Source organism: Pelobates fuscus, chromosome 4 (genome assembly GCF_036172605.1).
Source record: "Pelobates fuscus isolate aPelFus1 chromosome 4, aPelFus1.pri, whole genome shotgun sequence".
Taxonomy (NCBI): Eukaryota; Metazoa; Chordata; class Amphibia; order Anura; family Pelobatidae; genus Pelobates; species Pelobates fuscus.
Window position 1 is genome coordinate 54,329,816 of NC_086320.1, and position 72,089 is coordinate 54,401,904.

A 72,089-nucleotide genomic window follows, 5' to 3' on the forward strand; every position below is an offset into this window, starting at 1 on the left:
ACACTAACATCTTATTGTCTGGAATCTGAATGAGATCTGCATAATTGCATTAACAAATCCTTTTAGAGCTAGACAGGAACCTATAAAATAAAAATGCTGACGAAGACATTGTTTATATCTAGACTGATATTTCACATTTGTATCATGGTGAGAGCCCACAAGTCGTCACACATAGGATAAAGTCCCTCTCAACCAAAGGCTGTAGGAACACCGATAATGCAATGCTTCAGTGTGTTCCCCCTGTTTCTAGTCCATCATCTAGAATCCTCAGTTTACATATGTCCAAGCAGAGAAGGATGCTATAATGTAATAAAGGCAGCACAAAGCCTAGGGTGAGGAGTGACAAGGACTATATGGTAACAACTACCTGAAAGTCCTTTCTACAAAAAGCAGAGTCAACACTGAAAAACTTGTAACTGCCTTGCAGATTTCTTCCATAGAACCCTTATGGTGAAAGGCCCACACGACAGCCACCACCCATATGGAATGATCAGTGATCCTGTGCAGTGCGAGGTTTGTTAGCCACAGCATACGTCCATCATTGGCACCAATTGGCGAGAGTGACAGCTGAAGCCTTTTGACCCAAAAGAGGTCCAGAAAAAGTAACAAACTGGGAAGAGCATTTATTAAAGGGTCTAGTGGCCTCAACATAATACTTGAGGGCAAGTAGAGCTTTCTTTTTTTTGCAACAACTCCTTTGCAAGAGAAGAGAAGGAGGGAACAACAACTTTCCATTTAATATTAGTGGAGGAGACCACCTTTTGGCAAAAATAAATAATTAGTTTTCAGGGCTGCATAATTATTAAGTAAAAAAAACAAAAAAAACAACAATGTAAGAGGTTTGCAAAAGAGAGCTGTAACTTCAGAAACCCTCATGGCAGACAAAAAAACTAGGAGAAACACCTTATATGATAACAACTCCAAATCTAATTAAAGCATACGTTTACAAGGAGTAAATGGCAGCACCTTGAGAACCAGGTTCTCCAATGAGGAGTCCCAGGTTGCAACACAAGCTTCATAAATAACAGAATCTACACAAAAACAGAAAGGTCTGGATGACCCAACGCAATACCATCTTACATTGGAAAAGTGCCAAAAACATCTGACTCTTCATAGCACATTCAGTCTTATCCAAGTCATCCTATAAGAATTTTAAAAATGTGAAGAAGCTTAACGTGTATTGTTTGACACATAATACAGTATACAAGAATTAGCAAGGGGACCAAATGTCACATACTCAAATCCAAGCCTTTAAAAAGTAAGAAAGTAAGAAAATCTTACGCATACTCAACTCCAAGCCTGTAAAGAGTAAGAAAATCTTCTTACTTAAGTCAGAACTTAATTGAATACACTAAGAAAGAGGATTCTAGAGGAGGTTTTAGAGGGGAGGGAGCATACTGAAGCATTGTATTATGGGTGTTTCTACCTCCCCTGGTTAGTAGACACTTTAGTCAACCCAAAATATTTGTTGTTTAAAGAGGTTATTCTAGATGCAATACTTTATAAAATGTAGATTTTTAGCTGATTAACGTAACATGCTGGCTTAAACATAACCTGTTAAGCATAGCAATTAAAGTGGGATGGTCCCCTCTCAGATTTTTTTGCACAAATCAATAGCTAATTAAAAACATAATTTCAAACCCAGTCTCCAATATTCACTCTTATCCAGCCACAGCGTCGTATTCTTGTCTCTAGACCATGTATTCTGTTAAGTTCAAAGTCAAGTTTACGCTGGCCTATACATACAGTATGTCCTACTATGGCGTGTTGTCATTAGCAGTCATTAGCAAAATCTGACTGACCCACCAGATCACAAAGTTCAACATACAGGGCATATGAGGGTGAAGGCTCCACCAGAGCATTTAGCACAAGTAAGGAGGCACCATCAGTGAGACTTCCATCTGGAATACTGAAATTTTATATTTCTTTTATCCTGAAAACCTGTTTAGTTAACTATTTGGGCTTGCATTTCAGACCATACAACCCAATGAACATCGTTCTTTTAACAGTGTTTATAAAGTAATTACAGGACTCAATTATTAATTACTGGTGTGAAGGAAATGCCATGCTCTAGGGTGCAATCTCGCTATTATTCCGTTTCCTTAAACCTGTTTGTATAGATTACAGAGTGTTTGTAGAAAGCTTGATTTTTAAATGCATGCTTTGCAGATCTATGGCTGAGCCATTTCCGATGACATATGTTCTGTTCAGCAGCTCATTGTCCACCTGTTGAGTGCGCTCCATATGTTTGACTTTACTATTTTTAGCAATACATATTAGCCCATGTGCTAGATATAATTTTTTGGTGGCCCAAAATTGACAAGTCAGCTGGGAAGAAGTCAGATGCAAAAAAATTCTTGGGCTGCCATTGGACATATATAAAACATGATCATAGCTAACTGGAAGGATGTTTTGTGTTGTTTTTACACCACAAATTCTTATCTATAGATGAGCAAATAACCATCTGAAGCTTATACGAAATAAGAGCCCCCCTAATAATGAGCTGGTAACATGTTATTCTGAAGGCATGAAGAAGGTGTACAAAGAAACCTATGTCCATTATAGGAGCATAATTGTAAAAAAAAATATAATAGGGAGTGGGGTGGGGAGGGAAAGTAGGTTATCTTGTATGGAAAATACCCACTTGTTTGTTGGTCGAAAACATACCAGCAATATCCGGAGCTTGCATAAATTAACTATAACAATAATAATAATAGCAACTATACTCTTTGTCATGTAAGTAATATAAATGGTTTATGTAACTAGATTGCATATCTGGCATTCTATTTTTCTCTCTGGAAACATTGAAATTACCCCTTAAATTAATTACTTAAAACTTTTTTTTTTTCAAATAGCTCACTATTTTCTTCAGATGTAAAATAATATGTACATACATTTAAAATAAAAAAACTCCTTTACTAAAGTCTTCCCATTTAATTGGAGAGATGGCACTGCTTTCAACAGACAATTAATCGTGGGTATTTTTCTGGTGCCTAATTGAGATGACGTACCAGGGACCTGTTGATGGCGACTGGAGAACAACCGTTTGGGTTAATCCCCAGGTAAAGCCAAACTGATAAAAAAATAGCTTGACTCTTTAAAAAGGGGGTTGACGTGCACTCCTGGCACCATAACCACTACAGAGAGCTATTGTAGTAATGGTGCTTGGAGCGATAATAATTTAATTCTGCCCTGTAAATTACCACTGTGTAATTCCTTCATGTATTTGGAGACGATAACTCTTGCTGTTGTGAATTCAAACAATATTAATCTTCTGGGTCTGCCCAAGGATCTTAAAGGATCAATAGGAGCAGCTCTTCGTAAAATCGAGCAGACCTCCATAGTTCCTATCCCTGCTCTCTACTCCAGCCTCTTGGGCTGGCCCTGGGAGCAGCACAGGAACCAAATGGCAGCACAGACATTTTGGTACCGTCTTGTCAAACATTGAAGGCAATGGGTGAGAAGCAATTATAAGGCAGAAGCAATTATATGTAATAATCCACATTTTAGATATCTTTAAGTATATGACGCAAGTATGGCATTCTATTTTTAATGGATACAATCTGCATTCAATTAGATTTCTGGGTAATGTAAATGAAATATGATGTTACCCTTCTGTTTGCAAGTTATGATCGCTTTGATTAATTGTATGAGAACACTACTGGAAAACCAGCCACCTGTTATGTTTTATCTATTTTTATGTGGATGCCTGTTGGGGATAGTATTACTCTTACTTCGTGCTGGAATCAGTGTTTAAATACTGAAGTACAGATCATATCAGAAACACTGGGATTAGAAAAGTACAAAAACTAGAATAGAATTAGAATAGGAACATAATATTCTCAGACATGGGACATTACGTTAAATTTCCTACATGGTAAGACACGTCAAATAATCAATGGTATAGCTTTTCTTTGCAGATCTATGAAAATCAGGGTGGATTTGATTTAAATCAAGTCAATTTAAAACACATCACGATTTTAATCATGATATAAATCACTAGTCAGTAAGACTAGTTAATTTGAATCATGATTTTTAAACGTAAAACTAATTTTTGCTGGTTGTTATAATATTTGCTACCAGATGAACATTTCATATTCAGAATATTGAAATACAGAATATTAGTAATACATAAAAGTATTAAATTATTGCTAGGTGAACTATCTTGCGTTTAATAAGCTGATAACTCATATTTGGAGAACAACTAATTTACTAATGACACTGTCGGAGGTGGAGTTACACCTCTGATATAAATGTAAAATATCTCAGTATGTGCAGAATTTCATATTAAAAAGCTGCACATACAGACTCCAATCACCATGACCTCAACATATTACTGAAATGGTAATGGTGCTTGGTGTAACCCTAAAAACCAAAAACAAATAGTGGTGCACCTGGAATTATACTACAGATGAAGCCCAGGGAAGGTGAGCGAAACGCGTCACTGTAGACATCACTAGGAAGTAGACCAGATAGCCCCACGCAGGGCCGGATGGCCCACCGGGATACCGGGAAATTTCCCGGTGGGCCGTCGGCACCTGGGGCCGGGCAGGCAGCTGGCTCACCTGCGGCCGCAGAGGGAGCTCTTTTGGCGGCCGCAAGGGGAGCTGGCTGTTCTGTCTCTGCTCCTCCGCCCTCGCGCGCTACAAAGAGACCGGGGCCGGAATATGATGTCATATTCCGGACCTGGTCTTATTAAGCTGCGCGCTGGGGCAGGGGAGCAGAGACAGAACAGCCAGGTCCCCCTGCGGCCGCCAAAAGAGCTCCCTCTGTGGCCGCCAGAAGAGCCAGCTCCCCCATGCGGCCGCCATCAGACTGAGTGAGCTCCCCATGCGGCCGCCAGCACACAGGTAGCAATTATGTGTGTCAGTGTGAGTGTATGTGTGTGTGTCTGTGTCATTGTGTGTGTGTGTCTGTCTGTCTGTGTCATGGTGTGTGTATGTCTGTCTGTGCCATTGTGTGTGTGTGTGTGTGTGTCTCTGTCATGGTGTGTGTGTCTGTCTGTGTCATGGTGTGTGTGTGTCTGTCTGTGTCATGGGGTGTGTGTGTCTATCTGTGTCATTGTGTGTGTGTGTGTGTCTCTGTCTGTCATGGTGTGTGTGTCTGTCTGTGTCATGGTGTATGTGTGTCTGTCTGTGTCATTGTGTGTGTCTCAGTGTCATTGTGTGTGTGTGTGTCTCTGTCTGTCATGGTGTGTGTGTCTGTCTGTGTCATTGTGTGTCTGTCTGTGTCATTGTGTGTGTGTCTCTGTCTGTCATGGCGTGTCTGTCTGTGTCATGGTGTTTGTGTGTCTCTGTCTGTGTCATGGTGTGTGTGTGTGTGTGTGTGTCTGTCTGTGTCATGGTGTGCGTGTCTCTGTCTGTCATGGTGTGTCTGTCTGTGTCATGGTGTGTGTGTGTGTCTCCATGTGTCTCACCGGCGGAAGATCGCCGCCTAAGTTCCAGCCCGTGGTAAAGTGTGCACGAGGGCAAGGGGGGTCACCCTCGTGCACACTTTACCACGGGCTTGGAACTTAGGCGGCGATCTTCCGCCGGTGAGACACACGGAGACCTTCTGGACATGAACTTTTAATAGCTTTATTTGACGATAATACCTGGATTACTTAATCCTCCAGTTAGGGATTAATTAACATCTGCATTATTTTTCTATTTCTTTCTACCTATCCTATATTGAGTGCCCATGAAGGCACCCTTCCTACTTCTCCTTTATTAAGGGTCTCTATACCCTTCTGACGAATGAACAACAGGATTAGTTGTAGGTGTTAACTTTTCCATCCCTTTTTCTCACGATAGTGTGAGTCTTATTTCAGCATCAGTCACAGCTCATCATCCATTTGACATTATGTGCCCAGGTTTGCACAGAAAGATTTAAGACATCGCTTTCTCTGACGATATGATTTATCAGGATATGGGATTAGCTGTAATTATCTCTTACCACGATTAGACTGATGCAGTATTATATGAGACAAACATACTATACCGATGAGATTTAAATGTAATGAGATATTGTCAAACTAACACTTTTTATCGCTATTATTACAATAGATTGAGCCTGCATTTCTGACTATACAGGAATATATCGTTAATTACCACATCGAGACTGTGCACTACATTTCTCTTTCTGACACACTGTTACTAGCATTTCTAATGACAGTGAGCAGACTTGCTCTGTGGGATTTCTCACATTGTATCTTATTATTATTTTTCTGATACATATGTGTACCACGAAGAGTGTCAAACTCATCTATTAATTTACACTGTTCTTTTTAAAATTTAACATTGGATTGCCGCTAGTGACTTTTTATCTAGTTAGGCAACCATTGCTGGGGCTTACCTCGGATAGGTGTCCCCTATCGATTAATAAAGTATTTGTTATTTTTCTTGTTCTTTAGTTACCCAATAAAGGCAGTGGGAACAGATTCCTTGCTTCCCCTTTTTCTAATTTGTCATTAAATCTCTGAGGGTTACCCCCTCCCTATCTGTTCCTCTAAGACTCAAGACATTCACTCTGAGGCTAATTTCTTCTTTGTGTCTGTGTCATGGTGTGTGTGTCTGTCTGTCATGGTGTGTCTGTGTTTCTGTCTGTGTCACGGTGTTTGTGTGTCTGTGTCATGGTCTGTTTGTGTCATGGTGTGTGTCTGTCATGGTATGTCTGTGTGTATGTGTGTTTTTACTCACCTTTTTTTCCCCCACGTTCTGCTGGTCTCCCCTCGACCGGCCCTGCCTCTATGGCTGGGATAATCAAGCTTGATGATCTCAGTCAATCCGCACTGACACAGGAAGCACCTCTAGTGACCGTCTGAGTGTCTGTCACTAGGAAGCAATGTAAACACTGCCTTTTCACTAAAAAGTCAGTGTTTACATTGAAAAGCCTGCAGGGACAGGCTATAGACACCAGAACCACTACATTAAGCTGTGGGTGTGTGCGTGCCTGCTAGTGAGTGGGCTTGCTTGTGTGTGTGTGTGTGTGTGTACCTGCTACGGAGTGAGCTTGTGTATTTATCTCAATGACCTTATGTATATCAGTGAGATTGTTTGTCTATGAGGCTGTGTATCAATCAGCTTGTGTGAAATTGTCTGTGTCTGCATGTGAGTATGCTTACTGTATAGTTAAAATTTTTACTCTGAAAGGACCAATATTTTATATTGGAAAAAGCAATATATATATATATATCATTTGTTTTATATAGTTGCATTTAACATGTTAAAGACAGATTAGAAGCAGATTAATAGCCTCAGACAAGTGAGCAGGGTATTCTGCATGTTTTCGTTGCCCTGGGTGATGCGTTAGTGCCAAATGATAGAAACAAAGAAGTTAGCAATAAACTATAAGCAGGGGAGAACATATTGGAGGCATGATAAAAAGCATATTGGAGACCTTATACAAGCAAATTGGAGACATTTTAAATGCATATTGGAGACATTATAAGAAGGCATGTCCCTGGTTAATGACTGATGCAGAGGGGTTTTTAATTCAGCTGCTTTGCTCTTGTGGTATAGGGCTTGTGTGACAGTCCCCCCTCTGAGTTAACCAACTCCCATCCTTAGCCAGATGGCGGTATTATCTGTCGGGCATATTTCGCCTGCACAGGGACTTCCCCAGCCCCAAGCCTGTTCGAGGGCCGGCATCCTTTTTCCACAGACCTGGGTGCTGCAACAGGCCAAGTCTAGTCCCTGCAGGGAGTCGGCAGGTCGAGGTGTAGTACGCCGCGTGTCGCTGGGAGTCTTCTGACCTTGTGGATGAGGCGGGGTGCGTATGCCCCTAGTGGCTCTCCGCTTGGGAAGGCGAGCGGTAGATCTCGTGGGTGTCGTCGCTGGAGTGCTGCCTTGGGTAGGTCCCTTCACAGACTGTCGCTTGGGTCTCCCAGCTTCTGTGCGCCTGCTTGCCTCGGTGGCTTGGACGCGGTGCTGTAATTTGAGCCAGAACCGTTGAAGTATGGCGTCCAGCCTCCTCATTGAATCTGCCATGTGGTCGCGGGTGGTCGCCTGCTTTGGACCCCCCGCCGTTGCCTGCGAGGGAGCTGCATCCGCCATCTTGCCACGGCTAGGTTCTTGCTCAGCGATCTTGCCTGAGTGGTTGATGCGAGGTCTGTCGTTCTGGTCAGCTTTAAGTGGACCGGGATGACCCCCACCAGTCCGGGGGGGGATAGGAGCGCTGCGGACTCAGGTCCCGGGTTGCAGCGCAGGTGGATCGGCCGCATCCCCCACAGCTTTGTCCCAGGTAGGCCGCAGCAGAGCTCCCGGGCTTTTCGGGTGCTTGAGTGCTGTCTTTAGTCAGAATGTCGTTTGCCCGGGGTCCCCTGACCATCAGTGTGTTGGATGCTGTACGTGGAAGCCTCATAACGGGCAAAATACCCCAAAATCAGGCTAAGTTTCAGGAGCTCAGGCTTTCCACGTCTACTCGGCTCAGGTCAGGCTCCGCCCCCTTAAAAATAGTTTTTAAACTTTTGTTTTGCTTATTATTTTTTTTAAACTTTCCTAAACTTTCTTAAAACTTTTTTTTTACAGATTTAAAATTTTTCTAAGCTTTTTTTTTAACGTTAACCCCTAACTAGCAGTAGGCAGCACTGACCGTTAATTCCCCATTTTCCCATAACTCCCACCCACCCCAGCTAGCAAAATATAAAATTATAAAATATTTAAATTAATTAATTAAATAAATTGAACCCCTGAGGGTTAATAAATAAATAAAAGTTAATCCTCAGGGGTTAAAACAAATTAGATCACAGTATAATACTGTGAGCTGTATTTTGATCACTGTAGGCAGTGATCGACTGGCAGGGAAGGGGTTAATTTTTATTTGGACTGGGTAAAGGGGGGTATCTTTTTTATTTTTTACTTAAACGTTATTAAAACTTTTTTTAAAACGTAATTTTTTACTTTTGAAAGCTTATTTTAAAACTTTTTTTAACGTTAACCCCTAGTAAGCCTAACTCCAAATCCCCAAATTCCCCACTTCCCCACCCCAGTTAGCTAAATATATAATTTTAAAATATTTAAATTAATTAATAAAATAAATGTAACCCCTGAGGGTTAAAAAAAAAAGAATCAACCCTCAGGGGTTAAAAAATAATAATCAGATGACAGTAAAATGTAATCCCTGCCATTTGATCACTGTAGTCAGTGGTCAATTGGCAGGGAAAGGGTTAATTTTTTATTAAAAGGGGTAAGGGGGGGTGGGATTTTAAACTAACTTTATATATTTTTTTAACAGGGACAAGATCAGTGAAGATCCGTCTCCCTGCACTTCACAGTGAACCCGGAAGTGCAGGGAGGCGGAAGGTGAGTATACACAGCACATGCGCTCGCTCTGACATGCTGTCAGAGCGGGCACATGTGCTGGGACAGTCCGATCCAGTGCTCCCGGTCTGCATCTAATACAGAGGCAGACTGAAGCACCATTAACCCAGCAATCGCAGCGATCTGGGGTTAATTTTACCGCGTGACGGACGAGGTCCGTCACCCATCATTAAGGGTATCCCCAGGATGACGGACCTCGTCCATCACCCGTCCTGAAGGGGTTAATGGGGAAAGTGCATTTGGTAAACTAGAATGAATGTCAGCAATATAGATCCCCAAGTATAGAGTATTGATACAGTGACAATTACATTTACTTGGTGATCCGAACAATGCTTCCTATTTATTGTATATGAACAAGTGAGTGCCCAACCATTGTCTTTTACAATGTTGTTTTTTTGGTAACTGATCCTTTGGGATCATAGCCCATGCTGTAGTTTAAAAAAAAAAAAAATGCTGTGTATAAAACAGTGTCCATTGCCAAGGGTATCTTCAAAAATGTATTATGAAGTCTGAAACACAATGTCTGTCTGTGCTCATTTTCATATCAAGCTGGGAACTCTGGGATAGTTGTGTAAACATGGTTTATTGAGTTTCTATACCCAAGAAGGACTTCAAAGTCCAACATGCAGAAAAGTAACTTTTACAATGAAAAGTTGTAAGTTTGTGATAAATGGTATGAAACTATAATGACATATTCAAATGTTGCTATAAGCTTTTGAGGGTCTATATAGCTAGGGTAGAGATTTAGAGTTGAGGAATCAATGGCTGGCATAGAATTATAAGGACTTAAATTTAGGGGGCACTTAGGGTTAGATTTATGGGCAGTTTACAGGTGAGAGGGGCTTGAGGAGTTCCATCAATGTCCTATATACTCTAGTTACAATGTTTCTCTAAAAGCAGAAGCCTAATCTAATCACACCACAGCTATTAAGGCCTCCTGACCCTGCCACTACCAAACAAAATGACTTAATGGTCCAGTATATTCCTTACTTGGTATTATTTTCACAAGTGAACATTGCCAACTTCGTTCTGTCCTCCCCACAAACTACATGGGCTTAGCGTATCTAGAACCGTCCACACTCTGTGCCTTAAAGGGCAACTGTCACCTCAATAAAACAATAAAATATTGTCAATATAGTAATCCTTTCCTCAAGCATAGCTTTATAGTTTTAGTATGTGACAGGATCCTTCAGCCACATACATACCACATACATGACCTTTTGTCAGACAGTGTTGGTCTTCCTTGCTTCACTCCCTACACAGAAGCAAGTAAGACCATAGAGACTAAATGTTCATTTTCAAACACTGTTTAATTAAAATTGCATGTATATGGCACAAGGATCTTGTCAAATACTAAAGAGATTATTTGTTTTTCCATACACTTTATTTAAAAAATATATATATATTTCATTTGAATACTTGATGAAAGGATAATTATATTAATAAATATTTTTCAGGTGACTTTTGTCCTTTAAGCCCTGGTGTGAGTGTTCCACAATCCCGCTCCACCTTGATACTGTCACAACTCTCTGTCTAAAATGTACTTGTCTCAGTAAGTGTCCCACATCCACCTACCCTCCTGGCTCCCTCTCACAAATCTAATAATAATTCCCTGTAAATGCATATTTTTTTCCATCCTTCACTCTCTGTCCATTTCATTTGTCTCCATTGCTCTGTCAACCATCTTGACTCCTCCACATCATGCCTCTCACATTTCACTCACACGATTCCCAACTCCATTTTGTTTAGTAGCTCAGAAACCCAATTAGGTTTCAGTCACAACCTCCTACTGTATGATAATGAAATACAAATATGCATTGTGTTGACAACGAAGGCGTACATGTGTAAATATGTAGTATGTGTGGAATGTTAAGAGGTGTATTATGTGTAAATTCGCTACAATTCTCTTCTGCGTGTGTGTAGCTCACATTCTCTCTCTCCTTTCTTTATCCACCACTATTTAGCCCTGAATAATAATTGAGGGTAAACTTACTAGTTTGGTGATTTGTTTATGCCTTTTACGATTAGCTACATATTCCATATGCTTGGCAGGACTGCTGGGATAAATGTGTTAATTGTCTATGGTAGCGTCCAAATTCTACATATTACAGGATAGAATAGAACCGCCCATGTACCCAATCAACAGCATTTCTAACTTATAGCTGCATGGCAGGGCTTAGCTCAAGATTGCTAACATTACTAAATTGGTCCATGGTTTCATGATGTCTAACAGCTATTTTCTTTAAATGCTGAGTTACTAAATTTTTGAGATGCAAACATGACCAGCAGCACATGTAACTGATATTGGAAATGCATGTGCTATATGTTATATGTATCTGGATGATGGCATTTTGGTTATGCATTATAGAGACTATTAAGAGATTTCAGGGTACTTTGCCCTCAGTTGCAATGAAGACGTGTGAGCACAACCTGCTCACCAGAAGCGAAGACCTGCTCAACCCAGAAATTACGCAATTAGAATCGCACCGAACTCTTAGTATTTTGGGCAACAAGATATGACATGGCACGCTTTTGCGAATGGGATGTGACATAAGGACACAGGTACTCCTATTGAAACTCCAGTAGGAGCACTGTTTAAAAGCAGCATTCCGAAGCTCGTACAGCACTGATGAAGACCCTGTAAAGAGTTGAAACGTGTCTGCTGTATGGGACTGGACACCAATTAGATTTTATTACAGTGACACTTGCCTTTGGTCTTTTACTTTTACTGCTTTGTATTTGTTCCTTAGTCCGATTATTTACCCTTGCTTTTATTTTCACTTGCACTTGTAATAAAAGTTATGCGTATGTTCATCTCATCCTGAGTCTTCAAGCCCCTTTTGTCGATCATAGTTCCTGGATAGGAAGCACTTGTAGCCCGTATAGACACCCGGGAGCCTTCATTATAGAGCCTGATATGGATCTGTCCTTGTGAGTGACATTCCTTTTGTATAATACTGCCTTCATTATTTACAGAAAGCACTGTGGTCTTTTACCTTTCTCGTTTACATATTTGATTTTATACTGTATCCTGGTTCTACATAATGGAGGTATAATATTGCTTGTTTCCAGTTTTAGGTTGTATTTGGTAGTTTTAGTGCGGATGGGGAAAATTTAAAGGGAAGTAACTTTTGCGTTCGGGGGTTTGGTTTGCCAAATATCTTGCTCAATAGGAAATGCATGGTGTTATTCATGAAACTAGGAATTGTGTAAAACAGACAAATAAGACGGGCATTTTAAGCCAAGATATTAATATTAATGGCATTTATTCCGCAGCTCTTTACAATATTAAAAAGTGGGAACATGTTAACAATAAATGAGACATCTACGATATGTTACAGAAACAATAGGTTAAAAAGAACCCTACTCGCAAGAGAAATGTTCCAATTCTGCTATTTTGATCAAATATGATAAAACCTAACATTTGCTTGCATTAACAATGGGCTATGAGGAGGGCATGACAGGGATTCAGTTGGGGTGAGGGGGTTAGTGGGGATAGATAGCCTTGCTGTTCAGACACCATCATAGTAGCCAATGTACACAGCAAATTTGAAGCTCACTTGTTCGCTCGAATGCTAAAATGTAATTTAGTATAAACCAAGCACGCCTAATGCTGAGTTTCACATGGATTAACTATCAGGTACCCCAGAGGCAGGACACTAGCCAGTATTATATAGATATATAAAATATTTTACCAGGAAAAATACATTGAGATTTCAAGTATGCCCCGGTCCCAAAACATTCCATTGTTATAATAGGGCAGGGATAGGCAACCTTCGGCACTCCAGATGTTGTGGACTACATCCCTCATAATGCTCTTACACCAGGCTTCCCCAAACTCCGGCCCTCCAGATGTTTGCTGAACTACAACTCCCAAGATTCTCAGCCTATCTATTTCATTCCTTGAATCATGGGAGTTGTAGTTCAGCAACATCTGTAGGGCCAGAGTTTCGGGAAGCCCGTCTTACACCCATAATGCTGGCAAAGCATCATGGGAGGTGTAGTCCAAAACATCTGGAGTGCCGAAGGTTGCCTATGCTTGCAATAAGGACAATATATTATTAAAAATACTAAAAAAATATTTAAATATAAATATTTATTACATTTATATATATATATATATATATATATATATATATATATATAGCAATAGAAAAAATATACCAGCACTCCTAGGATTTTCAAATGAAGTTTTCCTTTTATTCCAAAGTACAATATCGACGTTTCAGCTCTCCCTCAGAGCTTTCATCAGGACATATACAAAATTCTAAAACATAAACAGACTTATATAGGGAGCTAAAAACAAGGTAAGTACTCACTTTTACAGCTGATTGTCATTTCCCATTCCCGCCCGATTGCTCAGGTTGCCTGTGCATGTACTTCCGGGTATGGTCATGTGACCACCATAAGGAGACCACCATAAGGAGTATCGGAACTCCTTATGGTGGTCACATGACCATACCCGGAAGTACATGCACAGGCAACCTGAGCAATCGGGCGGGAATGGGAAATGACAATCAGCTGTAAAAGTGAGTACTTACCTTGTTTTTAGCTCCCTATATACCGTATATACTCGAGTATAAGCCGAGTTTTTCAGCCCATTTTTTGGGCTGAAAAACCCCAACTCGGCTTATACTCGAGTCACTGTCTGTATTATGGCAATTTGCATTGCCATAATACAGACCGGGGGAGAGGGGTGCTGGCAGAGCTGTAACTTACCTGTCCTGCAGCTCCTGTCAGCTCTCTCCTCCTCTGCGCCGTCCGTTCAGCACCTCGGTCAGCTCCCAGTGTAAGTCTCGCGAGAGCCGCGGCTCTCGCGAGACTTACAGTGTGAGCTGATAGAAGGAGCTGCACGGACGGCGCGGAGGAGGAGAGAGCTGACAGGAGCTGCAGAACAGGTAAGTTACAGCTCTGCCAGCACCCCTCTCCCCCCCACTGAACTGCCACTGGACCACCAGGGAAGGAGCCCCCCTCCCTGCCATATATCAAGCAGGGAGGGGGGACGAAAAAAAATAAATATATAAATAAAATTAAAAAAAATAATAAAAAAAAAAATTAATAACAAAAAAAAGGGGGATAAGGACCACTATGGGAGGGAGGGGGGGGTATAAGGACCACTATGGGAGGGAGGGGGGGGGGGGGTAAGGACCACTATTGGAGGGAGGAGGGTATAAGGACCACTATGGGAGGGAGGGGGGGTATAAGGACCACTATGGGAGGGGGTGGGATAAGGACCACTATGGGAGGGGGGTATAAGGACCACTATGGGAGGGAGGGGGGTATAAGGACCACTATGGGAGGGAGGGGGGGGGGGTATATGGACCACTATGGGAGGGATGGGGGGGGATAAGGAACATTATGGGAGGGAGAAGGGGGATAAGGGCCACTATGAGAGGGAGGGGGTGGGATAAGGACCACTATGGGAGGGGAGGGGGAAGTAAGGACCACTAGGGGAGGGGAGGGTAAGGACCACTAGGGGAGGGGTGAGTCAGGACCACTGGGGGGGGGGGGGTGAAGGAACACGGGGGTGGGGAGGTAAGGACCACTGAGGGAGGAGGAGGGGAAGTCAGGACATATGGGGGGGGGGAGGGGGCGGCAAAAAATGTTTTGCCTACGGCGGCAAATATCCTTGCACCGGCCCTGCACACACTGCATTCACACACTGCATTCATACACACACACACTGCATTCATGCACACACACACTGCACTCATACACACACACACTGCACTCATACACACACTGCACTCATACACACACGCTGCACTCATACACACACGCTGCACTCATACACACACGCTGCACTCATACACACACACATACGCACACACGCACACACTGCATTCATTATACACACACTGTAAATAAATATTCAATTAATATATTTTTTTTAGGATCTAATTTTATTTAGAAATTTACCAGTAGCTGCTGCATTTCCCACCCTAGTCTTATACTCGAGTCAATAAGTTTTCCCAGTTTTTTTGGATAAAATTAGGGGCCTCGGCTTATATTCGGGTCGGCTTATACTCGAGTATATACGGTAAGTCTGTTTATGTTTTAGAATTTTGTATATGTCCTGATGAAAGCTCTGAGGGAGAGCTGAAACGTCGATATTGTACTTTGGAATAAAAGGAAAACTTCATTTGAAAATCCTAGGAGTGCTGGTATATTTTTTCTATTGCTGTGCATGAGCTACCAGAGCACCAGGTACTTTACAAATAGTGAAGAGTGCAAGAGCTGCCTGCATTTATATATATATATATATATATATATATATATATAAGTTCAACACAGAGCAGGTAAGAAATATAATCATTAATGATTACAGGGGCATTCTGTTTTGAGATATGTAGAGAGGGATCTCTTATATGATTTTAGACTGTACGAAGATTTGATTGTGTCCGTGACGTTATTCTATAATTGCGGTGCTCTGTAGGAAAATGAGGATCGAGGCACTTTCTTTTTGTGTTGCGTTCTACTAACTAAAGTGCTGGGAATGGATCGGAGGTTAGAGTAGGAGAGTTACTGAATTCGGAGCAGTTTCTCGTTTAATGAAGAAAGCGTTGTAATGACAAACTCTGAGGTTCAGATAAAGGGCAGCGACATGGTAGGCCCTCCCCACTTATTGCAGAACTACAACTACCATGGTTATTTCACACCCTAAAAGCCAGGAGAGTCCAAACTTTGGTAAACTCTGCTTAAAGTGATATCTAGGTCAGGACAGACAGGAATACAAGTTTAGTCGTTTCTGCTTTAAATCGGTAATGAACGCTCTGTCTGGGTCCTGCCAGCACTTAAAATGGCGCTCACGGCCTCCAAAACTCGACGTCAGTTGACGCTACGACGGACAGCTCTTTAGTACACGTGTGACTCCGCCTCCAATGCGTCACGCACGCATAGCCCCGCCCCCTTGCCTGTGAGTTTATATAAGCAGCTCCCTTGAAGCCGGCCCTGGCTGGCTCAATCCTGTTTGACTGACTTCCTCGTCTCAGCGCGCTCACTGCTCTCTCTCACCGTCTCCACACCCGATTCCCGCCCGCAGCGACACCCGATTCCCGCCCGCGCTCCGCCTGAGCTTATGGCCAGAGAAGCCGCCGCCATTTCTGCTTTGGGTTACCACACCACTCTTTAAAAATTCCGCCTAAAAAGAGAAGACGATTCCCCAAATCCTTTGGGCCGTTAACTCACGTGAGTACCGCACCGAGCGCGCACAGTGGTAATGGTGGCCCGGGGGGGAGGGAGATGGTAAATCGCCTCAGACTGCTCACCGAGGGAGCAACATGGCGGCGGCCTGGCTGGGATATCCCCCCTGTGACTGGGCGGGGGAGAGCGCCACGCTGTGGAGACCGCAGCGCACAACCTCCCGAGAATGGGAGCCGGTGGGGTTATATGGGACCGGCCCGCACGGGCCAGCGGAGGAGAGCAGGCTGTGACAGGTCACGTGGGGTCTGCATAGAATGGGGGGAGGGAGGAGGGGCCAAACTGGCGGGAGATTCAAAGTGTAGTGTGCTGAACTACAACTCCCTCGGTGCTTCACCGTTCTAATGGCTCAGAGAGCATTCTGGGAGTTGTAGTTCTATTTATAGGGTATCTGTGGTGTTTGATTCCTCCTTTATAGGAGAAGGAGGGGGGTGTTCTTGCATTGAATCTGCTGGGGTTTGACATTGGATGTTACAACTTTCAAGGCTTAGAAGTAACCAAATTGGTCATAAAAATGTAAACATGGTATCAGCTAACTCATTGTTTATTACAGGGGTCCTCAAACTCCAGCCTTCCTCCAGCCTTTGGGGGGGGGGGGGGGGGGGGGGGGGCTTGAGTTTGAGGACCCCTGGTTTATTGCATATAATGTGCATGTTTTGTGAATTCCCCACAGCTTGAGGTTATCTTTGAGAAAGTCTTATAGAAGTCAATATAAAGTGGTTCTTTAATAAGAGAAACCACGATGAATACAGTGGTTTTCTACAGATGTACTTCCAGTGTAAGCTGCCAGGGCGTTTACAGATGTTCTGACAAATGTTTGGTTGGTTGAATGTTTTTTTAGTCCTGCCTTCCTGTGCTAAATTTGAAGTTGATCATATGGATTGTGGACTATCTCGCTGGATGAGAGCTGTCTTTTGACACCGTCACTCACTAGTGTGCAGACATGGTTTGCTAATGAGGAACTATGGACATCAGATTTAGCATTTAATTTAACACGACCGTGCTGGAGTGTAAAGTTTGTTTTTACATTGAAAAGCCTGCAGGAACATAATGTTGCAGTGGTTCTGATGACTATAGTGTCACTTTAATGTTTTTTTTTTTTTAATTGCGTATACTGATTTCACATTTTGGGAAAATGTACCTTATTTGGCTGAGCAGACATTTTTGTCAAGACTCTTCTGTGGTCAAGTTTTGTCCAGTCTAATTCGTGGTCTGCTGCAGTTTCACACACATTACAGTGGATTCCGACATGACATAAGTACTGAAAAAACAATGTTTTAAACAAGGCGTGAAAATATTATGACAGTTGTTATTTGAATTCATAAATAGGTTGACAGTACACTGGTACAGCGCTATGTTGACTTATGGCAAATAACTATTACAGCTATATGTTTTGGTGCTTTGTGTAGTTCATTAAACCTCTTGGTTGACTTTCAGTTTTGAGTTATAGTTCAGTATCTGTGTCATTTGTGCTGCTCGTTCTTGGAGCAGGTGTATCATATTAATTGGGTCTTAGGCAGCTACCCACAATAATTTTCATTACTGCGGAGAAAGACTGAGGAATATATCACTGAGCTAGTTTTACAATAGGTTTTGCCAGCTTTGCCATGTATAACTGTTTCCTTCAAAGATGTATTGGTGGTTACCCATGTATGTCCTCTTTCCTCCTCACTCCCATGGAAACCTCATATAATGACCATAATTCTTTTACTTTCTGACACGTACACTTAGAATTGCTAAATACAATCCTCAACAGTACAAACTTACAATACTTGTTTGTCTGCGTCTGACCAGTTTTTGTCCTATCCCAGATATCTTTCCAAAGAGTAGAACAAATGTAGGGCAATGTTTAAATGTTAGCCAGTTCCTGTAGGGTCCAGTTCTTGATTTTGCCAGAATTGCCACGTAATATGGGTCAGTTGGGTAGAATTCCAAGTTTTAAATGGACAGCATTCACTGTGGGAGCAGTGGAACGTTCTTACTAGTTAATTAGGTTTTTATTTTGAGTCATTACTTCAGAACTTGGTCCCAACATTGTTACTTTTATATATTCTCCAAAATACATCAACGTATGCAAGCATTTTCCTTCTATTAATGCGACACTATATGCACCAAATCAACTTTAGCTTAATTAAGCGATTTCGGTGTATAGCTAAAGCCCCTTTAATGCCCATTTAGCATGTTCACAATACAAATGCGATCTCATATACTGTACATCTGTAGCAGGTCATGTACCCTTTTATCATCTAATTTTTGTCTACATAGATAATCTGTAAGTCAATGAAAAGATGTGCTTTCAGATTAGTTCTAAATTTGTGAATAAACTATTCAACAAATTGAACTTTGTCAGTGTCCTGTGTCAGAGGATCTAGTGTTGACAAAGTACTGCTAGTTATAAATACAGGGTTTCCTTAATATTGTTTGGATCTAATAGCAACTATGTATGGTAGTGTAATTATCTTAGTCCTTACTGCGGTGGAATGTTGGCAAGCATTGCAAATTTTCTGTCATTGAACTATTTGAGCTACATACGTTTTAAATGACACATCTAGCATAGCTAATGGTAGTTGGTTTATACGTGGCTGTAAAACCTGTTAATGAATGGGTTATGATTTTGAATGCTTGTGTACTTCGTACACCAATCAAATGGTACGCTGTTCCTTTCGCTTCCATTTAAATACTATACCACTCGCCATGCTGTCTTTACTGCACTGCTTCTAGATTGCCATCCCTACCTTTAAATAGCAGTGACAGGTCTACTTACCACTGCAAATATTAAAATATATAAGCTTTCTTTATTGCTAATGAAAGATAAGAAGTCTGCTTATGGAAGAGAGCTTTATCACTCTTCCTAAACAATGCTGAAAAATCTTCTCTTCAGTTATGGCTTATGTGGTATCATTTGTTACTGTTACATTTTTTTGAAAGAAGGTAAAGTTTTGGTAGTCTTGCCTTTGCATACTGATATATTAGCATTCATTTTTGGTTCATGAGCCCGTATATTTTAGAACTAGTTATCTGATGTTTAACAGATGCATTGTCTTTTGTATTGCCCTACTTTAAAAATGGTCTAGACATGGTTGCAACAGGTTTACGAACAGGTAGTGCACATTTCATCGACTGGTTTAATGCCTCTTCCAGACACTAAAGAGCTTATGATGCATACAGAAAGCTGACCGTGTGTTACCTTTCCTGCGTCAAAGAGCAGTTACTAAATTCAGTTTAGCTTTTATCGGACATATGCAGCCTTTTTACTGGCAAAGATTAAGGAAATAAAGTCTCCTTTTAATGTATTACTATGCGGAAGTGTTTTCTGTAGCACAACCTGATACACATTGATAGTGTTCAGGATTTAACAGATCTCAGACTGCTAAGATTTTATTCTCCCCCTGCTGGGTTAACTCCACAGTAGTTAGATTAAGGTAGCCATTTGAAAGTTTCTTGGAACTAGACGGTCATTTGTCAGTGGCCACTTGAGATATTTACTTTCTTGGCAGACAAAGGGTTAGTCGCACTGTAGCCCATACAGGACGATCCACCCAAGTCATGCCCTGATTTGGCGCCGTCTATCCTTTTGACAGATCCTATTCTTGTATCTTTGTGCCTGCTGGTTTTAGTGCTAGAGTGCAGATGGAGGGAATGCTGGGTGGAGTGAGGGTTTTCCTGTGTGGACCAGCCCAAATGAGCAATTTTTTTTTGTGCCATTAAATGAACAATGCATAATGATTACTTATTATGATTGCTTTCACTCTTATTTGATGGTCAGGGATTAAGCTGTGAATCGTACCAACCCACGGTTTTCTACAGGTCTAGAGTGACGCCTCAATGTAAATGTCTCTTGTTATAATACATATAACTTCTTGATTATTGTTTTTTAGAATCTTGCACATATATTGTTTATTATTTGAAGCAGTTAAGTGGTGATTTATGGGCACATATGCATTTTTTGTAACTGTGCTATGTGATGCAAAGTAATTATAAAAAAAAACTTTACCAGGGTGAGTTACTTGGTTGTGAAGTTTGACATATAGATGTTGATGGAGCTTTGAAATCCATGTTCAAGTAATATACTAAGCTTTATAGTATCATAGGTTATACCCATTTGTGTTAACTGAATAAGATATTGCCAGGTAGGAGTGTTAATAATTTGTTTCCTCATTTGTGCGGTATAAAATGTCTTAAAATAGAACTTGGAATTTTTTACTAAGATTCTGTCTTTAATTACTGTGATGCCTGTACGATTATTCTGTGTGCTATTTAGGGGACAATATTTCTTATTGGTAGCTGAGGTACTCTCAAGTCCTTTCTTACTCACAAAGAAATGTAATCTTTCCATTGCTGGCTGGTTTTTGCTGCTTGTCGATTGCCTAGCCTTAGACTCACCGCAGATATATTTGTGTATTCTCAAGAGATGTGGGCAAACCATAGTTTCTCTTGAGCTTCTACCTTTGCAAAGCTTTGCCTTTCTGATCTGAAAAGACCTTGTCAGAAATAGATGTCAGACATCTAGACTTAACGTGCTATTCAAAGCGCATGTTTTGCAGAAGTGTACCTTTTCTGCATTTCAAATATACTTGTGGTATGTTCTCTTGTTTATTACATTGAGTACTATTTTAGCCACAGGTAGCTGTTTGCTTAACTATTTGTTTCAATGTAATGCCCATTCAGCACTCAAAGTAATAGCATGTATAAATTAAATGGATTGATCAGCTTCTTAGCTCAGATATTTGAGTGACTGAAGGGAGCAAAGCTTTCATCTATGTGTTTGCAAGCCTTAAATGAGTAATTGTTCTGCTTTCTGCAAACAGAAGCTAATGTTGCAGTAAGCATTGTGTCCTTAAACTTTTCACTTGAAAGCAGTTACCATTCAATAAATAACTAAAAGCATGAGATCTTGTCTGTCAGGTTTAAGAAACAAATCTGAATGAGAAGCAAATACATTTTGTAGGCGCATCATTTCACATAAAATGTTGACATTTTCAGAATTGTCCCATGTGGACTTTAAGGGTAATATAAGATGGGCCACCATTCACCATTTTATTTGGTTCCTCCATCAAAGATGGAATATTAAATTGACATATATTTGGCAACTTGTGTTACTATATGCGAATGCATTCCCTACAATATACACCCAGGTATTTCATTTTTTTCAGTGGCAATGTGCCAGTTCAGTTATTTAAAATATTTTACAGATGCTAAATGTACATGACTCATGATTTTACCATAGAGCAGCTTGCAAACATGTGCCACATAGTTAAGATATGTGGGTCTTAATTGACATTTAAGCATATGTCTGAGTCATTGGTTGATTACTTCACAATTTGTAAATTATATAGGAGATTATATACACACACACCACTGATGTCTATGGAGGAGACTGTGGGAGCCTCCATAGACAGTGTCTGAATTCCACAGCTGTCATTTGTGAAGGCTTCTGGGATTTAAAAAACAGCAGAGCTCAGGCTAGTCCATAAGAAAAAATACTCCTTTCTAATGTTATCTTTTGTTTGAATTTGTATTTTAGTGCAATTCCAATGCGATCTTGACCAGTAGATCTGCTTCAAACACTTGATATCCGTTAATTTCTTCTAAAAATATAATCTTTCATGTATGTAATGCTTTTGTCATTTGCCAGTTCCATTGAAATATATACAGCGAAGGCTTGTGACTTCTAGCTTTGCTGTAGTTTAGCTAGGAAGATTGGTGAGTTCATTAAGTGTCTTGCAGTGGCCTTGGCAAAGTCTGTACATTTTGAAGCTTGCAAAGCCAGAATTTTGACAGTGTTCAATTCACACAGTGTGTATCAGAGGCCAGCACATAGATTTATGCATAACCTGTGAGCCGATGCTGTAATGTTCCCATAGGTCAGTGTCCTTATGTTCCCATTCACAGGTAAACACATGCTTTTTGGTTTGAAGAGCATCAAGGTGAACTGAAATGCCTTTAGTGGCTTCCATAGATCACAGAATTATACCTTTATGGAAAGTTCTGTATTGCAGAGTAAAACCTATTTTACTTGCTCAATTCCTCAATGGGATTGGAAATGTTTCTTTATGAATGGTGCACTGTCCCTCTGTACACAATCATGGTTTGTATGACCACATTCCAAGAAGAGTTTCAGGTGTTCTGGAAGGAATATGTAGCCATGCACCTTGTTAAGTTCTTTATAATGTTTGTGTTCCTCCATTTTGTTCATCCACTGTATAAATAATCATGGGTTTGTTGAACTCCTTTTCCATCTAAATCACTGATGTTTACTTCCCCATTTCTTTTCAGGGCGGATTTTCTTTCAAGGCATACAACTATCCAACAGGACTAGGAAAAGCACTCTATAGAGAGCAGTTTGACTTCAACGCGGAGCCGCCTTGGCAGCCTAGCTGATGATAGGAGGTTCCATCTCCTAACTTGCCCATGTAAGTGTTTCTGTTAAACCTAGATAGGCTATACATATTTATTGTGATGTCTCCACTGATTCTTTTAAAGTAAATTATGTGAATTTTTAGGCCGATAGCCAATAGCTTACGAAATTCTGTACATTTACTGTATTGTTTTTTTTGCAAATATTTTTTTTTTTTATTAAGTGGTAAATGCACAAAATATACATGCCAGTCAGATTTCTTTTATGTTTTTGAGTATATTTATGTGTGCATAGTAGATGCAGTGAGAGTATTTGATTAGTAAATGCAGTGTGTGGGTAGTGGATTCAGTGTTTGTGTAGTGGATGCAGTGTGTGCGTGTAAATATGTGCAGTGGGAACTCCCCTCCTCACCACCCCTTACTTGTCTCTTGGTGCCCCCTACCCCAGTGTTCCTTTTCCCTTCCCTCCCCTGTACCTTAGTGTCCTCCCTTGATGTTCCTCTCTTCACCCCCTTTCTCTGTCCCATAGTGTTCATAGCCCCCTTTCTCTGTCCCATAGTGTTCATAGCCCCCTTTCTCTGTCCCATAGTGTTCATAGCCCCCTTTCTCTGTCCCATAGTGTTCATAGCCCCCTTTCTCTGTCCCATAGTGTTCATAGCCCCCTTTCTCTGTCCCATAGTGTTCATAGCCCCCTTTCTCTGTCTCATAGTGTTCATAGCCCCCTTTCTCTGTCTCATAGTGTTCATAGCCCCCTTTCTCTGTCCCATAGTGTTCAGATCCCCCCTTCCCTGTCCCACAGTGTTCAGAGCCCCCCTTCCCTGTCCCACAGTGTTCAGAGCCCCCCTTCTCTGTCCCACAGTGTTCAGAGCCCCCCTTCCCTGTCCCACAGTGTTCAGAGCCCCCCTTCCCTGTCCCACAGTGTTCAGAGCCCCCCTTCCCTGTCCCACAGTGTTCAGAGCCCCCCTTCCCTGTCCCACAGTGTTCAGAGCCCCCCTTCCCTGTCCCACAGTGTTCAGAGCCCCCCTTCCCTGTCCCACAGTGTTCAGAGCCCCCCTTCCCTGTCCCACAGTGTTCAGAGCCCCCCTTCCCTGTCCCACAGTGTTCAGAGCCCCCCTTCCCTGTCCCACAGTGTTCAGAGCCCCCCTTCCCTGTCCCACAGTGTTCAGAGCCCCCCTTCCCTGTCCCACAGTGTTCAGAGCCCCCCTTCCCTGTCCCACAGTGTTCAGAGCCCCCCTTCCCTGTCCCACAGTGTTCAGAGCCCCCCTTCCCTGTCCCACAGTGTTCAGAGCCCCCCTTCCCTGACCCACAGTGTTCAGAGCCCCCCTTCCCTGACCCACAGTGTTCAGAGCCCCCCTTCCCTGACCCACAGTGTTCAGTGCCCCCCTTCCCTGACCCACAGTGTTCAGTGCCCCCCTTCCCTGACCCACAGTGTTCAGTGCCCCCCTTCCCTGACCCACAGTGTTCAGTGCCCCCCTTCCCTGACCCACAGTGTTCAGTGCCCCCCTTCCCTGACCCACAGTGTTCAGTGCCCCCCTTCCCTGTCCCACAGTGTTCAGAGCCCCCCTTCCCTGTCCCACAGTGTTCAGAGCCCCCCTTCCCTGTCCCACAGTGTTCAGAGCCCCCCTTCCCTGTCCCACAGTGTTCAGAGCCCCCCTTCCCTGTCCCACAGTGTTCAGAGCCCCCCTTCCCTGTCCCACAGTGTTCAGAGCCCCCCTTCCCTGTCCCACAGTGTTCAGAGCCCCCCTTCCCTGTCCCACAGTGTTCAGAGCCCCCCTTCCCTGTCCCACAGTGTGTTCCTTACCACCCCCCCTGAAAATGACGGTTTTCCACCAGCCCTTCATGATTAGCCTTCCTATGTTACCCACTATTCTACCTGATTGTGCTCCAGTCACTCCTACTTGGCTATTCTCTTCATCTGATCTCTGCTGTTGCACATATTTACGGCATGTCTCTCATATCTACTGTAAATGAGCTCTCACGTTCATCTATTTTTCCTGAAACATTCTGTAACCGAATTAATGCATCTTTTTTTTTCCAAGTTTTTTTTGAACTTTAGAATAGTAGCTGTAACTGCATGGGTACCACAACTGATAAATAATACATAGCTCGAATGTAGTTTGGGGCGGGAGGGGGTAATTATCAAGTATCCAGTGTTTGACATTTAACATCCAGGGTATATTTGCAACCTACGTGATAGTGTGCTAAACATTGCATGCTACTTCAAACAAATCTCCTTATCCAATGTGTGCCTATTAGGGCAGTGTCTCCCCCCCTCCACATTCGCACAGACAGGGTTATTTACTAAAGTGAGAATTGAAAGAGCATTTCATATTTAAGGCCATAGCAGCTGAACCGAAGGTATATGTATGTGTGTGTGTATGTATAATATATATATATATATATATATATATATATATATATATATATATATAGCACCAAAGAACAGCTGCTCTCACCGGTCTTGTAAAAGTTAAACATTTATTAAACAAAGTTAAAAGAGACCAACGTTTCAGTCCCAGCTCGGGACTTTCCTCAGGGTAACAGAACAGTATTTAACTTACTCGCATAACAGACAATATATAGGTTGTAAGTAATTAGATAAAACTCACCCAGGTGCAGTGAACGTCTAACAGCCGTGTGACGGAGCACTTCCGGGTATGTGCGCGCATACAACATTGAACTCCGCCCCTTTACGTGCACGTGATGCGTGCTGAATTCATAAGACTGTGTGAGGTTGCTAAGCAACCATCCGTGCCTAAATACTGCGATCTTAGAACTGGTGAAGTGTGTGATTTAAACAAGGTGATATAGAGAGATTATATATGTGTACATAGCACTTGAAACGTGCATGTTCTGCTATAATGCAGTGATATTCATTCAAATGTGCATAAGATGCTAAAGGTGCATGCTATACTAGTATGGTTAAACCATAAATGGTGTCTATGACACGAAGTGTGATATAAAGTGCAATGAAAAAACACCCAAGCTGTACAAATATACAGTGAAGTACTAGTTCCAAAAATAAGGTAAATTAAATGTGATGATGCAGTGTGATTCATAACATACTGTACATACAAAACATAGATGCCAGAGCGGTAATACTAAAAAGCACACATAGATATATACAAAACAATATAGTACAAGCTATTGGAGATCAGATAAATGAATAGTATGGGATATTCTCATTAAGCCCTTTCGGTGTCAAAGTGCCCAACTGGTGTATCCAAAATGCTTCCTTTTGGAGCAGCATCCGTCCTCTATTGCCACCCCTCTTTGGACAGGGTATGTGGTCTATACTCACAAATTTGAGTGAGGATAATGGATGTCCCTTCTCCAAAAAATGTTTGGCTACTGGTTTGTCAGATTGGCCATCAAGATAGGCCAGCCTGATACTAGACCGCTGGCCTCGAATGCGCTCACATATAGGGGTTTCGTTTTTTCCCACGTAATAAAGTCCACAGGGACACATGAGTTTGTAAATGACAAAAGGTGTTTTACATGAAATAGTGTACCTAATGTCATATGTTTTATTGGTGTGAGGATGAATGTTTTGAATGGAATCATGTGTCCGCAGGTTACGCACCCCAGGCAGCGTATACAGCCACGTGTATTACTCTTTAACCCCTTAACGACGAGTGACGGACGAGGTCCGTCACACGGGGGAATGCGTTAATGACGAGTGACGGACCTCGTCCGTCACGCGTTAAAATTAACGCCGCGATCGCGGGGTTAATGCTGTTGCTGGGTCCCTCCGAGTCAGGGGCAGACCGGCAGCAGCAAATCCGGATATCCCAGCCCATGTGATCGCTGTGATAGCCAGTCACAGCGGTCACAATGCTGCTGGGATATCTGATCCGCCTCCCTCCACCTCGTGTGGGTTTGTGAAGTGGAGAGAGACGGATCGGTGCTACATTGTGTCCCTGATTTATTGCAGTTATATACTTAAGTATAAAATTCACTTTTGTGGAGTTAAAAAAAAAATTAACCCTTTCCCTGCTGCTTGATCACTGCTAGCAGTGATCAATATACAGGTCACAGTACTTTACTGTGATCTATTTTTTTTTTTTTTACTTTCAAGGGTTAATTTTTAGGTTTTTTTTAACCCTAAGGGGTTAAATTTTATTATTTGATTTTATTAATTTGTGATTTAGTTATTTTGGTGGGTGGAATTTAGTGGGAATTAGGGTATAAAAAAAAAATAAATTTTTTTTTTTTGTTAGAGTTTTGTTAGCTGTGTTAGCTGTATTAACAATGTTTAGAAAGTATAGCGCGGAGGAGGCTTATGCCCTGTTAGCGGCAGACTCAGAGGCGACTGACCCTGCCTCAGAGAGTGAAGCAGGGAGTGACGCAGGGGATGCAGGGGACATGGACTATGTGCCAGATACTGCAGGACCATCAGGAGAAATCGACGATTCCCCTAATGCTGACCATGGCGCAGATGACTGGGTACCCCCTAATAATTTTTCCCCAGACATCCCAGTGTTTACAGGCAATCCTGGCATACAGGCGGACCTGTCTGCCTATAGTGCGCTGGATGTTATGCAGCTGTTCTTGGGGGATGAGATTTTTGGGGAGATAGTCACCCAGACTAATCTCTATGCGGAGCAATATCTGGCACGCAATCCAGACTCTCTTATCTCTAGGAAAGAGAGATGGTACCCAACCAGTGTGCCAGAATTTAAACAATTCTGGGCACTGACCATGTTAATGGGGCTAATTAAAAAGCCCACAATTAGGATTTATTGGGCTAAACATCCTATTTGCAATACTCCTATTTTTGCCGAGACAATGACAAGGGAAAGATATGAAGACATACTAAGATTTATGCACTTTAGTGATAACAACAAGTGCCCCCCAAAAGGTGATCCGCAGTATGATCTTCTTTACAAACTACGCCCTTTAATTGCCCACTTTAACCGTAAATTTGCCGCTATATATACCCCCAATAAAAACATTTCCATTGACGAGTCCCTAATGAAGTTTAAGGGAAGACTGGGGTTTAGACAATATATCCCATCCAAAAGATCCCGATATGGGATCAAATTTTATAAACTATGTGAAAGTGGCAGTGGCTACGTATACACCTTCCGTGTATACGAAGGAAGGGATAGCCACCTTGATCCCCCAGGTTGCCCAGATACAGTAGGGACAAGTGGAAAAATTGTCTGGGACTTAATAATGCCACTACTTAATAAAGGTTATCATCTATACATCGATAACTTTTATAATAGCATCCCACTGTTACAAATGTTGTATTGCTTCGAGACCGTGGCCTGTGGCACTATTCGGAAGAGTCGCACAGGTTTCCCAAAGGCTCTAGCGAACAAAAAAATGAAAAGGGGGGAAACAGCAGCTCTCTGCCAGAATGAACTGCTGGCACTCAAGTACAGGGATAAAAAGGATGTTTTCATCTTAACCACCATCCATGGTGAAAACACTCGGAGGGTCGCAGTTCGTGGCAGAGACGAATATAAACGGGTGCCAGTCTGCATAAGGCAATATAATCGGCATATGGGGGGCGTTGACCTGTCCGATCAACTGATGCAGCCATATTTGATCATGAGAAAGACCAGGGCATGGTATAAAAAAGTGGGCATATACCTTTTGCAGATGGCAATCCACAATGCCTTTGTTATTTTTAAAAAGGCAAATGCTGGGCTGAAAAGCACTTTTCTTTCTTTCCAGTTTGAGCTAATTTCTAAGCTGCTAGAATGCCACACAAGGAGACCATCAGTGGAGCCTAGCAGAAGAATGGAGGCAGGTCACTTCTGCTTTAAGATTCCACCAACCCCTAAAAAACAAAACCCCCAGAAAAGGTGCAGGGTGTGTTACAAGAGGGGCGTAAGAGTTGAGACCAGCTATTACTGCCCTGATTGCCCCTCTCAGCCCGGCCTATGTATTGGCCATTGTTTTAAAATTTTTCACACCCAGGCCGAATAAGTAGACCAGTTTTGGGGTGTGATTTTTGGTTACCGAATCTTGGCTTTGTCTACCGTTTATCTTGTCTTCTCTGATCCTTGACCTCGGCTTGTCCTATCGTTGTTCCGTTTCTCTTTACTCCTTTGACCTCGGCTTGTACCTTGACAATTCTCTGCTTGTATAGCCCGGCCATTCTAAGGACCGGTATTACAAGTTTCTCTCTCTGTGTTCTCTCTCTTTGTGGTCTGTCTGTGTTTTGGTTTCGGAATCCATGACAGCTTTGCCCGGGACGCAGATAACTGTGTACTACCCCCGGATAAGTTTACCCCAACTATTCTGTATATGGGGGTATCATTGCACTAAGATGACATAGCTGAGCAACATATTAGGTGTTATACTGCCGTAGCACACATAAGGATAGCAAAATATACAGTAACATCTCCAAGTGTGTGTCAAAAAGGCAGAAAAAATGCTAATTGCAACTAGACTTGGTACAAACTAACAAAAAAATGATCCTACACTAAGGTTTAGAATATACCTTTTGAAATACCCTGGGGTGTCTACTTTAAGAAATGGTAGGCCTTTGTGGGGTAGTTTGAATTTAATACCTGCTAAGATGCTTGGAAATTGCACATAGGCCCAGCGTCAAAATTCAAAGTTCGGTAAAAACTGATATGGCTTGGTCTCCTATATGGCACTGTAGCTTCACAAAATAGTCCCAAAGACATACAATAGGGGTGTCATTTTACTCAGAAGACTTAGCTGAACATAATTTGGGGGGTATGAACTTAGTGGCACATGTGAAATATACAAAATGCCCAGCACAAATGCAATCCATATGTAAAAAACGCACAAAATAATTTTATACCACATACTTTGGCATCTATTGGTGAAAAAATGGGGGCATGTTAAGGCACAATATGCACCTTATGAGATACCCTGGAGTGTCTACTTTTACAAATGGTAGGCCTTTGTGGGGTTTTTTTGAACAGTCAAACTGTTATAATACCCCAAATGGAAGCATAGGCTCATTAAATCCGTCTCTCAAAATTCTACTGTGAGTACAGAAAAGGACAGGTCTCCTTTATGGCACTGTAGCTTCACGAACTAGTGCCAAAGACATACAATGGGGGTGTCCTTTTACTCAGAAGACTTAGCTGAACATAATTTGGGGGGTTTGAACTTAGTGGCACATGTGAAATATACAAAATGCCCAGCACAAATGCAATCCATATGTAAAAAATGCACAAAATTATTTTTTACCACATACTTTGGCATGTATTGGTAAAAAAATGGGGGCATGTTAAGGCACAATATGCACCTTATGAGATACCCTGGAGTGTCTACTTTTACAAATGGTAGGCCTTTGGGTTTTTTTTTCGAACAGACAGACTGTTATAATACCCCAAATGGAAGCATAGGCTCATTAAATCCGTCTCTCAAAATTCTACTGTGAATACTGAAAAGGACAGGTCTCCTATATGGCACTGTAGCTTCACGAAATAGTGCCAAAGACATACAATGGGGGTACCGTTGTACTCAGCAGAAGTAACTGAACACATAATAAAACTTTGTACAGGAATAGCACACACCAACTTTACAAAATACACATGAGAAGTTCTTTGTTATAAGTTTGTGTGCGAAAACCCCCAAAAAACACAATTTTACTCCAATATTTAGCAGAGGTTGGCGGTAAAATGGCTACGTAGAAAGTGTCAAAACAACCTTAGGTAAATAGCCTGGGGTGTCTACTTTATATAAATATATACTTTTGTGTGGCAATTTTGTTTTCTTTTATGGCTATTAGGCTTACAAGACAAACATACCAAATTCTAAAATCGCTCCACATAAGTGTATTTTACTCCTTGTGCTTTGTGACCTGTAACTACCAAAAAAAACTGAAAATCCCAGACACATTATATATTCTGTAATTCAGAACAACTAAATGAATTTATTTTTATTTACTTTCCTTAACCTGCACTAATTATGTACACATTATTATGGCAAAAACTGTAAAAAAACACACACAAAAATTCATTTTTTTGCATATTTCTGTATTTTTTTAATAATAAATAAGCATTTATATATATGTGTTACATCAAATTAAAGCCCTTTCTGTCCTTTAAAAAACGGTATATAATATGTGTCGGTGCAATGAATAAGTAAAAAGCAAATTGCAGTTGAACGCAAATAGCAAAAAATGCAAAAAATGCCGTTGTCATTAAGTGAAAGACAAGCTTCTGAAGCTCTGTCCTTAAGGGGTTAAAGTCTTGGTGTAACTGTCCACAGGATCTGTGTGTACCAACATATCCGTAGGTTCCGGTTTCTTCTGTAACAGATCATGGGCGGTTCTTTAAAGATCTTGGGCAGTGAGTCATCCGTGGATATCATTTTCCAATTATCTTTGATTAATGCTGTTACCTTGTCAGCTGAGTTGTGGAATGTCATAGGGAACACCATACGAAGTGAAGAATTAGCCTTAGCCTGATTCGGGGCTAACCTGGCCTGAATGAGTGCCTCTTGTAACACTCGACCTTTATATCCTCTATTCACAAACTTTTGGGTCATCGATTCCAATTGTAACTCTGCTTTGGATGCATTGGAGTTATTCCGTATAACTCTGATATTGTGCCTTGGGTATAGATTTTTTCAAGGCACTTGGATGTGCACTCTGTGCACGCAGCAGGGTATTGCGGTCTGTCGGTTTAGAAAACAGTGTGCATTCAATCCCATTTAATCCATATGATAGCTCCAAATCTAAGTATTGAACTGAGTTTTTACTGACGTTGGACGTGAACCTAATCAGTGTAGGTAACTGGTTCAAAGCATCTATCATGTGTTGTGCCTCTATTGCTGTGCCATTCCAGATTATAAGGAGATCTATGTAGCGATAGTATCCTGTGATGAATCTTGCATAAGGGGTTAATATGTATTGTATTTCATACATATACATGTATGCATTAGCATATCTTGGTGCTACTGCCGAGCCCATGGATGTTCCCGCTGTCTGTAGATACCATTGCTCTTCAAATCTGAAGTAGTTGTTGTGCAGTATGAAAGATAATAACTCCAATACAAATTCAATAGGAGGACCTCGATACCATGGTGAGTTACACAGCACTTGACGCATAGCTTCTACCCCATCTATGTGGGGGATAATGGTATATAAGTTGGAAACATCCATGGTGATAAAAACCGGTGCTGTTTCTTGGAAGTCCAAAGATTTAAGGTTATTCAGTAAAGACTGTGTGTCTTTAACACAGGTATATAGAGCCTCAACAGGTTTTTTTTACAGATAAAATCAAGCCACTGTGCAATGGGTTCCAATACACCATCAATGGCTGAAACTATTGGTCTACCCGGTGGTCTCTGAGCATTCTTGTGTATGTTCGGGATGCTGTATATCACCGGAGTGCGGGGGTAAGATTTATTCAAAAAATGATATAATTCTATGTCGATGTATCCAGCTCTTAAAGACATGAGGACTATACCGCCTCCCTTATCCGCGTGGCGGATCACTATTGTGGGATCTTTGGACAAATCTCGTAGTAGATGTCGTTACTGGTAATATTGTGATGTTGTCTAAACTCCCGTGAAAAAAGATCCTGAGACATCCTTGCTGTAGAAGATAAGAATGTTTTAATCGTGTGCTTAGTACTGTGAGGGTCAAATGTAGATTTGGTCTTGAATCTACCTGTTCCAATATCTGCTGTTAAAGGTTTCTCTTTCTCTATATTCTGGAAATACTCTTTCAGTCTCATTTGTCTTCCAAATTTAAACAATTCAGTGCTCCATTTGAATGAATTAGGACCACATGTAGGTATGAAGGACAGTCCTTTACTTAAAGTGGTCATTTCGGTTGTGCTGAGCTGTCTCTGTGAGAGGTTGAAGATAGGGTTTATCTCCTGAATGGCGGTTTGCCCTTGAGAACTGTGTTTGGTCTTCAGACCTCTCCTGATCCTATGTCGTCTTTGCCTCGGAGTCTGCTTCTGGTCACTGTCCCAGTTCCCGTTGTTCCTAAAAAAGGAGTAGGGTCTGTTGGTATATTAGGGCGTACCACTCTCTTCCTAAACCTTCTGGAGTCCAAGCTAAGGCACCCGGCATAGTGGAATTCAACTTAAGCGTGAGTGCTGGGGAATTTGGATATATATGTATATGTGTATGTGTGTGTGTATATATATATATATATATATATATATATATATATATATATATATATATATATATATATATATATATATGTGTATATGTGTATATATACATGTACACATACCAAAAATATCTTCATGGCTCCTAGGTTCTAGGGAAAGTTGACGGCAAGCCCCATTACTATTTTTGTTCATAGTGTAATTTCCCAAACGTGGTGCATGTGTGCTGTAACGTTTTTTTATAACCATTGTTTGGGTTTATAAACATTCTGTCTAGTCACAATACATTTTTAGTCATGCGCTTGGTCTTAATTGCTGATGTATCCTAGAAGCCTTTTGAATGCTATGAATAATAATGAAAACGGTGGCACGTTTTAAATAGAACACAGGGTGTGTCAATTAACTATTGTTTTTGGTCGACGTGCAGACATTCGGGTTGAGGCTTGATATTATCAATTATAATTGACTTTGTAATAGTCCCTAAACTTGGAAAGTAGGATGTGCAATTAAGTTTGTGTCTAATGCAAGCTTCATACGGATAGTGGTACCACAATTCCAGCCAAGGGGCAGGCAAACCCTTGTCAAAACACTGGAAGAGACTTTATAAGATCCGAACTGCTGCTGAATTAGTACATGCTGTCGGAGTTAAAACACTGACTTTTAATGCTGCTCCCATCATATGGGTATGTATCGAAACCTACTTCATACAACTCTGTAATTACTTGGCCGTTTTAGCATGCTCTGGTCTTTCAGAGACCTATTAGTATTTTGTAATTTCGATGTATTTTTTTTTTTATCTGATTCTATATATCTAAAGTAATCCCTGAGTTCTTATTTAAGTTGCTCATTCACAGTAACTAAATTTTAAAATAGGAGATTGGGACTGAAGTACCTATGGGAGAGGTGATTTCCATCTGATACTGCTTTAGCGCAAATCACTTCTGACTCTTGCAAAACTGTGTGATGCTTGTGAAACACATTTCATGGACTTTTTTTTTTTTTGAGGATTGAAAGCAAATATATTCTTCCCTTTACCGTTCAGTTAGTTCTTAGCTGTTATCTTGCCTGCTCTCCCTTGGATTATTTCTCTGTTTAGCATATTATTATTGGACAGTAACTGATTTGTACAGATGATAAAAGATCATGTCAATGATATATGGGGATGTACTTTGGAGAAGATTCCAAGCAGGGCTACTTGGCATGTTACTGGGCCTTGCATAAAGGCAGAGCTGGAATGGGGAGGCAAGTAGTTTACATTAGTATTTTTATATTTAACAATTAAATATATCTTGGCACTGTGATATTGATTAATGTGAACCTGTGAGCATACCTTTACTTTAGAAACCCTGGCAAGACAGTTTCTTTTTAGAGACATCATTTCTGAAATTGTAGTCAACCAAATAGCAAAGTAAAACTGGGTATTGATTGTGCGATCAATGTGTACATTCTACACTGCTAGAGAAGAGTCAGAGCCCTCATGCAGTAGTAACGGGAAGAAGAGAAACCAATACAACATTTCTGCTCTCCTCATTTGCATTCTGTGCCCAGCTTTTTTGTATTATATTTAGTGGTGTCATTTCCACTTAAGTGACAGTTTTTTGCTTTAAATCTGGAATATGAAGCTTCTAATTGTTTTTATTTGCAGATAAGCAAACACTATACATATCACGTGCCTTATAGTCTAACTGCACATATGCAATGTAATGAATGCATAACACTCATTAGCAGTAATACTATTTTTTCCTTCTACAGTTTGTTGCATATTTAGGACCCAAAAAAATCGTTGACCCCCTTATTTGGCATTTCTTGGTTTATGATTGTTGGCTTTGCGGAATACGGCTGAGATGAAAGGATTTATTGAAGATGCGAATTACTCCATTTGCCTACTGGATGACACGGCAACACCTAGAGATGCCATTGATAATTACATCACGGAGCATACCCTGGTGAGTTTAATGGAGGGCTGTTAAAGTACTCTCACACTACAGTCAGCCTATAATAGACTTTATTAAATTAACTTTCTATCATTTCACTTGCATATTAAGATATGGTACTTTAAAAAGGTTAAAAGCTTTCAAAACCTCTTGTATGTTGAACCTTGACAAGTCCTTGTTTTACACATGTTTTCATATAATTATTGCCCATGTTGTGCCAGGTTTCAATTTAACAGATAACAGCAGTTCGCAAGGCAGTTAGTAGCTAACTTACTATAGCGATACATTATATATTTCTATGATAGTGTTACTGCCATGCCCTAATACCCAACCTGCACTGCCGTTCCCTCTCTGATTTAGTTTGCCCTGCTTAGTGACACATCTTCAAGCATCGCAATCCTCTGTAATGATGATGGTTTCCCTGCCAGCATATCGATGTCAGCATCTTACACTCAGAAAATAGGTGAGAAATTCCTGCTGAGGGAGAAGTAGCATAGTAATAGGAAGCAGACCCGTCACCTTTGGTATAGTTCTCTTTTCAGCTCTGGCCATCATACAGGTCTAATGCCGACCAAAACTTTAAAGGCCATTAAATTGAAATCATTACATTTGCTATTAGAAGGTAAGATTTGCTCTAATTCAAGCACAGGTTGTGTATACCATAAGCACACTTAAAATCCTTTTTGATAACGTGGGTGTGAATATGGCATGTTCGTATTAATTGGTTATAAATATTTTGTGTTTACAGACAGGAAAAAATGCTTTCTTTGTCGCTGACCTTGGAAAGATTGTCAAGAAACACATTGAATGGCAAAACACCATGGGGCGTATTAAGCCATTTTACACTGTTAGGTGTAACTCTTCTCCAGCTGTGCTTGAAATCTTATCAGCTCTTGGAATTGGATTTTCATGTGCCAATAAAGTGAGTAAATTCTATTTTATTCTTATTGCTTTATGCAGGGCTCTAGAATGCCATTAAATAATGAGGCTTTATATAGGGAAAATTATCAGATTTTTTTTTGTTTGTTTTTTAGTTACATGATTTATCTATGACAAGACCTCACTCGCTGTGAACGAACACTCAAAGCTTTCTTGGCTATCAGACAGATAGGAAGATGTAACATTATAAAAATGCTAAGTTTTTTTGTGTAAATAACACTGGATGCATATAAACAAAGAACATAACTGACAGTGCATAGAGTTCTCAAGTCATGTTCCCTTTAAGACTCCTTTGACTTTAGTCTTCTGATGCATATTTAACCCCTTAAGGACCAAATTTCTGGAATAAAAGGGAATCATGACATGTCACACATGTCATGTGTCCTTAATGGGTTAAATGCTTCTATTCTTTGAATTTAAGTACCTTACATCATTTTTACTTTTCAGAATGAAATGACGTTGGTGTATGACTTGGGCATCTCTATGGATAATGTTGTTTATGCTAATCCTTGCAAGCAAGCTTCTCAGATCAAGCATGCGGCTAAAATAGGAGTAACCATGATGACATGTGATAATGAAACAGAATTAAAGAAAATTGCACGAAACCATCCTTATGCGAAGTAAGTAGGCTTAAGATTTTATGAAAACTATTTTATTATAACTCTGGCCTATTGGGTGGTGGGGTGACAAAGTATTGCACTGGTACTGATAAATTCACTAGCATTCTACTTCAATATTGAAGTATTTTAGCATGTTTGCATGTATAGTTTATATATTTTTCTTAATGGACATGCATACATTTCTATGGTAATTTGTTTAAGACTCGAAGTACTAAGGGAAATTTCTTCCTGTATAATTTTACAAAGTGATATATATCCATGGAACAATTTCTCTAGAGGCAAGTTGTGAAGTATTTGATTTAGTATGTAATTTCCTGACTGTGTGCAGTTAATAAGTTACTAAATGTACAGGCAAACCACTTGAATATATTGTAAAACTATTTACATTTTAAATAGCAATGGTTGATTACAAATATGATCATGGGAGAAACCTGTGCATTTCACTGACTATAGTTTGAAGCTTTAGTATAGTTAATGCAGAAGAGAGTATGTTGGAAAGAGATTATACATGTTTTATGTATGTTGTGATTAGTCTTTAAACCATGTCAGGTGTGATTTCATAATTTTTTTCCCCCCATTTTTGTGATGTATAGGTCTGCAGTATCCTGCTCTAACAGGGCCGTGTATTTAGTCAAAATTTGAGTGTCTGGATTTGCTATCATAAGTTTTGGAAGATTTGGCAATAACTGTGGGACTCGTCTGTTTCAGATGTTGCTAAATAACATCTTTTGTTACAGCAACCTTCCAGCTATAATGACTAAAAGTGTATAGACATGGCTTGCTGTAATTCCATTTGTCCCTCTCTCTCAGCTCCACAGTTGTGGGCCCTAATTGCTAGTTTTCTCTCTATACAGGATTGTTTCTCACTAAGTTCTTGACTCTTCCAAGGATGGCACTCAAGCTCTGGCAACCTTATCAACATACTTCTGCAATACGTCATGTGCTGATGTAAACCAACTGTGCCCCAATCATCTTCCCCTTCTCTTAGGCTCTTACTTCATATTGCAACTGAAGGCATCAGTGAAGATGAAGAGATGAATATGATGATTGGCTCCACGCTGAAGAACTGCAGACATCTCTTGGAGTGTGCTAAGGAACTTAATGTTCAAGTCGTTGGAGTGAAGTGAGTAATCAGATTCATTTTGCCAGACTATTTAAAAGTGGGTCCCTTACCTCCAGGAATGATGTGTAACATTTTACTACACTACTGCCATTTTGACTGGGAAATAATTAAGCAATGTTCCATCAAAGTCTTGCGTGCAAATTTGCATTGGTTCTGTTTTGTCAAGCAGCTTTGCATAATGCAGGTAAGAATAAAATGTTTTGTGTGTAATTCATGCTATAGGTGACATTCTCTCCTGATCCAGTTCCGATCCTAAATGTTGACAGTTACAAGTTGAAAATTGTAATTGTGTTTTATAATTGTGACCACTAGGTGGTGCGCTTTCACTTTTAAGGGCTGCTTTGCTCTGACATTGCACATTGATGATCTGCGTTTGAAATAGTCTGCCTGTTTTTGTTTTTTTAAACTGGTGTTTGAAGTTTTAGTACACTGTGGCGGTCACTTGGCTTTTAGGTGTAGCCTCCATCATGCTCAGGACTTAAATCTTTCTATGGTTCAACAGGGAAAAAGGTTCTGTGAATAGTGTTAATTAAAAATGAAACATTTTTTCATTCTTTCTCTTTCCTCCCATGCGATGGTAAACGTTTTGTATATAAAGCTTAAATTCAAACAAAAGGCATTGCTATGTTTTGTTTTTGGAGTGAATGTAGATTCTACACAAACATTAATACAGCTTAATATTAAGCTTATAAAAGCTAAACACAGAACAGAAGGCACTGTTCATAAGGTAAACTGTTTTATATATTGATTTATCTTTTGACATACCTTTTTAACTTCACTTTTGATTGACATTTAGTCAAATGTTAATACTTGTTTTCCCCCCAGATTTCATGTTTCAAGCTCTTCCAAGGACCCACAAGCATACATGCATGCTTTATCTGATGCCAGATGTGTGTATGATATGGCGGTGAGTATAATAAGTGGTTACTTTTGAAGCTTGCTTGATGTGGATTTACTTTATTTCATTACCAGTTTTCAAATAACTGCTTTTGGTTTTGCTGCGATTTATAAAGTAGGGTCGTCACAATGTGTCTCTCTTGTAGGAAGAACTTGGCTTTAGAATGAACATACTGGACATTGGTGGAGGATTTTCAGGTGGTGAATTCCAGTTGGAAGAGGTATATTGTTCTTTGCTTTTGTTTATATCCAAATCATTGTAGCTTTTATAACTAACATGGATTCTGGTTTGGAGTTGTCTTCTCCCAAGTTTGTGTGAACTAAATGAGTGAATGTGTTCTCTTGTAGCGTTATCGTATTATCAGCCCTCTGCTGGATGCATACTTTCCTGAGGAAGCTGGGGTTAGAGTCATTGCAGAGCCTGGAAGCTACTATGTTTCATCTGCATTTACATTAGCAGTTAACATCATTGCAAAGAAAGTAGTTGAATATGATCATCTTTCTTCTGGAGGTACTAATTTACTTTGCTTACTCTGTTTTTGTTTTTTATACTCACATGGCCAACTTGTTCAATGTTAAGTAAATGAACAATGTATTTCCTGTCAGTGTGTTAACTAAATGCATATTACAACTTATTACCTGTTCAGAGTGATGATATTTCATTAAACATTTTCCTGATTGGTAGTGGAGATGCTCTTTAATATTTAATTTTTTGTTATATTATCTGCTGTGAAAACCTGTGCATGGTTATCTTTGTAACATGTATCCTCTAAAGCTTGGTTGTCATCTATTTTTTTCCCCTTCCTTTAGGCAAGCAAACAAGCAATCACCCAGCTTTTATATATTGCATGAATGATGGGGTCTATGGTTCTTTTGCAAGTAAATTGTCAGACAACTTACATACTGCTCCCACAGTGCACAAGGTAAGTTGATGCACAATCTGCTAATCTTGTCCGCGTGAAACAAATGTTATCTCCTAAAGCATTTTAAGGGACATAGTTGTGCATCCTCAAATGCAAAAGTTCCAAACGTGCTCTCCAAGTAGCCAAGTAGCAGTTTGTGCCTGTGCAATTCGCAATGTTAAAGCATAAAATTGCATGCTGTGATGGTCGTCGGTTGTATCTCTTGTTTCAACCAAGCTCCATGTGGGAATTCTCCAGACCACATGTTTATCACGAAAACAAGCAGCTGAGGATTAGAAGAAAATGCATGTTAAGTAAATTTGTAGCAGAGCTTATACATATTCACACCAGCATGGGGTGTGGGTGGAATGCGTGCTCAGTGGCTTAGGTATAAGTTAATTCGTGTTTCATTGCAGAGTGTGAAAGATATAATTTTCTTGAGCTACTTCAATTTAACAGTAAACCTGAAATACTGAGTTATTCTTCTCTGTCAGAGCAACTATATTGCCTTTGCAATGTTGCTGTTATTTCTCTGGTTAGTGTTTTGCACTTTGCTAGAGGAATATAGATCTGCAGTTGCATACTAACCAAGTTAGCATGTTAGTGTTGCAGCATAAGCATTATCCCTCTTTGTAAACTGGGAACGTGACTGTACTGGTTGGTAAGATGTAGGTGGAAGCAGGCGGTGGGTGTTAATGACCCCATGATGGCACTGTTGGCCTTGTACAAGTGAGTTTGTAGTTACTGCCAGTTAAAGCAAGGAAACATGTTTTCCTTTTATAATCATATGTTCATTGATTAAAGGGACACTCCAGGTACCCAGACTACATCTGCCCATTGTTGGGGTCTTGGTGCCAACTCCCACTACGCTTAACCCTGCAAGTGTAATTATTGCAGTTTTTATAAACTGCAATAATTACCGTGCAGTGTCAAGTCCTCCTCTAGTGGCTGTCTATCAGACAGCCACTAGAGGGACATCCATGTTCTTAAAACCTGAAAAGTGTTTATTAAACGGCGCTGGACGTTGATGTGGACCTCCAGCATTGCCAGAATCCCTGTATATTGAATAATGCTTCCCTATTGGGAGGCCTAATGCGCGTGCGCGCGGCCATTGCGGAGCCTGACGCGCTGGATTCAGGTAAGGCACAGAAGGGGTTTTAACCTCTTCAGCAACATGGGGTGGGGGGTGGGAGGGAGAGGGGCACTGCAGGGTTCTGCAGTGCCAGGAAAACTGAGCTTTACCTGGCAATGGACAGTCCCTTTAAGGAGATGTTAGAATAAATGGACATGTTTAACTTTTTTTTGGTCTAAACATTGTCTCTACATGAAGGTCCTAGGAAGTGCATAGACTAATAAAAGCTGTCAGTGTAGTTCACCCCTTTCCAATATACCAGCTGACTTTTTAAAATGTCTATTTGTTGCAGAAACACAAACAAGATGAGCCACTTTTTACTAGCAGCCTCTTGGGTCCATCTTATGACGAGCTTGATGTAATTGTGGATCATTGTCTTCTGCCCGAACTGAATGTTGGAGACTGGATAGTGTTTGAAAATATGGGATCTGGTACTCTGAATGAGCAATCTGTATTTACAGACTTTGGAAAGCCTTCCTTATATAACTTTATGTCCTTCAATGACTGGTAAGTTTTTTTTTTTGGTTTTTTTTCCTCTTTTCTTTGATCAAATTATCTTTTGTTACCACTTTTGAGACCTTTTAAAAGATAAAGATTGCATAGTTCAGACTTCAAAACATTCAGTTTACTGTTGCCAATTTTATCAGGACTAAGCTGTTTTGTTTTATGATCATGGTTTGCCTTTAAAATGTTAGATTTTTTTTTTTGGTTTTGTTTCTAGCATTTCCTCCTTAAAACTGAATTGTGTGCTTCAGAATGTTAATATTATTCCAGCCTTTTAACTTAAGTACATTTTGGTCCTTTTTTTTTTTTGCATTAGATTCTTCACTTGATAATTAAGTTTTATCAGAAAATGTAACTTTTAACAAGAATGTTCAACTTCAAGTGTGACTGCATTGGTGTGTGGAAAATTGCATAACCTTGTGAAATCTAGATCTTATTCATCCGAGACTTGATCCGCTTACATGTTTGGTCTGTCAAATTAAAATGGCTTTAACTCCTTCAGATGTCTTAGCATAGATTGTGAAGATGCTAGGGGGTGCAACTGAAGGTAGATACACTTACCACCCATGTCACTGCTGTATTCACACTCCCAAGGTCCACTATAGACTGTCAGTTGCAATCCACAAGATGATGCTGTATTTCCACAACTGTGGAAATCGACAAAACTTTAAAGCTAAAGATCTGCCTTTTGTAAACCTGGGATTTGAAGGCAAAGTAGTCTCTACTTGAATTTTTCACATCTTTGGAATTTCAGTAAAATTCCAATACAGATTAGTTTTGAATATTCCATCTTTATGAAATATTCAAGTAGTGTTGTCATGACAAAAGCAGTATTATGTCAACATATATTTCCTCTATGGACTTAATGATATATTAATTTTAGTGTTGAAACTGTAGTAAAATATGTATTTTTTGGATGTTTTATTGATAATGTGAAACAGGTTCCTGGTACATTTCAATCATATTTAATTTCCAAACTGCAAATAGATGTTTAAATGTAAAGAACACTGATGTACATCTTTTTAGTTGTATGATTCTTCAGCACCCCAAATTAGTAATCGACTGATATCATTTTTTTTTCCAGAGCCAATGCAGATACAGTTAATTGATAGTATTTCAGTCGGATTGCCGATAACTGATGCCAATACTCTATACATTTACGTTGTGTACATGTTTTGAGAAAATAACACAAATTATATGCAAATCTATCTGCATTGTCTGAAAATGCAGTGAGCAACCACACTCCTAAAACTGAAAGGCAGCCAGTTAATGTGAGGATCAGTAAGGGAGTATGAGTTTGCTGACAGAAGTCACACACAAATCAGTCATGCAGCCCAGTACATTCCAGTAGATTATTCAATGTCTCATCTCATTGCCTTCAGCTGAGCTCCGCATGCAGGGACTCACAGAAAGGGGTGACGTGAGGACACAACTTAGCGGCTATAGTTTCTGGATTCAAAAGACAGCATGTTGCGATAGAGGGGAGTAAGTTAGCGATAATGTCTATAAATTACAAGGCCGATACCAATTGGTGCAATGCCAAATATCTGCTCTAATAAATGGAGGAACCAATAATCAAACTGTCCCTACCCCAAATGCATAATAAAGAAAGGTGATTTACAAAAGTGTTTAAAAATTCCCAGCTTTGCAGTGTTGGCTTGATTTGGAAATCCCTTTCAGGGGACCTAGTTATATGCTGTATTTGTTAAGAAGTTCTGAATAAGCTGAAATTATTTCAGTATAAGCAATATTAAAAGAAAGTGTAGTTAAAATGGTCCTTATTTATGGGGGCCAGGGTTGGATTATTGCTACCCTTTGTTTCGGTCATAGACTGGTTAGCAACTCCCAATTAGTCATGTCTTGTATATGTCTATAGATCTTGAAGATTAGGTGGGATCAGTATTTATAATTTCTATTTTTCTTCCCTAAGGTATGAAATTCAGGATGCAGGGATTACATCTGAAACCTTGATGAAAAGCCTCTGTGTGCCTTGTTTTCAGTTTGGCGAAGACCACTTCTCCACAGCAGCTTAAATTACATTGCTCATTTTTAGACCTACAGGTACAAGTCTTTAGCTTGCCTGGTCAACATTCCGAAGAAAAACAAAAGGATCTTGAGTTTAACCTCCTATCAAAACTTGAAATTCAGTGAAAGCTATTTGGGACCAGGCAGAAACAGCTAAAATAAATAATTCACTGGGGCGAGCATTTGACATTGTGTCCACATTTTAAACATGCCAGCTTTACCATTCTCTGAGCAGTTCAAATAAAATATGCAACAAAATGGGTGACTTAGTTGAGATGGAAGCCATGACCTTGGGTTCCTTGTAACAGTTTACATAAGTACAGTTTTTATACTAAGGATTCCTGTTAGTCTTGTAAATTTATTGTCTCCTCCAGTATAATGTCTGTGCAAATAGAAGTGGAACTTAGTTTGTTTAGTGTCCATAGGATGTGTAAATTTGTGCTTTGACCAGTAGTTTAATAAATGTAAATTGCATCGTATTTTTTTTTAATTGTTTTCTTTTGTTTTTCTTTTGAACTGGAGTAACATTGTTTGATTGCAATAAACTTTTGTGTAGAAAATACTGCTTTATTTCATGGCTCATTTAAAATGAGACCTTGGGTTAGTTTTAAATGTGTAATGTGCATTGTGAAATGTAAATATTTTATACTGAACTTTTTATACAAATGTCAAGTCAGTTGCATTTGTCCAAGCCCAATTCAATATCTCAGATGCAAGACATTCTTTGATTTGACAAAATAATGTATGTTAATCATGTCAAGTTTGTCATACCCAATGGAGCTTTATTGTAAGCTCAGTGTTTTAATGATTGGTCTACTCACCATTGATTTAATTAGCTTGGCTAGGCTAAGGATAATCCCACCTTCAGTTAAAAGTAAAAATTTAGTATCTCCAGGCGAGGTTGCAACTTGGTCATTTATAAGAGTGCCGAATTCTATTGAAGACAAAGGGAAAATTGAGTCTCTTTAATTATTACATGAGCCAAATAAAGGGTAAGCGGTGTACTTGCAATCAGACGTAATCCTTCTCAACATGCTGTAAAATTTAAAGGGACACTATAAGTAGGTGATGGTCAATTGTCTCAAACCACTTTAGAATGTGCCACTCAATTACCCATTTTAATTTTAAAATGTAAGATCTTGGGTTATCTAAGTAGAAGGTAGGCAATTTCAGTTGCTAATTAGTTTACCCACCATAGGCGTGCGCACGGGGTGTGCCGGGTGTGCCTGGGCACACCCTAATCCCCGTGGCACGCCTATGTATTGAGTCCTGCAGGAACAGCGTTTCTGCAGGCACTCAGTGCCCCCTAAATGCCCCCTTCCGGCCCCCATGTTCCCCCTATCATGGAGAGGGCAAGAGGTGATCAACCCCCCCCCCGGGGCCTGTCTTCATCTAGGCCGCGGCGAGGGAGCTGTGTGCTGTCTGCTCCCTCTCGCCGCGCGCCGTTTGCTGATGCCGGAGCAGGAATATGACGTCATATTCCGACTCCCAGCTACTGCAGACAGCCCGCGCGGCGAGAGGGAGCAGACGGCACACAGCTCCCTCGCCGCGGCTTAGATGAAGACAGGCACCCGACCCACTGGACCCCAGGGACAGGTCCACGCCAGCACTCCAGGTAGGGAGGCTGGGTGGACATTTTTTTTAATTAAAAAAATAAATAAATTTGTATGTGTGTGTGTCTGTGAATGTGTGTGTCTGTAAGTGTGTGTCTGTCTGAGTGTATGTGTGTGTCTGTAAGTGTGTCTGTCTGAGTGTATGTGTGTGTGTCTGTCTGAGTGTATGTGTGTGTGGGTGTCTGTAAGTTTGTATGTGTGTGTCTGTGAATGTCTGTGAATGTATGTGTGTGTGTGCGTCTGTAATTGTGTGTCTGTGAGTGTGTGGGAGTATGTGTGCACGCGTGTATATATATATATATATGTGTGTGTATGTGTGTCAGTATATATATACACACACACACACACATGCATATTATTTTTTTGGGGGGGTGGGAAAAGAGTTCCCACACTTTATTCCCCAGGACTTCTCCAGAGATTTCCGGATCTCCCCTGTCGGCTCACGCAGAGGCGGCACTATCTGAGTGCCGGCTCTGCTCTTAGCCTTCATGGGCTGGCAGGGAGATCAAAGATCTACCTCACCAACCCACAGCAACATGGAGGGAGGCAGGAGAGGACCCGGGGAGCTCTAGACAGCAGGCAACACTCAGATCTCGTGAGAGTTAACTCTAGCTCAGCAGGCTAGAGTTCACTCTTCACTGGACCACAAGGGATGGCACATGGCAGCAAGGATCCCCCCTCCCTACATAAGGTAGGGAGGGGGGATATTTACTAATCTGCCCTCACCTCCACAATCCCTCCAAACATACAGCCCACACACACACAGCACCTAGACACATACAGCACGCTCACACACACCATACACTAACCGCACCTTCACAAATACACACAGCACCTTTACAAACACACAACACCCTCACACACAGCACACTAACAGCACCCTCACAAACACCCACACACACAGCACCCTCGCACAGTAACAGGACCCTAACAAACAGAAAAATACCCTCACACACAGCACACTACCAGCACCCTCACACACAAACAGCACCCACACAAACACCATCACCCACATAGCACACTGGGAGCACCCTCACACACATCACACTACCAGCACCCTCACACATCACATCACACTAACAGCACCCTCACACACACTAACAGCACCCACATCACACACTAACAGCACCCTCACAGCACACTAGCAGCACACACAGCAGTGTATGTGTGTGTGTATATATATATATATATATATATATATTACATATATACACATGCGGTGTGTGTGTGCTTTAGGGTGCACACCCTAATGCAATAGGCTGCGCACGCCTATGTTACCCACAATCCAGCATTTAGAATCCCACCAAAGGGCAAATTGCTGGCATGGACAGAGAACAAAATGGAAAGTATTGAGATATGACTATACATCAAAACCCATCAGTGTATCTAGAGTGGGTGCCAGCGTTAAATTAGTTTGAAGTATAACAGGACACTGCTCAGCCACAACCACCTGCCCAATATTGTGGCCCTCTTGTGCTGCCAGAACAGGACTGAGTTGTCAAAGCACTGATTACACAAGTCCTCTGAACATGTTCTGTGGTATCTGGCACCAAGTCATTAGCAGCAGATTCTTTTAGTCCTGCAAGTTGGGGCCTCCATGGATCGTATTTGTTCGACCATTTCCCACAGCTGCTCAATTGGCTTAAGATCTGGGGAATTTGGAAGCCAAGGCAACATCCTTAATTTTGTCCTGTTTCACAAACCACAATGGCAGTGTGCATCATCCTGCTGAAAGAGGCCACTGCTGTCATTACACCATTGCCATTGCCAATCTGTAAGTATGTGTTAAAGTAACATCCACATGAATGCAGGACCCAAGGTTTCCCAGCAGTTCATTCCCCAGAGCATAACACTGCCTCTGCTGGCCTGCCTTCTTCCCTTAGTGAATTCTGCTGCCATTCCTACTCTAGGTAAATGATGCACACATACCTGGCCTTTAGTGTGATCAAAAATTATTCAACACACTAGGCAACCTTCTTCAATTATTAGATGTATTTGTCTGTGGGCAGGGCCCATCATGGGCACTTTGATCTAGGTTTGCAGCGTCATATGCAGGTAACCGATGCACTGTGTGTTATTACACCTTTTTAGCAAGGCCATCATGTTTTTCTGCAATTTGAGCTACAGTAGCTCTTCTGTGTGATCAGAACCAGCTAACGTTCACTTACAATGTGCATTTATGGGACTTGGCACCCATGATCCGGACACTGGTTTTTCTTTCTTGCACCACTTTTAGTAGGTGCTAACCACTGCATACTGTGAACACACCACAAGACTTACTGTTTGAGAACCTCTGACTCTGGAGTCTAGCCTACACTCACTTGCTGCTTATTAAATCCCACCCCTTGACAGATGCCATTATATTGATAAAATCAATATTATCTTCACCTGTCAGTGGTTTTAAAGCTGTGGTTGATCTGTGGAAACCACTGCAGACTAAAAACCAGAGATTTAGGTTCCTTGTCGGTCAATCAGCTGCTTTTGTAACCAAAAATGGCTTTTGGGCAAAGAAATTGTTTCGAAAGGAACTTTTTTTTTAGGTTGTCAAATATGACCCCTTTTTTGTGAGGGAAAAAATGCTTTCTTTTCTTTAGCCACCTTTGGTTTAGATGGTCCACTGCATCAACTGTTTATTTACTATACTATGTCCTGTCTCACAAAGTGCACAGACAAGTGACATAATCACTTAGTAATTGTAGAAAATAATCCAGGCACTCCAACGAATTTAAAAAAAATAGGCAATTTATTAGAACCAGCAGCTACACAGCGACGTTTCAACCCCTCAGGGTCTTTATAATCACTTAGTGTCTTGTTTTCTCCGGAAGCAATGCAGTCCAAACTGGGAGACAGTGAGGGAGGTACATGCAAAACATGTGCTTGACTGCCTTAACCCCTTAAGGACACATGACATGTGGGACATGTCATGATTCCCTTTTATTCCAGAAGTTTGGTCCTTAAGGGGTTAAAGGGACACTATAGTCACCTGAACAACTTCAGCTTAATGAGGTTGTTCAGGTGAGAACTATAGCTCCCTGCAGCCTTTCTCATGCAAACACTGTATTTTCTGAGAGTATACAGTGTTTACATTGAAAGCTAGGAATTCCTCCAGTCACTCAGAGTGAACCAGAGGGACTTTGGAGTTGATGGAGGTATAATATGCCTCCATCCACTCAGAACTGCTGTAAGCAGAGCACAGGGCAGCACTGTGCACAGCATCCTGTGATTCAGTATCTCCTCCCTCTGCATGCAGTCACTGAACTTTCCTCATGTAGATTCATTGATTCAATTCATCTATATGAGGAGATGCTGATTGGCCAGGGCTTTGTTTGAATTATGCTGATCTGCCTCTTTGTCAGTCTCAGACAATCCTATGGGGAAGCACTGTGATTGGATCAGGCTATCACTATTGATGTCAGCAGACTGTTTTTCTGAGTCTAACAGCATGCAGATTTACAGCTTCAGACTTGAATACAGTAAGTATTTTGCTATATTTATGGAGGCATGAGGGGCCCAGGGGGGCTAGATGGTGGTGTTAGCCCTATATACATGTTTGTGTTCCTCACCCTATAGCAGTGATGGCGAACCTTTTTGAGCCCGAGTGCCCAAACCGCAATATATGCCAACTTTTTTTTCCTCAAAGTGCCAACACTGCAATTAAACCTGAATACTGAGGTTTAAGTTTAGAAAAAACAACTTGTACAGTTGTCCGAACTAATTAACATCTTTTGTTTTAAAAGAAGAACACAACAGAGAGTTCAATGATACAGATTTTAAATAATGATATAAATAGATAAAATTCAGCTTATATTTATTAGTATCTCAAACAAATGCAATACATACACACAGACTGCAGAACACATTCTTACACCGTCCGCTAAACACATACACACATCGTCCGCTAAATACTCACACACACACACACTCACACTCTGCATTGAGGGGTGCAGTGTGTGTGTGTGGGCGGGTAGGGGTGCTGTGCTGTGGGTGGTACTGTGGTGGTAGGGGTCCTGTGGGGGTAAGGGGTAGTAGGGGTGCTGTGGGTAGTCCTGTGGGTGGTAGGGGTGCTTAGGGTGGTCGGGGTGCTGTGGGGGTAAGGGGTAAAAAAACATAAACAAACAAAAGAAAAGCTATATTAATGCTGTATCCCCCTCCCCTTCCCTCTTACCTTTGGTGAAGGGGGGGGGGGCACAGTCATCCCTGGTGGTCCGGTGGTAAGTTTGTTTGTGGCAGCTTCTGTCCTCCTGCGCGATGCTGTGTGGAGCGTTGCCATGGTAACGCGCGGCAACGCTCCACACAGCATCGCGCGGGAGGACAGGGGAGCTGCTTGCTAGAGCCCTCCCCCTGCCTCCCGACCAGGAAGCAGAGTAGGCGCCTGCCGTTTCGGGCAGGCAGGTGCCTACTCTGCAGACAGCCAGCAGCCCCCTCTCTCCTGGCGACCTATGGCTGCGTGCCACAGGTTCGCCATCACTGCCCTATAGTGATCCTTTAAACACAGCACAGGGCACTGAGTGATATCACTGACCTGTTCTCTCCATGAAGCAGGACATGCCATCGAAAATAAACAGCAGGGGACCATCCGATCGCGGTGGCTAAACATGGTGGAAAATAAATCTACAGGTAGGGGGAAGTATTTCTCACAAAAAAAAATGACATTGGAAAATAAAAGGTCAATTCAATAAGCATTAATAGAATTTCTCTAGCCAAGTGTAATTTTTAGGTGACAGTTGTCCTTTGAATTTCAAAACGAAAAAGAACACTAGGTACGCCACCTGTTTAGAGGAGCAAATATGTATTCCTAATACTATAGTGCCCTAGTCATTGCTGCTAGGTTTAAAACAATAGTTAACACCTTGTAGCGTAGTTCTCGTTTGGGAAGCTTGCGCCTCTGTGGCTAAGATCTAGGGCACAAACTTCTGAAACGAGACCAGGGTTGCAAGGGAAAAAAGGTGTCATTCTCTATTCTACAGATGCGCCACTAGAGGCAGGTTAACCCTGCAAAGAAAACATTGCTGTTTCTGCAGGGTTTTATAAGGGGGGGAGGGAGGCACGTGGCAGCCAGTGCACTTCATTGAGATGAAGAGGTCTGGGTGCCTATAGTGGTCCTTTAAGAATGAAAAACTGAACAGGTTTAGCAGCTGCCCATACAAAATATAGGCAAACTTGAAAGTGTTCTTTTGGTCTGAATGTGCTAAACAATAAATATCCAAAACATTCCTGATGACAGTTCTACTTGAATTCAGACATCTTTAAAGCAATTGAGAGAAAGCTGGTCACTAGGGACATTCCAAGCATCATAACCTCTATAGGTTTTGTAAGGGTTATGGTTCAAGGAGTATTGAATGCTCACCTAATGTTTTTTTGTAAAACTGTTCTTGGCCTGTTTGATTTATAACAAAACAAAATAAAATAAAAAAACGGCAGCTTTTTGGCACCTAAAGCTTGACCTCTCTGCTCTTGCTCAAATAATACCGAAGGTACCCTGCGTTAGATAGCAAAAATTGAATTCCGGTCATTCACTGCATTTCACACGCCATGTCCTTTCACCTACTTTCAGCTTGTGAGTCGTGTGGTCAAAGCTTTGAGTTGTTATTTTTGGCTCAGCTGGGTTATACTTGTATAATAAGGTATTTGGAGGTTAAGAACAAAATGTAAAATTTCCCAAAGTTAATTGAAACAAATAAGAATATGCAGCTATTTTGAGCTACATTTATTTTTATTCCCTTGTTCATTCTTCACCATACCCTTGTTTGTAAGAGATGCACATACTTGTCATGGTACAAAAAAGAACACACAAATAGTAAAACAAGCATAGGAACTATCAGTCAAAGCGCAAACTCTGGCCAATAGTTAAGGAGGGGTTACAGGGGTAGTATAGGGCTTGACCCTGAATATATAACTATCAAACAGAAGGAGTGAGAAAAGCTCCCTGTGGAACGGGGTCCTTAATCTCACAACCACTACCCCCAGTCTTAGTATCAAAGCAGTAAAATTAAAGAAAATAACAAAAACTTTAATAGAACAAATTTTATCCAAAATGAAGCAAAAAAAAATTCTTTAATTGCAATACCAAGGGACTAGTATATCTTTTAACCTGCTCCTGTGGACAGAAATATGTAGGCAAGACCTTCAGGGCCTTCAAAGCGAGAATTATGGAACATATAAGGTCCCCAAGGAATCGTTTAGAAACACCAATATCTAGACATTTAAAGGAACATCACCACGGTGACTCTAATAACCTTAGATTTTGCGGCCTTGAACTGGTAAAAAGGAACCAAAGACGGGGAGATTTCGATAGAATCCTAAGACAGAGAGAATCCAAATGGATCTATCGGTTAAAGACACTCCAACCCAGAGGCCTAAATGAGGGCTTCTCTTTTGCCCCATTCATCTGACTTGTCTATATATTTTTGATTTATATTTGTATTGTTTTGATATGGACTAAATATCTAGTCTTTTTGCTTTTTGAACCATGCCTTCTCTTGTTTCATAAACCACTCTTTCATTGTATACAATCAACTTAGTTCATAACATTTGATTGGACTTTTTTAATTTTATTCATTTTTTCCTAGTGATACAGAATATGTCATTTACTATGAATTGTGCCTCTCCTAAATGTATGCCCTCACTAGATACTGAATTATATGATATTCGGACTAACAAGTCTGTCCTACATACATCCACCTTCCCCTTCTTTAACAATTTCGGGGATATTGATTGAGATGCGTAACCCCTATCGTACTATGACAGAGATTAACCATAGATACCTATTAGCAGACACGGTTTGACCGATGTGGGATCCTTAATATTGCTTAGGGTAATCTTCTCTGGGCTCTTGTAGAGTTCAGACTCTGCTGAAATCGTTAGGGGTTACTCCGGTAGGCAGCCGGTCTATTATTTTATCATGGCACATGCGCGATCAAACGGACATATAGTTGCTAACAAAGTCCGCACGCATGCGCCGGTATCTAGTGACGGACATGCGCATGCCCAGGAGCGGGCCATTTGTCTGGCCCGGAGACTGAGTCCCGACGCATGCGCAAGCAAAGGAGGTTCTATACCCACGAAGGGGGAGAAGTTCCCGCGCATGCGCCGGAGAAATGGACATGCGCACACCACCAGCGGTAATCAGTGTAGTCGGCTGGCGGGTACTTTGAAACCCCACCTCCTACTGGATTAGTAGGTTGTTTGGGTATATAAACAAGGTAAGGGGAGGCTTATTATGCACTACTATTTGCCCTTGAGAAAGGCGGTGAGACCGCCGAAACGCGCGTTGGGCAGTTTGTTCCATATGAATTTGTAATTGGACACACAGACTAACTTTCGATGTCGACTGCTTTGACAGCCTGAGGGATACCCCACAGTCTTAGGTACAGACTAGAGGGATTACTCTGAGTTAGGAGCAGCTATGGTAACTGAATTTTTTGCTTAACTCTGTTTAGACTCATCCCCTTTCATTACTTTGTTTTCTCTATATATTCTTTGATCTCGCTTTCCTTTCGATTTACCTCCTTTTGGTGCATTAGATATACCAGGTACTTTGATAATGGACTAAAGCTAAGCACACTTTAGGACTATCGGAAGTTATTATAGAGATAACTAGATTTTAGCTGTTCCTGGGACTGCTTTAATTGGGGGAATCCCTCTGCTTTTTTGCTGTCTCCTGGCACAAATTAGTGACAAGTAGGCTGAGGTTCCAAGGGAGGCTGTACTAGCAACTATGTATCTTTACAATTGTAATCCTGCTTAGAAACTTGATACACTAGCATTTTTTTGATTGCTGTTGCTGCCTGTATTCCATTAGGTTCCCAGTCATACTGGTCCGCCAGTTTACATTTACAGTCGCATATTATTATCATTTTGTTTTTAACCCTCACTTTGTGGGGTGATTTAATAGGTGGTGTGTTTTTTGGAAATAGTAAAACAATTTAAAATTCCATCTATACATTGTGCTAGAAGAATTGCAAAACCATCTTTAAAATGATGGTTCCTCTCCTCTGCCTTCTGTAACTGCAAATACAATGTAGCAGCTGTCGTAGTGATATTCTTCAAGCTAGCATGCCTTACTTGCACTTGATAAATATATGAATAGATCGACAGATCATAACTCTAGTCTGATTCTGGAGCTCTGACAATGAAGCCAGAATGTTGGTTTAATATTGAAGGTGTGTGGGGCGCGGGCAGGATGAGAGCACCAAAAAGTGAGGATCATTATGATGGCTAAAATAAAAATTAGTCCAGGTGGCTCAAAATTCATTCAAAGGGGAGTTTTGGTTACAACAAATTTCGTTCTTGCAAAGCATTCCAGAAAGCCGATTTGGACAAACCAAAAGGATGCGTAAATGAGCCAATGTGGCAAAATATATACATAATGTAAATAGACGCGTTTTACCGCCATCTGGTTGACAGATGAAGTATTTATAAAAATGTAGATTTTTTTTTTTTTTACGGCTCTTTCTTTTTCCCTTCTATTGGTTACTTCTTCTCACTTGTTCTGTGAATAAAATCAACATTTCATTCATAAGGCGTTTTGGAGATATGGAATTTGGACAACCCTCTGACGGCAAACGTTATTTGAAACCAAATACACAAGTCAATTTGTTAATATCTCCTCAAGGAAATAAAAAAGCATTGAAAAATAATATAGTCTATGCATACGAAGATATCATGACTTGTGAACATGTCCTGACATGTTCAATTAAGGTTGTTTCCTACGTCAAAGGGGAATTCCAAAATAATATTTGAAAACCCTTTCTTACTTTCATTTAGATAAAAACGCCCACAAACAAAGTAAACACTGTAAATTTAAAGGCTACTATTTCAACCTGCAAATATGGCCTAATGTGTATCTGGAACCCTTCCCAACACCACCTCCTTCTTTCGGATTCTATTCAGCAACACTTTAAAGCAAGCTTCCCCCCAAAACTCCGGCCCTCCAGATGTTGCTGAACTACAACTCCCATGATTCTATGAATGAAATAGAGAGGCTGAGAATCATGGGAGTTGTAGTTCAGCAACATCTGGAGTGTTGGAGGGACGGAGTTTGGGGAAGCCTGCTTTAGAGACTGGGCATTGAAGACTCCAGTAGAATGCTGGGGTGTGACAACATTTACAGTCCTAAGCAATGCAAAAATTCTGCAGTTTTAGGGAAGATTGGAAAGTAAAAGTTTTTTTCCTACAAAAACTGAACTTCCAGTATTCATAGTAGGCAAGGTATGGAATGGTACATTTTATTATGCCTGTAAGTTTAGGTACTGGATCTGTCCATTTAAGTAATTTTTTTTCCCAATCTTTTTTTCAAAGGCAGGCTTTTAACAAGCAACTCAATTTACACAGTGTATTCAGAAAGTATTCGGACCCCTCTTGATTTTGTTTAATATTTTTTATTTTGAAGCCTTATGCTACATTTGTTTAACTTACTTTTTTCACATCAATCTACACTCAATACCCCATAATGACAAAGATTTAAAACAAAAAAAAAACAGTTTCTTGACCGAAATGTCACATTGACATAAGATGTTCTCAGACCCTTAACTCAGAACATAGTTAAAGCACCTTTGGTGGTGATTACAGCCTCAAGTCTTTTGGGGGTATGATGTGATGAGCTTTGCACACCTAGATTTTTGAATTTCTGCCATTCATTTTTGACGACCTTCTTAAGCTACGTCAGTTGGATGGGGACTGCCGGTGGACAGCCCCCATTCAGCTGACAAGGCTTGTGAATGTCTACATGTCAATTGGGTCCAAATCTCGACGACAATCACAGTTTCCCCGCAGCCACTCTTCAATTGTCTTGGCTGTGTGCTTGGGTTCATTGTCCTGTTGGAAGTGAAACCTTTGGCCCATTCTGAGGTCCTCAGCGGTCTGGAACAGGTTTTCATTAAGGATATCTCTATATTTTGCTGTATTTTGCTTTCACGCAAACCTTACCAGTCTCCCAGTCCCTGCTGCTATGACATATGCCCGATGTATTATGATACAACCACCATGATTCACTGTTGGGTTTGTATTGCACAGGTGATGATGACATTTATCCCAAAGAATGCCAATCTTGTCTCTCCTGCAGTTGGACATTCTATAGAATTGTATCAGTATTATGGCTTATCAGTGTCAAGCTTTAGTTTAGGTTGTCTGATTCTGAAAATTGTATTTTTATGTGAGACGCCATCGCAGCAATAGCACTTGCTGTCAGAGGGTGGCAGTACAGAACAAGATGACGCTGCAAACGTGTAATACTCAGCCATTTTTATGTTTGTTATTATTTCCAGTTGCTATACAATGAGTGGAAGAGACATGATGCAAGTAATTGTAACAAAATAATTTTGACATGAACAATAGGTGGTCACGAACCTTCTCAAACAAGCCAGCAGTCTAAAGGGAGTGGGGTAAAATTGCACAAACGGTAAAAGTTAAATAATTTAGAGTGTTCAAAGCAAGTATTTTCTAGGTGTTTTAACAAAGTAAGCCAAAGTAAGCCTGAGTAAATATTAAATGAGATGAATAGATTAAAAAACAGAGAAGATTGAATCTGTAGACATGAGGAAAATATGGCAGGGGACCGAAAGCAGGACAGAACAAAAGGTGTAGTATTATGGCTCCAATAGACAGGCTTACGCTATAATTACTCTGTCATCATTAAACAGACCCTAATCAAGAAATGGGATGTCATTAGAGTGTCTAAGGGTAAGAGTCAGTGTTAATTTCGGCAGAAAATTTCAATTTAGTTTTAGTCATAGTCTTTTGACTAAAAAGCAATTTTAGTTTTAAAATTGCTAAATCTAAAAAATTTGACTAAAATTGTTATTCGACAAAATTAACACTGGAAAGGGGGCTTAGGGTATATTAATTATTATGCTTAGGGGCTTAGGCTAAAAGATGACTAATCATTGGGGGGGGTACTTGCCTCCCAAATTTTTGGGCACTGTAATTCCTATTGCTATGCATTATAATTCCTGTTTGTGGCAAGCACTCCATTGCCATGAACTCCTGGAGGAGTGAAGGCTAGCCTCCTGCCTACAGGTTATGGGCCTGGTCCTGAGGCCCTTTGCTTGCCGTGAACTACAACATGTGACGGTAGTCACCATCACGGGGTGCAGAGGGAATTTACGGGTTTATTCTTATGTTTTAGTCATCCTGTACCCATTAAAGGTGCTGGGTGTTTATAATATGGTTAAATGGTTTGTGTGCTCTCCTGTCTTGCTGATGTTTGCTGCCAACTAGATGGAGCCTGTTTAGCGCCATCTGAATAGCAAGGTTTGTTAATTTGCATATTGCTCATTCTGCAGGCAGGAGAAATATTTTGTGTTAAATATTGTTTTCCCATCTGCTGTATGAATATGTTATTGTGTTATTAGAATTTCTTGTATGTTATCTGGCAAGTTTTGGTTATTTGTATTTTATTAAGATTGTTACAGCAACCTTGATGTAATAAGCATATGGGCTAGTCCCAAGTTAAAGTAAAGTTGTGCATGCCAGTTCCTTCTGGAACTTTGTGTCCAGTGATTTTTAGGGTTCCTAGTAACAGAGTCTCTCTAGCCCTGGGATAAATCAAGAGAACTAGGCCTGAGTGCCACAAGTGCATTTGTAAAGGCAATAGATCCCACTGGAGGCAGTGGTGGATACCTGCCTGGAAGGAGAGCTGCAGCCTGGTTGGGTGGAAAAGTTCAGAGATATCTCAGTCAGGTACTCCATCGGGTGACAGTAGATCCATCACACTATTGCTGCATGCTATAATTCCTATCCCTGCGTGCAATAACTTCTATCCATGTGTGCTATTATTCCTATCGCTGCATGCTATAATTACCATTGTTGTGTATTATAATTCATATCACTGTACACTGTAATTCCTCTCGTACATTGTAATTCCAGTTTCCAGGGCTAAACAACTATTATTGCAGCCTGAGATTGGAAGACTTGGAATGATGAAATAATTATCACATTGGCAGCTAAGGGTCCATGCTTTGGGTGCCAGTAGAATGTTCTTTTTGTTAGTCCTCACAAAAATTGTTTTATGAAAAATTGTGGAGCAGCACCTAAAGTCTTTAGCCAGCCTGGAAAAATTTACCTCCGGCAGCAATGGGGTTAAACTCTCTATGTGCAGCGTGTCATACGAAATGCTTCAAATCACTGAAGTGTTGATGGTGCTTACAGTAATGTGTTTCTGTAAAGGGCTCCACCTATAATCACGGAAATATGTTTCAATCTAAGCACCATAATCACTACAGCTTATGACAGATGTTGTATTGCTGCTATCGGTGCAGCCCCTCTAGATTTTATTCTCAAACCATTTCCAAATAGATTGATAAAAGCTGCGGACTCAGCAGCACCCAATCCCTTCCCCTATGTGGTAATTTCTCTTTTATTCAGCAAATATATTTTTTTACTAGTTAGCAGCTTCTAGCCACAATGACTCAGTGTTAAACCCATCTACCCACCAAATTGATGGTGTTTCCTTGTGACATATCAGCATGCATTGAAATTGCGGAATCATATGCGGGTATAGACTTTCTGCTATTTAGTCATACCATGATCTTTGTCAAATGCTCTTTTTTTTCTGAATTAGAAGGAAGGTGAGTGACTGTGAATTTCCTTTGGTAAATGCATTAAATTTCTATTTGGTACAAAATATTTTATTTATATGATGTCACAGTATCACAGATTCACCATAATTCCTGACGCCTGCCTTCACACAGTATATGGCAGACATACTGAAAAAGCTTTATCGGTAGTGGAGATATCGCCTCTCTACACCTATCGCTGCTATCCTATTAGATCTTCCTATTAGTTTGCCCTGTTCTTAAAGGACCACTATAGGCACCCAGACCACTTCAGCTTAATGAAGTGTCTGGGTGCCAGGTCCAGCTAGGATTAACCCTTTCTTCTATAAACATAGAAGTTTCAGAGAAGCTGCTATGTTTACATTAGGGTTAATCAAGCCTCTAGTGGCTGTCTCATTGACAGCCGCTAGAGGCGCTTCTCACTGTGATTTTCACAGTGAGAAGACGCCAGCGTCCATAGGAAAGCATTGTGAATGCTTTCCTATGGACTGGCTGAATGCGCGCGCGCCTCGTGCCGCGCATGTGCATTCAGACGATGACGACCAGAAGGAGGAGGAGAATCCCCCGCCCCGTGCTGGAAAAAGCCCTGAGGGTGGGGGCACCCTCAGGGCACTATAGTGACAGGAAAACGAGTATGTTTTCCTGGCACTATAGAGCATTAGAGATTTTGTGGTCACTGGAATTAACCTAGAAAAGTTTTCTTGATTCTTACAGGTTGTCGGTTCTGACATATCCAGGATCTAATCCATGAAATGCGTTCCAGCAAATATTCCGGTCATTCAAATAGAGAATATATAATACAGATTAAGGAACAGCGCACACATAAAAATACATTTTATAAAGCTACTTAAAATCACCTCTCAGCAAACAAATATTGTGATTCAGTTCCACAATATGGCCATATTGTGTTAAGCCCACCACTACTTCACAATACCCCAATATTGGTGGGTCTAATTCAAATGTGTGAGACAAATTAGGTAGTGATAGTGCTAAATAAGCTAAAGTGTAAATAATCTGTTATAAGAGCATTGTGAATATATAGAATACAAAATGAATGTGATAAACGCAATATAAAAAATTAGTGATGGAATTTTTTTAGTTTGTTGCAAAATTTGAAGTGCTTCAAACTGGTTGGGGGGGGGGGGGCTTCTTTTGGATTAACAGCAAAAAAATAGCTGCGAGGAATGAACTTGATTGTCTCTTTTCAGGCTATGTAACTATGTAATATACCTGTGTTCACCTCCAAAGGGGCCCCTGAAGCTGGGGTTGGGGGACTCAACTCAAAAGGATTCTGGTCTGGATTCCAAACTTACATAGTAAAGACAAAAAGGAATTGGGGGCACACCCGGAACATGCATCTTGCAGGAATGGTGCCGCCGTAGTGATGTAAATTCATACATAATACAAATGAAGTAACAGCACACACATAAAAAATATTTTTTTACATTTTATAAGGCTACTTGAATCACCTTGATACCTGCAACATACACCTTTTAATCCTTAAGCCAGGTCCACATTGTCATACATACAGACAAAGACATATATGCACACTCACAATTAGATACTTCCATACATACACAAACACATACGAACACACAAAAACAGAGACACAACCACAGATGCATAGATAAACACACAACTCCAGTCAGACACAAGCACACATACACAGATATGAGTGAGATACAGTGAGAGGGTTTGCCTAAACTTTAACTTTACTGCACAATGATAAGGTTTCTAGCTTCCACTTGCAATCCCATGCCCTTTCCCTATAAAAAAATAAATAAATATATGTATATATATATATATATATATATATATATACATACATGTTTCTCGCTCTCTACCTTTACTCATGTCATTAGTCTTCGGAGTCTCACTCCACACTGTTCTGGTGATCTTTTGTAATAAGAGTGGACAAGATCACCAGCATACGATTGCACAGTGAAGGACGTTTAGTTATGACGTTCTCAGCAGCACTGAGCACAAGGATAATGTTTCCCTCAACTAGTCTCCCCGATCCCCCGTAACTTTATAGTCTTCAGTGTGAAGTGCATGCAATCAGTGAAATCCCGTCACACTGGAGTTTCATGCAGTGTCAAAACTAGTAATTTCACACATTCCACATTTCTGTAATAAAATCGTATCACAGCCTCCTTCCGAGTCCCCAGCCAGGCACGCAACAGGGGACTCATGGTTACTGACTAAAACAAGGCAGTGATGGAGCTCCCTGTACCGGCTGGGTACCTCCCAGGTGGAACCAGAAAACCTGAATTCTTCTGCCCAGTCAACGCAGCTTGACTGGATTCTTCTGGAGCTTGTCCACCCACCCAGGCTGCAGCTCTCCTTCCTGGCAGTTATTGACCCCTCTGCCTATTCCTCTGGAGTTCTGTTTATAATGCTTGCTATTGCCTTTACAAAGGCCTTTGCGGCTCTCAGGCCTAGCTCTCTTGACTTATCCCAAGGTTAGAGGGATCTTTCAACCAGCAAACAGGTCCAAAGACTCTGTCACTAGGATCCTAAACAATCCACACCGGACACAAGTTCCAAAAGGAACTAACATACAAAACAACCTTTTCCCACATTGGGTACAGGGTGACTTAAAAATAGGAGTCCTCCAGGGTATGAATTGAAGTATGCTCCCAGTGATGGTGACTACCATCACAAAGGCTTTTCAAGAGTTCACTCGAAGCTTAAGCCTGGTCAGCACACCTGCTACCGACACCCCTGATTTTATACCTTTAACCACGCTCCTTCTTTTTACTTCCTCATTACATGGAACTTTAGTACGTACTCAGGAGCTGAGCTGACATCATTCTTCCCCATAACCAATCACTTAACTCTACTTATTTGCCCCCTTTTCCCTTAGTGTTGCTTTGAAACACTACAGATTATAAGAGAACAGTAATTGACTTTGGGGGTGGAGTCTAATCAGCAACTCACCTCATACTGATCTCTCATTGGTTCAGTTAAGAATGCACTCAGAATACATCTATGATGATTCCCTTTGATGAATAACTAGAAATGTGTCAATTTACATAATGATGCTATGCAAACTGGGGCAACCAAATAAGCAGTTACATGTATTTATTTTAGTTTTTTCTTATATTAGAAAGTGGTACTTGCATTATATATTTGATGTGTTAATTATGAGTGCTTGTTCTCCCGTGCTATGTATGTTTATATATAAAAGCTTTTCAACATATGTTTAAAGACAAGTCACTATAAACTAGTCCTTGTTCCAAATAAAGTAGGGGGGGGGGGGATTTCCCATTCATGATGTCTATGGTTATTGTAGAATGTTACTCTAACAGTATCTAAGGACCTTTTGGTGAATTAAGCTATATCACTTGGCCAGTGATCCACAAGCACCTTTGTAAAGGCAATGCCCTGGGAAGACAGCTGCAGGCAGAGGTGTTCATCAATTCCTGCCTCAAGGGAACCACAGGTAGAGGGAGCCATGCCTGCCTGGAAGGAGGGCCTGCACACTGAGACAAACCCAGCTAAAGGAGATATAGCTATTAGCTTAACCCCAGTCTGACTGGCAATCCTGGGAATTGGTGGGTCCAGTGCAAGTGTACTCTCACAACGACAAATTACTTTATGTTGTAATTGTTGGATTGTCAAAAGGAATTATTTTTTGTCTGGCAACACAATATACAGGAAAATCAAGGGGAATACGATGGGGTAGAATGTGGCCCCATCGTATGCCAACCTCTATATGAACCATTCTAAAAAGCAGTCTGTATATCCCCATGCTTCCTTCACAGCCCACGACAAAACCTGGTTATTGTAGCGGAATGCAGTAAGCCTGTCCTGTAACATGCCTGTGTGACTGTATTCGGTATATTTTGCCTGTGTTAATTTTCCTATTCGTATATTTTCTGTGTGAATTGTATGCTATTCGGTAGTTTCCATCCGTACCATATGCATATGGAAACTACCGAACTGAGGGACCACCCCAGAGAGAAGTGTGTTAGCAATTAAGGTTCGCATACTTTCTAAAACCGCAAGTTAACAAGCTCGTTAGGATTGTATCTGGGTGGCCGCCATTCGGCATGCGTACACGTGGCGGCGGCCATCTTACGCATGAAAATCTCAGCGGTGTTTGGTCGTCGAGTGTCTGGAACTCAAATCGGACACTCAAACAACCGAACACCGCTGAGACCTCCAGAGCTCCGTAACTGCCGAACGGAGAGTCCTAACGAATCCCCATTCAGTAGAAACAAAGTACCGAATGAGGAAACCAATATCTAGGCGGATGGAAGTATGGATGGCAATTATAAGTGTATGTTTTAACTGCCGAACGGAGACCGACCGCAGGGCCCAAACTTATGGAACCCTTTTCGGATACCAACTCGTGTGCGGTCGGTCAAACTTCACCTCCACGTAACTACCGAACCACTGGTCCGATCTGGGTGAATTTTGGATATAATAGTCACCCAGATCAGGGCTACCTAGCGGTACCCTAATATTAATGTTATGTGATGGTTTAGGGGTACATCCAGGTTTGGGGTAAATTACTGTGTAAGTTAAGGGGATTATGAGTCACTCTGAGGGGAGGAGAGGTGTGGGAGGTAACAAGCACTGTATTGGTTACTGTCCTAATTAATGTGAATCCTTCCCTTGCATGGGAGCAGGCTTTATAAGAAACCCTGGAATAAACGATTGTCAGTTCTACTCCTGAAACTGTGTGTCGTCCAGTTATTGGGAGTGCTGTGGGGATATTGCTGTACCTTTTTACCTGCTGGAAACTCTGCTGTGGATTTACTAATGACTTGTTCCTGAGCCTCCCTAGGATCTTAAGTGGAGAATAGCTGCGAGAAATCAGCTCTCCGCTACAGTTGTGTTATATTGATGACATCTTTGGCAATGGCCACTTGGATTCTCTACTTGACTTCTTTCATTATCTTAACACTGTTGAACCCATCATACAGTTTACCACTCCCTATTATGACCACAATGGTTCCTTGAATTATCCATATACAAAGACAGCGACAGGTTGAGTACAGACATGTTTGCCAAACCCTCTGACCGAAACAGTAATCTGTGTTTCCACTCTCAGGAGAACTGATCTACTATAAACTAGAAAAAACAGAACACAATGTACTAGAATGCCCTTTGTCTCCATCTACAGTATACACAGCAGGAAGACTGCGCATACATTGCGCAAACACTGGCATATTCTGAGCAAAACTTTTCACACCATCCCTGAGTTCCAGAGTGTCCTGCTCTGATAATTTAAACGCCCTTCTCTTTTTGTTTGCACTACTCTGTGATGCCTGTGTACCTCTGTTTATAATGTTAGGGTTTATGGTTGGACACAGGGCATGGTATATGGTAGGCTATCAATATATTTGGGAGGAGCCATACATTGTAACCTTGGGCTTAAACCAACACCAAAGGCACCCAGACCACATTATCTCAATGAAGTGGTCTGGGTGCAGTGGTCCTGTCCTTTTAACCCTGAAATGTAAAACATGCCAGTTTTATGACCAATGCAGCTCAAATGAAAGCATTGAATGCTTGAGGAACATTGTAATGGACATTGCAGAGGCAACCGGGTCGTATAGCAGGAAGAGGTATGGCAGGCAGTACTGAGAAAGTCTCCGTGCTGGAATAAAGCTAATAAAAAACATTTTCTACAGTTCTTCTCAGAAGATGGGGTGAGGTGAAGGAGCTAAAAACTAATGGGTACTAGGAACTAGGCTTTAGGAATATAGCTTTGTATATTGTTTGTTCAAAGTACCCCTATAGGCACCCAGACCACTTCAACTCAGTGAAGTGGTCTGGGTGCCAGGTCCATCTAGGGTTAACCCTGCAGCTGAATACATAGGAGTTTCAGAGAAACTGCTATGTTTACACTAGGGTTAATCCAGCCTCTAGTGGCTGTCTCATTGACAGCCTCTAGAGGCGCTTCCACGCTTCTCACTGCGATTTTCACAGTGAGAAGACGCCAGCGTCCATAGGAAAGCATTGAGAAATGCTTTCCTATGGACTGATTGAATGTGCGCGCAGCTCTTGCCGCGCATGCGCATTCGACGGATGACGTCGGAAGAGGGAGAAGAGTCCCCAGCGCCGAGGGTAAGGTAAGTGTTTAACCCCTTAGCCCCTCTTGAGCCTGGCGGGAGGGGGGCCATGAGGGTGGGGGGGACCCAAAGACCCTATAGAGCCAGGAAAATTAGTTTGTTTTCCTGGCACTATAGTGGTCCTTTAACCCCTTAAGGACACATGACGTGCCTGACACGTCATGATTCCCTTTTATTCCAGAAGTTTGGTCCTTAAGGGGTTAAGCCAGTGGTCTTAATGCCACCTATTAACACCCCTGGTAACAATCATAATGGAAACCAAGAATACATTCCTACTGATTCACCTGCTTTTATACCAAGGATCTCAAACTCTGGTCCTACAGATGTTGCCGGCCTACAACACCCAGAATTCTTTGAATGCAATAGATGGCTAGAGAATAATGGGACTTTTAGTTCTGAAACATCTCGGGCGATGAGGTAAATTTTCAGATACCCATTTTAGAGTCTAGAATTACTATTTGCATATAACCACTATTGGGAAAGTAACATTTAAAAAACGTTACAGATTAAGGGTAAAATGTATCTATACCTAAACCCTGTCTGTATATCATTGTCTCATTTTTTATTCACGTTTTATTTATCTGTTATTTTATACCAGTTTGTTGACTCTCTGTCTTATCCTTGACATTATTCTCTGTCTAGAAAACTCCCGTCTGTCTATTATTTGGCTGTAGGATATCGCACGACCACGCTTTATTTTCTTTTGGCTATTTTGAAATGTAGTGGTGTGATAAGTTCAAATGTAAATATGCCTTCTTCTAGTAAACATCTTCTTTCCAACACTGATTTCTCAGAACGAATTCAAAGTATTTCACAAAACAGCCATTCAGAACCCTCCTCCTCCGTACACCCCTATCACTCCCCCGAACACTCCCATCTCCTGCAATGTGTTTTGAAAAAATACTACGCAAAATCCCAAATAACTCCAAATATGTAGATATAGCCTATTTGTTATTCACAGAGCTGCTTGGTAAAAAAAAAAACTCACACGTGTTTATTTGAAATGATTCCCACTTACACTAATGTGCTGCTGGTCATAGAAATGTCATATTGAATAGGATTATTGTCCTCTTCTGAGTTCCGCCACTTTTACTCTGACATGTATCTACATTTATAAAATGTCTGTATTAATCACATTCCTTTCTTTCTCTGTCACTCTTTGCTTTTGTTTTTAAAGATTTTTATTGTATGTCTCTCCTATTCCATCATTTTATGAAACAAATCACCAGGTATTAAAGGACCACTCTAGGCACCCAGACCACGTCAGCTTAATGAAGTGGTCTGGGTGCCAGGTCCAGCTAGGGTTAACTAATTTTTTTATAAACATAGCAGTTTCAGAGAAACTGCTATGTTTATCAATTAGTTAAGCCTTCCCCTATTTCCTCTAGTGGCTGTCTCACTGACAGCCGCTAGAGGCGCTTGCGTGATTCTCACTGTGAAAATCACAGTGAGAGCACGCAAGCGTCCATAGGAAAGCATTATGAATGCTTTCCTATGTGACCGGCTGAATGCGCGCGCAGCTCTTGCCGCGCGTGCGCATTCAGCCGACGGGGAGGAACGGAGGCGGAGAGGAGGAGGAGAGCTCCCCGCCCAGCGCTGGAAAAAGGTAAGTTTTTACCCCTTTCCCCTTTCCAGAGCCGGGCGGGAGGGGGCCCCTGAGGGTGGGGGCACCCTCAGGGCACTCTAGTGCCAGGAAAACGAGTATGCTTTCCTGGCACTAGAGTGGTCCTTTAACTTCATCATCACAGCTGAAATGAGTAGAACATGGTCAATTTATATTCAGTTCAAATAATAAATGTAACCTTTCCTTTTTTTTTTTTTTAAGAATAAAACAGGTTTAGAGCATTCAATTATTTCTTTCTGAGTATTTTCCATGAAATGTTGCACAACTTAAAACGGCACAGTCAATCAGTTAGAAATCTAATGTGACTTGATTTCCCTTTAGTTTTTGTAAGGACGCATATTTTAGTTTGTGAACGTTAAAAGGTTATGCTAAAGGGGCTGGGCCTGACAACCAAGCGAGCAGGACGCAGGCTGAGGGAGCTCATCAGATTATTGTGTGATATAACCTCCTAAACCGAGAAATATCAAACTTGAGCATCTGAATTTGGCTCTCGATATGTGGAAATAGCATTGACAACCAACTGGACTGACATTTTTAGCTCTGCTTAGTGTTTCGCGGGGCCCAAAGCTCATTGTGGCCTGCTATCTGATCTGGGATGAGATGCGGCTAATCTCCCACCTTATCCTCGACACGACCATGGTATGGGCCACGTTTCCCCCTCTCCCTCCCCTTCTGGGCCGGAGGGGGTTATCACAGTCCCCGCTGGGGCTGCATACATAGATCCTACAAAGCAAACCTGCGAGACCTGCTACACTCCTGATCCAAGGCCTGACTACGCAAGATGGTCGACGCACATGGTCTAGCTCTGCAGGGCCAACTACACTCAACACACTCTCCTCTAAAATATGGCTACACTGGATGCTATCTTCAAGCTCTTCTGGGCGAAAATGGAGGCCCGGTCAAAAATGGTGGCACCAACCGCTCGGTCAACACGGGACGTCCAGAGGCTACCTGGAGAGGAGCTGAAGAGACCCCAGCTGGGCAAGATGGTTTTCACTGTTGCAGCAACTAAACGCATACATCCGCCTGGGCAGAGAATCACTGGGAATTCGGCTCCAGCAACGTACCCGCGGGTGTAAGCAGGCAGACACCGCCGTCGTAGATTGCATCCACGACACAGACAGAGGGCCTTATACTGCTTCCTGCACTGGAAGAAATTAGATGCTCTGAAGTCCAAGTCCTGTAAGAAAATCCACTGAGATTTGCTCTGGCCTAACACCTCCCGCAAAGGACTGAAAGCTGCCTTTCTGTGCCAGCTGGCTGACCCACTGCACGTCAGCACTCCACTGTTGCTGCACCTCCACTCCGGGCAGATATCTCAGACCTCCAGGGTAGGCATCGGCTGACTGCCACAGGGACTCGCATTATTTACCACTGCTATAAAGCACTATCTGACCTCACAGCCTGTGATTAATACCTCCAATTTGTATTTTTATTGTTGTGTTTTGAGTTCATGTGACTCTCAGAATTCTTTTTACTGACATTAGCGCATCCTTCAGCTTGAGAACCTATGACCCAGGCCACACCAGCCTATCTAACAAATATTTATCTTGCAGATGTAGATATATCTTAGCTCAGCATGGGCATGCTAGTTTACCAGTATCCTATAACCTGTTCTTTACACATGTTCAGACACTGAGAATAATACCCAGCGGCTACTACGCTACAGAACTAACCATAGTTTAGCATGTTACTTTATTTTATTTTCTTTCACCACATTAATGCCAGCCTACACAGTATGTTTCACTTACTCTATGTTTCATACTGCCCTCCCAGTATCTGACATTACTTGCATTGACATGTTGATTATTTAAAAATGTGCAGTTCTATTACATGCCACAGTACTATGCCTCTGGAAAAGCCTGTATTTGCTGCTGTGGCATACCAAACTTGTCTGTCAAACATTTTTGCACGACAAAAATAAAGAATTTAAATGGGAAAAAAAAGAAGAAGAAAAAATAGTTATGCTAAACATCACAGCCACTATAGCTTGCCAGGGCTGCCATCAGAAATTTTGGGGCCCCTGACAAAGCACAAGGTCTGGGCCCTCTCCCTCCCGGGCCAGACCACGCCCTACCTAGTCCGCTGACAATGATGCAGGACTGAATGTGGTGTGTATAGTGGAAGTGAATTAGAATGTGTGTAATGGATGTAGTGTTTGTGTGTATTAGATACTGTTTGTGCAGTGAATGCAGAGTGTGTGTTTGTGTAGCGGATGCAGTGTGTTTAGTGAATGCAGAGTGTGTTTGAGTAGTAGATGTAGTGTGTCTACAGTGATGTAGTGTGTGTTTGTGTAGTGGATGTAGTGTTTGTATGTACTAGATGAAATGTGTTTAGTGGATGCAGTGTCTGTAGTGGATGTAGTGTGTGTATTAGACGCAGTGTCTGTGTATAGTGAATGCAGAGTGTTTCAATTTGTGGTGGATGTAGTGTGTGTACTGTGAATACAGGATGTTTGTGTAGTGGATGCTGTGTGTACAGTTAATGCAGAGTGTGTGTCAGTATAGTGAATCCAGAGTGTGTGCAAAGTTTAGTGAATGCAGAGTTTGTGTTAGTGTGTAATGAATGCAGAGTGTGTGTTAGTGTGTAGTGAATGCAGAGTGTGTCAGTGTAATGAATGTAGTGTGTGTGTGTTAGTGCAGTGAATGCAGAGTGTGTGTAAATGTGTAGTGAATGCAGAGTGTGTGTTAATGTGTAGTGAATGCAGAGAGTGTGTTAGTGTGTAGCGGATGCAGAGTGTGTGTTAGTGTAGTGAATGCAGTGTGTTAATGTGTAGTGAATGCAGAGGGTGTGTTAGTGTGTAGTAGATGCAGAGTGTGTGTTAGTGTAGTGAATGCAGAGTGTGTCAGTGTAATGAATGTAGTGTGTGTGTTAGTGCAGTGAATGCAGAGTGTGTGTAAATGTGTAGTGAATGCAGAGTGTGTGTTAATGTGTAGTGAATGCAGAGTGTGTGTTAATGTGTAGTGAATGCAGAGAGTGTGTTAGTGTGTAGTGAATGCAGAGAGTGTGTTAGTGTAGTGAATGCAGTGTGTTAATGTGTAGTGAATGCAGAGGATGTGTTAGTGTGTAGCAGATGTAGAGTGTGTGTTAGTGTAGTGAATGCAGAGTGTTAATGTGTAGTGAATACAGAGAGTGTTTGAGTAGTGGATGTAGTGTGTGTTTGTGTAGTGTATGTAGTGTTTGTATGTACTAGATGAAATGTGTTTAGTGGATGCAGTGTATGTAGTGTGTGTATTAGACGCAGAGTCTGTGTATAGTGAATGCAGAGTGTTTCAATTTGTGGTGGATGTAGTGTGTGTACTGTGAATACAGGATGTTTGTGTAGTGAATGCTGTGTGTACAGTTGATACAGAGTGTATGTTAGTGTAGTGAATGCAGAGTGTGTGTCAGTATAGTGAATCCAGAGTGCGTGCATAGTTTAGTGAATGCAGAGTGTGTGTTAGTGTGTAATAAATGCAGAGTGTGTGTTAGGGTGTAGTGAATGCAGAGTGTGTCGGTGTAATGAATGTAGTGTGTGTGTAAATTTGTAGTGAATGCAGAGTGTGTGTTAATGTGTAGTGAATGCAGAGTGTGTGTTAGTGTAGTGAATGCAGATAGTGTGTTAGTGTGTAGCGAATGCAGAGTGTGTTAGTGTAGTGAATGCAGAGTGTGTTAATGTGTAGCGAATGCAGAGTGTGTGTCAGTATAGTGGATGCAGTGAGTGTGTTAGTGTGTAGTGTATGCAGAGTGCATGTTGTATTAGTGAATGCAGTGTGTGCATTGTATTAGTGTATTGGTGTATGCAGTGTGTGTTAGTGTATGCAGTGTGTGTGTTGTGTTAGTGTATGCAGTGTGTGTGTTGTATTAGTGTATGCAGTGTGTGTGTGTGTTAGTGTATGCAGTGTGTGTTGTATTAGTGTATGCAGTGTGTGTTGTATTAGTGTATGCAGAATGCTGTGTGTACAGTTGATACAGAGTGTATGTTAGTGTAGTGAATGCAGAGTGTGTGTCAGTATAGTGAATCCAGAGTGCGTGCATAGTTTAGTGAATGCAGAGTGTGTGTTAGTGTGTAATAAATGCAGAGTGTGTGTTAGGGTGTAGTGAATGCAGAGTGTGTCGGTGTAATGAATGTAGTGTGTGTGTAAATTTGTAGTAAATGCAGAGTGTGTGTTAATGTGTAGTGAATGCAGAGTGTGTGTTAGTGTAGTGAATGCAGATAGTGTGTTAGTGTGTAGCGAATGCAGAGTGTGTTAGTGTAGTGAATGCAGAGTGTGTTAATGTGTAGCGAATGCAGAGTGTGTGTCAGTATAGTGGATGCAGTGAGTGTGTTAGTGTGTAGTGTATGCAGAGTGCATGTTGTATTAGTGAATGCAGTGTGTGCATTGTATTAGTGTATTGGTGTATGCAGTGTGTGTTAGTGTATGCAGTGTGTGTGTTGTGTTAGTGTATGCAGTGTGTGTGGTGTATTAGTGTATGCAGTGTGTGTTAGTGTATGCAGTGTGTGTGTTGTATTAGTGTTTGCAGTGTGTGTGTGTGTTAGTGTATGCAGTGTGTGTTGTATTAGTGTATGCAGTATGTATTTTGTCAGTGTATGCAGAGTGTGTGTTGTGTCAGTGTATGCAGAGTGTGTGTTGTGTCACTGTATGCAGAGTGTGTGTTGTGTCAGTGTATGCAGAGTGTGTGTTGTGTTGGTGTATGCAGTGTGTGTGTTGTGTCAGTGTATGTAGTGTGTGTGTTATGTCAGTGTATGTAGTGTGTGTTGTGTATGTAGTGTGTGTGTTGTGTTAGTGTATGTAGTGTGTGTGTTGTGTTAGTGTATGTAGTGTGTGTGTGTGTTGTGTCAGTGTATGCAGTGTGTGTGTGTTGTGTCAGTGTATGTAGTGTGTGTGTGTTGTGTTAGTGTGTGTGTGTTGTGTTAGTGTATGTAGTGTGTGTGTGTTGTGTCAGTGTATGTAGTGTGTGTGTGTGTGTTGTGTCAGTGTATGTAGTGTGTATGTGTGTAAATGTGCAATCTGGGGGATGCGGGAGGAAGGGGCATTTTCACATAACATTTTTAAAAAAAAAAAAAAAATTTCATTAAATTATTTCTCCCCCCTGCTTACCTTTGTCCAGGGAGGGGGGAGATTCCATCCCTGGTGGTCCGGTGGGGGGGGGGGGCCAGCTCTCTGTTACTGCAGAGGGGGCCCAGGCAGCACACTGCTTCTTCTCTTCTCTCCTCCAATAACTCTTGCGAGACCCGCGGAGCGTTGCCATGGCAACCGGGCCTCGCGAGAGTTATTAGCAGAGAGGATATTCGCTATCTATGTGTGCAGGGAGGGAAAGTGGGGCCCAGGACTGCCAGAGCAGTCCGGGCCCCGAGGGCCGCCGGGCCCGTGACAACCTTCATGGTTGTCACCCCCTGATGGCGGCCCTGCAGCTTGCTATAGTGGTTACTGTGTCAGGAGGACATTGGCACTGTTTCCTGGTTAGGAGGCAAAACATTTTGCAATACTCCCACTGGGCGCCAAGCTTCCAGAGCTGCAGAAGCTTAATAATGACACTGCTATCTATTCACTGGCTGGGGCGCATCAGCTGAACACTCATAGCTTATAAATGACCACCTGTGCATAGAATATGCACAGAATTTATATTGTCAAGCCTGGAACTCTTGCTCATTCATATATAGGGTCCTTGTACCATGACCACTTCAAAACACCCACCTAAGTTTGCTTAGTTTACCAAAGAGCAATTTGTGGTGTGTTGACAGCTGCTTCAAACACTATGGGTTTTTAACAGCTAAACTCCAAATTGTACTAGAACTGTAAATGAACTGGCAACATTTAAGAGGAAATAGCCAAGCTGTGATGGTAGTTAGAAACTGGAAAATAAAGCTGGGTATTATTAGTAGCGTCCCCTTTTTTAGTATGTATGATCAATATCTGTCTTGCCATATTAATGTACAATTATCTGTGATCATATCTTTATAGCTAAGCATTACTAATGGTGACAATAAAATTATTAAAAACTCCACTGATTTAAGGAATTTCTAAAGCTTACTGTTATTTATTGCTTACATATACAAAGTAGGCCTTAGAAAAGGTCTTCCCCAAATACAGCAGCTCTGAAACATTGTTTTTCTACAATTCTCTTAGAATCCCATGCTATACACTAAAAGCACACACTGGCATTTTTACAGACATTTGAGAGTTTGAACTACCAATCATTGAATGGTGTAACCATTAAGTATACTGTATCCTCATACCATCTAAACTTTGTACAAGTAATGAGGAAGTAAAATGAATTATTATGCCATCAAAGGCAAAAGGGAGGAGTTTGGGGTGCTGTGGAATCCACTGTTTTTTGTCAAACCGCTGAAACGCAGTTTAAAAAAACTAATTGTCTTATTCAGTAAGATTGACATTTATTATGCAATTCTTAAGTATTTCATCCAAATGTATTCTGCACTTGAATTAACTTTAAAAACATTTGTTTATTTTATTTGTCTCTGGACAATTTAGCATAAATATTTAATGTAGAATGTTGAATATTTCATGTAGAAATGACTACTGTTTAGTGTACGAAAAAAACAAATCTGCATAGATTGTGTGAGGTTCTAAATTATATATTTTTTAGCATATATGATGGTTTGAATATGGTTAATAAACGCTGACATTTGCACAAAGTACAAGCTAGTGCACTTTGCTTTCTATACTGACTCTCATTCAGCTTAGTAATGAACGTCTTTCAATGTTAAAGTATATAAATGCCCACCGCCCTGCTATCTTGCCCAATTACCGCAAGTCGGATGCTTGGTGCCACGCAGTGCTGGCCCTGTCCCCGCCCCCCCTCTCCAGTGGGATTGATCCCGGTCCTTACCTTTGGGGACCATACTGCTACTTATAATCCTCAACTACAAACTGCTGAAGAAATCTTGAGTGGAAGAGAAACCTCACCGAAAATGGCAGATGCCTCTCTACATGCTGCAATGTCATCAATAAGGCATGACCTCCACCGTGATGGTCCGATCCAATGTTTCTTATAGAGGAGCATTGGGGAACTGATGAGCATGTTGGGTAAGCGTTCAAGATTCTCCATGAGAAAGCATTGTATTTAGTACTTCTTATGGGTTTCCATGTCACATGACCAGGTTTTAATTGGTCAGGGCAGTGGAAGCGCCTCTAGTGGCTGTCTGGATTTAACCCTGCAATGTAAACTTTGCCGGGTTAAAAGGACAGGGCCACTGCACGTTGACCAC

The 72,089-nt window shown here is 41.2% G+C and overlaps 1 protein-coding gene across 1 annotated transcript; it reads left to right on the plus strand.

Annotated features, from left to right (window-relative positions):
- The first annotated feature begins 16,246 nt into the window (after nt 1-16,246).
- AZIN1 (antizyme inhibitor 1) lies at nt 16,247-43,478 on the plus strand. The gene is made up of 12 exons (XM_063451182.1): nt 16,247-16,487; nt 22,776-22,912; nt 34,676-34,869; nt 35,606-35,779; nt 36,244-36,416; nt 37,405-37,539; nt 38,365-38,446; nt 38,583-38,657; nt 38,785-38,947; nt 39,247-39,359; nt 40,763-40,977; nt 42,905-43,478. The coding sequence occupies exons 3-12, from the start codon at nt 34,768-34,770 to the stop codon at nt 43,005-43,007; spliced, it is 1,335 nt and encodes a 444-aa protein (XP_063307252.1). The 5' UTR covers nt 16,247-16,487; nt 22,776-22,912; nt 34,676-34,767; the 3' UTR covers nt 43,008-43,478.
- The last annotated feature ends 28,611 nt before the right edge of the window (nt 43,479-72,089 follow it).

Excerpts from the sequence above, each read along its gene's own strand:
- AZIN1 (XM_063451182.1), top strand. The coding sequence starts at position 34,768 with ATGAAAGGATTTATTGAAGATGCGAATTACTCCATTTGCCTACTGGAT. Across the intron at positions 38,948-39,246 it reads TGATCATCTTTCTTCTGGAG|GCAAGCAAACAAGCAATCAC; the intron begins GTACTAATTTAC and ends CCCTTCCTTTAG. Across the intron at positions 40,978-42,904 it reads TTTATGTCCTTCAATGACTG|GTATGAAATTCAGGATGCAG; the intron begins GTAAGTTTTTTT and ends TTCTTCCCTAAG.